This window comes from Pteronotus mesoamericanus, unplaced genomic scaffold (assembly GCF_021234165.1).
Source record: "Pteronotus mesoamericanus isolate MK-2021 breed Mesoamerican mustached bat unplaced genomic scaffold, CSHL_Meso_final contig_50, whole genome shotgun sequence".
In the NCBI taxonomy this organism is placed as follows: Eukaryota; Metazoa; Chordata; class Mammalia; order Chiroptera; family Mormoopidae; genus Pteronotus; species Pteronotus mesoamericanus.
Window position 1 is genome coordinate 35,451,629 of NW_026555186.1, and position 72,089 is coordinate 35,523,717.

The following is a 72,089-nucleotide window of genomic DNA, read 5'->3' on the forward strand; positions in this document are numbered from 1 at the left end:
ATTTCTTAGAAAACAAATATGCTCAACTATTTGCATTATGGGATAATTTTACCATATAAAACTCAGTTAAAATGTGATATTTTAAGGACTATAGAATGCAACACTGCTTCTAGTAGATTAAAAGTCTAAGAACTAATTTTTTTTCTGAGTGTGTGCCTTTTTTTCTGACCATAACCATTAAGCACGACTGAAAAACTGATTATATTAGCCTATTGCTTCTAATAAACACTTTTACTTTTTTAAAGGGTGACTATCAGAGACTCTTACTCCTTAAGTAATTGGGATATCATTATAGCCTTAATTTTATTCATTAAGATTGCATTTAACTTTCATTAACTAAATGGAAGATATTACCTAATTGGCAGTGATGATTGTTAATTCAGAATAATTCAAGATAGAGTTACTTCATTTTATATTTTCTGTAATATATGTCAACAATTTCCATTTAAAACTAAATATGCATCATGTTATGGATTCTTAGGTAATTCTCTACATGAGCAATTGTACTAATTTTATAGGACCTTTAATATTAAAAAAAAATTGAACCCTTTAATGATCTTATCTTTAAAAAATAAGTATTTTAATACTCAATTTTTATAATTATTTTAAGAACTACTTATTTAATAACTTGAGAAGTTATCTAAAATACTTTCTTTTTGATATCTGATTATGGATATGAAGAACAAATATAAACATTATTAGCATGTGTTAAGTGTAAAATTAAAAATTTTTAGTATGAAAAGTTTTGCGTGTATTTATAAATTAGTTTAATTTGGTCAACTGAATATATGAATTTAAATCTATAAGATTGTGAAGCAGAAAGTAGTTAATTTGCATTAAGTTTGTAGGAGAAATATTAAATTAGATATATGTATGAATTCATAAAAGTGTAAGTTCATGTTTACAATTAAGATATCTATAGAAAAAAACACAAGAATCACTAAGGTAATATCACCATTAATTTCTGACTTTATTTTTAAATTTGTGTACTATTTAACCAACATTTATAGTTATACATTTTCCATATTTTAAAGCACAATTAATGTTTATAGAATAATTAATAGAAATATAATACCACCTTCCACTTACCACATATTCCTTGCAGCAAAATTAAGATAATATAAGAAAAATTTCTTTATGCCTAGAAAGAGTTATCAGATCTTTGAAAAATAAATATCAAAAGTTAACTAGTTTACTGTAAGTATTGATCAAAATTTAAAGCTGTTCTAATGTCATAATAGAAATACAATAAGTTGTTCAGGCTATTGTTTTAATGCTTTTTTAGAGACAACTTTATGAAAAATCAGTGAATGAGCCTATTATTTAGTAGTGCTTGTAGTAGAAGTAATCCTAACTCTGACAATCTTTCTTCTATTCATATTAGAACCTGTGACTCAGGCAAGAGATAGGAAAACAAAAATAAAGTGATAGAAATAGAAGGGGTTTGGATGTCCAATCCACAGCCCACGGGCTACATGCGGCCCAAGATGGCTATGAATGCAGATCAACATAAATCATAAATTTACTTAAAACCTTTTTTTGCTCATTAGTTTTTGTTAGTGTTTATGTCTTTAATGTGTGGCCCAAGACAACTCTTTTTTTCCAGTATGGCCCAGAGATGTCAAATGGTTGGACATACCTACATCTGGATAAATGTCTTTCAAAGGTCATTCAGCTAATTGGAGATATTGTTTAAGTGCATATCTAATTTAATAGGTATTGGAAGGGGGATCTAAAACTACGTTTCAATGAATCTCCCACATAATCCCAATATTGTTGGTCTAAGGACCATACATTAAGTAGCAAATCCATTTTTCCTACATTTCCAAATAAGTAAGTAAGCTCAGGGAATTCCTGGATCCCCAAAGATCATAAAACTGTTCACAGGCAGAACCTAAGCTATATTGTTATTGTTATTCTTCAATGACTTGTAAATATCTTTATTTTTATTTTTATAAATGCTGGTTATATTATTCTCCTTGTCACAAGAATTTTTATTTTAGTTTAATTGATTTAACTCACAACAAACTAAATCACTGTTCATGATTTTCTGCAATTAGTGTATTGTTAGCGGAGAGAGAATAGTAAGTAAATTAAGCAAAGTATTGACAACCCTTAGGAAAAATGAGAAATTAAATCTAAACCAGTGTTTGGATAAATAGTGGCCTGTAAAAAGAATATAATACTTTATTTGTATCTGTGTCATGACTGATTTAATATGGAAGCATTGAATTGTATCTCAATGTTGGTATGATGATTCAATTCAATTAGCACAAAAATATCATTTGAATCTAATTTTTAAACCTTGGTACATATTTCCTTTTGTGAGTTTAGTCAACCATGACAAATCATTGCAAAAGAGTTCCCTACTGGTATATCTTCTTTAGCATGTATAATGAAGTTCATTGTGAATTAGAGTAAGGTTACTGTTAGGTCTGCCAGCTTGCTTTAAACTAGAATGAGAAGACACAGATAGTTGATTTGTATTGATGCAATCTCTAATTTGATTATGTTCCAATCTTTCCAAGAGCTTTTAAATGTGTTGTGGAATGCAGTTGGATGATTACACATTGTCTTCCACTAATAACAGGTATAAATTCAGCACATTTTAAAAGCCTGTGTGAAAGTGGCAGTTTACAGAATAATATTGATATTATCTACAGTAATGCACTTCAAGGAGAAAACAAGCAGTAAGATAAATGGAAATACAACTATCTTTTGAATAGACATTTTCTCAAGGAAAATTTCCACTCATGTTTTACAGATCCTAAAGGACAATAGCAACCTAACGATCAAAAATAATTGGTGATCTATAGTAATTGAAACTGTTTATCAAGCACATTAACTTATATACTACCAACGCTCTAACTAGTAATAACTACCTTGTAACGGAGGACCTGGGTCATGACGTCTCCTAAATCACCCATTTTCACACTGGACATTGAGGACATAAGCATGTAGCTGACAATAAGTAAAAATGAAAAAAAAAATGTGTCCTCAAGGCGACCTTTATTCTCCACTTTTAACTATTTAAGGTCCTGTACTCCCAATAACACCTAAGCTCTAAGTTTTTCTAATTCTCTATTGTCATCCAAGATATGGATTATTATTTGTCTCCCATCTATCCTACTTCATCTGTTAGAGTCATCGGTTTTGATGCATTGGTGACTCACAGTTGTGCTACTTTTATCAGTGACTCAGATAAATTATGGAATATACTGTTTTGATAATGCTACAAAGTACTGGATTTAGAGACTATGATGCATTACTATGATATATTCATTCATTCAAAATATTTATATTGTCCAATGTACAATGTTTATATCATTACACTCTATTTGGTAAGACTAAAATTACAGTGGATAAATTTAAAATTCCTTACAACCTAGGAATGCACAGAAATTTAAGCCATCTTAAAAATCTATTGAGGAATTCTGTATATTTTATTTTGGGATGTTTAGTCACCTATAAATTATAATTCATTATTGACTGTAAGTTATCTCTATGTATAAGGTTAAATCTATGGAAAAGTAAAAGAGTTGTATGAGTCATGTATTATTTTTTTATTTTGGAAATTTTAGTTGTACAACTTTGTATAAAGAAAATGAAAGTGCATAACTTATGGCACTCGTTCAAAACCAAATGAAGCATCAGGAATTTATGCAACTAAAAACAGATATGCAATTGTATCTTAACTATACGATTTATACCACTAGGATCCAAGATGACTCTAAATGTTAACTTTGACAACTTAAATAAATTTCAATCAAAGTTAGGAAAAATTACTTAGAACTAACAGTGCAAATATACATACACATGCACACACACACAGTCACACACAGCTATGTATACATATGCTGATAGTTATTTTTTTCCCAAACATCACAATGAGCAAAATTGTAAAAACGTGTTGAAGCTAAAGTAGAAGCACATTTAGATAATTTAGTAGCAGATAAAAAACTACCTAACAGCTTAATTTGGTCCTTAAAGCCATTGACCACATTTTTGAATATCTAATAATTACACAGTTGAACTTCTTTCTAGAGTTCAACATGAAGTTAAAGCTCACCTCAGGGCTTACTGAAACTTATGCATAGTCAAATCTTAACTTTTTCTGCATGGCTAGAAGGAATACTGATTTATTGGACTCTATAATCTGACATCTCAGCTACAACTTTCTTTACATTGGTTTGTGTCACTAAGAACAGAGTTTATTTGTGCCTGTTACTGTTTCACTTTTATAACAAACAGAACCATAAAATTATATTATTACGTATGTATTTGTTTACTCTCTATTTATTTCACAAGTTATTCTAAAAACATTACATAATTATATTTTCCAAACCCTTTCAATCCAATAGCTCATTCGAAAAGTCTCTCTGAAGATAGATTACCACTATTTTGATTAATAATTCTTATCATAACAGCTTTTCATTTAGCTACAAAAACTGTTTTCTAATTAAATTCTTTCCAAGAAGCTATGAAAATTATTAACAAACTTAATGCTCCCAGCAGGCGTCTTTTCTCAATTGCAAGATTTCAGAAGTTTTATGCACTATTCATTTGCGAATACAATATCTTTGTATGTGGTTCATAATACTATAGTTTTTGGTGGTATCTCCTTCTTTTAAATGAAATTCTAGGGGATAAAGACACTTTATAGTTTTCAGTTTGTCCCTGAATACAAGCTAACTTCATTTGGAAGGCTAAATTGATCTTTTGGGAAACCTTACTTTTATAGAATGTTTTCAATGATGATTTTGAATCAAAGCCCATGTCTCAAATAGGTACAAGCTTCATTTCATTCTTTTCTCTGTCTCACAATTGTGTGTGTCAGCAGCCAGCTGAAATTCTTATTTTCCTTATTTCACTTTATACCATATATAATTCATTTCTCTCTGAATCTAGTTATGCTATTCCTCCCTTTTGGTTTCCACCAATGGCCCATTTACCACATTTTAGTTCAGAAATGAAGTAGAATACAATTTAGTTAATTTTTATTAACTCTTAAAAACTAAAAATAATTGATACAAAGGCCCTTAAAGAACACTTGTTAAAGAAATTCCACATTTGCCATGATGAGACATACTTTTGCCATCAATCTTTCTAATAGATAGACCCACTGAAATTTATTGCCAATTACCGTAATAAAGCTAAAACACCCTGGTCAAATTCCTTAATCTCTTTGTGGCTCAACTTCTTTGCTGAAATATTAGAATAAAAGTAAAATGTATTTCATATAATAAGTTTCATTATTACATGATAGATAAATGTGTGTACATAAACCCTGGTTGGGTCAGTGTCTGGCAGATACATTTTTGTGAATATGTCACCCTCAGTTCTTTGACAGAGAGTTCAAAGATAGATAGCAGCAGGCAGGTGGCATTGATTAAGTTAAGTTCAGGAACTGAAAGTAGAACAGGCAAAGATCAGAAATAATATTAACATTTGACAGGTTGAACAGAAACTGAAATAAGAACATAAGGTGATAGGCAGGACCTCAATTTGAGTGATGTAGAGTTGATAACAAAATGAAAAAGGAAAGTGGGAAATCATAAGGCTGGTGGGAATTGCTTTTTTTTGACCAGCAGAATAGAATGCAGCAGGGTGGGAATGAAGGAACTATTATAAACAGCCCAAAAAAACAAATATGCATTAACTTAAGAAATATCAAAAATACCTTTCATCAAAACATACCAGTTCCTTTTAGAGAGACTGCTCAGATTCTCAGTATGCTTCAAAATGAAGGAAAGTAATATAGCAGATCATAATTTCCTTTTCATAATAGCATTTTGTTCTATTTTCTCATTTTCTCTTTCTAATCTTTATATATTTACATTTTCATAAATTTATTTTTCTTGTTAAAATTAAGTTTGCATACAATATTTACTACATTTTTAAACTCCCATCTCAGAGTTTCTCAACTAATCCCGTTATATTGAAAGGATATTTTGCACACACAGAAAAAAAAAGTCAAGAGAATTAGTTTTAAGTAATTTAGTACTGACTTCCTTGAAGGCTCAATAGCTCATAAACGTTGAATAACATTGAGCTGATTTTTTAAAATGATGTTAAATTAAGATACTAGTTACATTAGCAGCAGGGAGATGGGCAGAGTATATTAGGGAGTGAGAAGTTTAATCTTTTGACGTTGCCATTTTTGAGAATAAAAAATATAAGAAGAATTCAGTCAAAAATAACATTTCTCATTGCAGTGCAACTCACAAGCTTGCACAACCTATAAGGAAAAAATTGCTTGGTAGATGCCAAAAACTCCCATTCAGTCAGTCTTGAAGTTACAACATTTTGATGTGTCTCTGACAAGTTTTAGCACACAAAACTCAACACCACTTCCTGAACCCCTCCAGTACCAGAAAGATCACAGAGTCCTGACAAAGGTCCGTGCTTGGCCCTTTAATATTCACAGAGCTGGAATGTTTATAAACAGAATAGATTATAAGGAGAGAAAATGCTTAACCACATCAAGCAGCGCCCTGTCTTGCATACCATTTAACTATTGACTCGATCGTGTCCTGTAATTTGTGCTACACACAAAGACCCAAGCTCAGTGCCTGAAAACTGTCCTAGGACTTCAAATTTTAGGGCAAGCAACTCTTTTTTCTTTTAATAATTCTCCGGCATTGTTCTACTACTTTGGATCTGCAGCATTTGGTGTTCTTGCAATCACCTTTCGATGACCATGATAACCCTCGTCCTGGCAACATCCAAGCTCAGCGCACTAACCCATCCTCACAGGTTTATTCCTGCACCCAGACTCAAGCAGGGAAGATAGGAAGGATTCAATATCAATTTTAATTTCATGAACTATATTATAAACCAGAAAAATTAAGGGAAAGGCAATATAAACAATGCCGTATAATTATTTTAAAAGACAATAATACCTATGTGTTTTAAATACTTACTGTATACCAATAACTATTCTAAACATGTACTAATCCATTTAATTTTCACTACACTCCAATCAAATACTTATAAGTGGTGAGGACAAATATAACTTGGCTCTAGGGTTCATTCTTCATCAGTCTGCTACTCCATTGAAATGAAGTGGGAGCACCTTGATGAATACAGAGGAACCATTAAAATATCATTCTCTAGAATAGCTTCTGAACTGACGCAAGTAATTTACAGATAGCTTATTCTATTCTCTGCTATTCCTCTTACAGGGGTTCATTCTATTAAGTACATTTCATACAGGTCAGCAAATAAATGAAAAGAGACTGATTTGGGTATTTTACAGTGAGACTTGTTCCCTGGCCTTCCCATTCACCCACTCATAGATAAAGAAAATAGATTGACAGCTATCAAAAGAGAGGAGCGTTAGGGGTCTGGGTGAAAAAGGTAAAGGGATTAAAAGAAAATCTCATAGACACAGACAACAGTGTGGTGATTCCCAAAGGGAAAAGGGGTGAGAGGAGGTAAAAGAAGGTAAAGGGGAGATAAATGGTGATGGAAAGATACTTGATTTTGGATGGTGAACACACAATACAATATACAGATGATGTGTAGTAGAACTGTACACTTGAAACCTATATCATTTTATTAACCAATGCAACTCTAATAAACTCAATAAAATTAAAATATAAAAATTAAATCATAGTAAAATATTTAAATCATAAAGTATATTATTTAAAGTATTATCTTTATATATGGAGCATGTCCCTTGTTTAACTTTCTTTTTTAAAATACACTGAAACCAAAGGAGTACTTTTTTATGGGGACATGTACAAGGTGATTAACTACTATGTAGCAACAAAATCAATGTCACAATAAATTATGCCCTCTAATATTTAACATTTTGTTAAATAAATATATTTTCTTAAACTCCAGTAACATAAAAAATAGAAAACCAGTGGAAAATCACAAAATATAAATATATTATATAAATATCAAAAGGGGATTATGAATGAGAAACAGATTTCTATATCCTCTAATGCTGAAAAAGTCAAATCCTGTCTGATGACTTTGAAAAAATACTTTTACTTGTGATATTTTTAGTTTATAAATCTGTCAAATTATTTTATCAATAACAACAAAAGGATTTCCACAGCTTATGGAGAATAACTTAGAGCTAAGTGACATAATTACAGGTACCCCACAAGCATACTTCTCTTGAGCTCCAGTAAGTATTGTGGTGTGCAGAGTAAAATTAATCTTTAATGAACTGGCAGCCAGAATAGGAATAATAAAGTGACAGTTTTTGTTTGTTTGTTATTTTGTCAATTGCTGAGCCAGCTGTGTATCTATGTAACTGAAACTGGTATAAAACAATTACAGAAAGCCGGCCAAATAAAAGTGTTCCAGGTGATAAACTGATGAATAAAATATTTTCACATTAAAAAACAAAACAAAACATTTGTTCTTATATTCTATCACTATAGTCTATCTACACAGAAAATTATTTTTACATTTTATTTTATTTACAGTTTATTTTCTTTTTCTTTCTTTTTACTGAATTTATTGGGGTGATACTGATTAACAAAATTATACAGGTTTCAGGTGCACAATTCTACAACACGTCATCTCTACACCGTATTGTGTGTTCACCACCCCAAGAAAAGTCTTAGTCCATCATCATTTATGCTCCCTTTACCCTCCCCTACCTCCTCACAATGCCCTCCCCATGGCAATCACCATTACCACACTGTTGTCCATGTCCATGAGTTCCTCCTTTTATTTTTTTTTTGCTCAATCTCTCCATACCCCCATCCATTCTTTCTCTTCCAGCTGTCAGCCTGTTCTTTACCTGTGAATCTGTTTCTATTTTGCTTGTTTGTTCATTTCTTTCCTCATATACCATGTAGGAGTGAAATTATATTGTGCTTGTCTATCGCTGACTGGCTTATTTCACTTAGCATAATGCTCTCCAGGTCCATCTGTGCTGACTTTTTTACAACCAAGTAGTATTCTATTGTATAAATGTGCCATAGCTGTTTTATCCACTCACCTGCTGATGAAAGAGCCCATAACTAGTAATCATGAACATTAAAAGTATAATAAAACATTACAAACATGTTGTGCCCACAAAAATGAAAACTTTGAGAAACTGTACCAATATCTTCAAAGACATAAGCCACAGAAACTCACAAAAAAAAGAGATAACTTTAATAGGCCTATATTTATTAAAACAGTGAATCAGTAATTAATAGCTTTACTAAAGAGAAACCACTAGGCTTAGATAGTCATTTGTGAATGCTATAAAACATTTAAAAATGATACTAAGTAAATATGATACTTTCTAGAAAACAGAAATAGAAAAAAAAAGTACCCATTAACTCATTCTATAAAAGTTTTACTCTAAGAGCAAAACCAGACAAAAATTTTATAAGATAGAAAAACTAAACACCAACATATCTTATGAACAAAGATGCAAAAATTCTTAACAAAGTATTAGTAATCAAACCCAACAATATATAAAATGAATTAAAAGCACATTTATACAACAATGTATGAAATGAATTATGACAAAATTAACTTGATAAAAAAATCTACAAAAAACAAAACAGCCAAAAAAGCCTATAGTTAACATAATACTTAAGGGCAAGAACTTGGATATTTTACCCCAATGCCAAGAATAGCACAAGAATGTCTCCTCTTACCACTCCTGTTCAATGTTGTACTGGAAGTCTCAGCTAACGAAATTTTAAAAATCAAATAAAACTGTCTCTGTTTGTAAATAATGTTACTATTTATGTATAAAGTCCAAATGAATCAAAAAATTCTAGAATTAAAAAGTGATTATAGCAAGATTTCAGGATATTAATTTTATGTACAAAATTCATATATTTTCCTATATATCAACAATTATCAAGAGGATATAAAAATGACAGTCACATTAGAACTCAAAATATAAATGTTTAGGTAAAAGTCTATGTGAGTTAAATTTTAATAAAAGAATTTACTAAATAAGTTAAGATATATATATCATGTTCTCAGAGAGGAAGATAATATTAAGATGTCAGTTCTTCCCTACTTGATCTATAGATTCAATGCAATTCAAAATTCTAGTCTGTTATTTGGTGGATATAGGAAAAGATAGTCTATAGTTTATATGGAAAGACAAAAGACCCAGAACAGCCAATGCCATATTAGAGACAAAAAATAAAATTAGGAGACTGGTAATACCCAAATTCAAGTCTTTCTATTAATCAAGACAGCATGGTATGTGGGAAAGAACAGACAAATAATCAAAGGAACTAAGCAGAGAGCCTATAAATAAACCCACAAAATTACAGTTAACTTAAGGTTGACAAAGGAACAAAACTGATTTGCTGGAGGATATATAGTTTTCTCAAAAAAAAGTGCTGAAATAACTAGGTATTCATGTGTTTAAACAATTTAATCTAGAGAAAAACCTTTAATCTTTCACAAGAATTAACACAAAATGTATCACAGACCTAATTTTAAAATAAAAAAAACTATAAAAATTTTAAAGGATAATATAAAGGAAAATTTAGATGTTTTTGGCTTTGGTGATAACTTTTTAGATGCAACAGCTGAAACAACATCATGAAAGAAAAAGTTGATAAGCTAGACTTTATTTAAAAATGTTTTGTGAAAGTCATTGTCAGGAGAATTAAAAGATAAGCCACAGACTGGTAGAAAATCTTAACAAGACACATATCCAATAAAGAACTTTTATTCAAAATACACAAAGATCACTAAAAACTCAATAATGAGAAAAAATCTAACATGATAAATGGACAAAATATATGAACAAACATCTCACTAAAGAAAATATACAAATGGCAAATAAACATATAAAAAGCTAATCATCGTATACCATTAGGGTATTGCAAGTTAAAACAATAAGATACTACTTCACACTTACGAGAATGATAAAAATCAAAAACACTAACAATGTCAAATACTGATGAGGATATGGAACAACATAAATTTTCATTCATTACTTGTTGGAATGCAAAATTTGTGTGGTGCAGTCATTTGAAGAAAAAAGATCTGACTTGCTTATTTTATGATCCAGATATTGAGCTACTTGGTTTTTACTCAAATGAGTGAAAAATAATATACACATAAAAATATGCACACAAATTGTTTATAGAAGCTTTATACAAATTGCCAAAACTTGAAAGCAAGCAAGATGTTTTTCAGCAGGTTAATAGATAAATGAACTGTGGTATATTCATATAACAGAATATTATTTAATGATATGAAATGATGAGCTATGAAGCCATAAAAAAAATTCAGGAGAATCTTAAATACACATTACTCAAGGGAAAACAAGCCAATGTGAAAAGGTTGTATGATTCAAATTATATCATATTCTGCAAAAAGTAGGACTGGAGACTAAGATCAGAGTTTACCAAGAATTTTGAAGAGAGAAAGGAGGAATGTATAAGTGGAGCATAGGGAATTTTTAGGGATGATGCTGTAATGGCAAATATATGGCATTGTGCATTTTTCAACCCATACATATGTGCAGCTCAAGGAGTAAACCCTAATGCAAACTGTGAACTTCAGTTAATGTTAGAGTTTGATATTGATTCTTCAATTTTCTTTACAATTTTTTAAATGTATCACACTAATGCAAGTCATTAAAAATATGAAAACTTGTGTGAAGTGGGTGGTAATGTGGCATAGAGGAGAACTTTGAAAGCCTGTGTTCTCTGCTCAATTTTTTAGTAAATAAAAAAAAATGTTTAAAGTCTATTAATTAAAAATAAACAACTTGTCTCTGCCTTCCCCCCCACCTCTTTCCCTTGCGACAACAAATGTATTTAAAAAGTAAATAAATTAATTAAAAAGAAAAAAAAAGAAAAAAAATAAATTACATCTTTAGATGCACTCTTGCCAACTCTAAAACAAACTTCCTATGAGTGTACCCAAAGTTACAGAATAAAGGACTCTCTTAAAAAAAAAAATTAAATAAATAAATAAATAAACAACTTTATATATCACTATGCTAATAAGATTAAAAAAAATATCTCCCAACTTAGTGTTATAGCATAAGATGTGCATACAGGAGGTAGGGAGCATTATTGGGAAATAATTTTATGGGAGAAAAATAAGTTAAACCTTTTGGAATAATTACTTTTATTCCCAGATAATGCTTGGTTTAATGTCTATTTTATTTAATTTGTGGTTATTAAATCTTATAGTAAAGAGACAATATTATGAAAAATCTACTTTAAAACAATATTAATGAAAGATTTATGATAGTTTCTAAAAATTACTTCCATTTTCCATTTTTGAGTGGATAGGTTTTATGAATACAGAAATCTAACATGGAATACAGAAGGTAAAACTCCATATACATGAAATAACAATTTTAAATACATGATATTCTACTTATGACTAGGGTTTCATTGGACAAGCCAATCAATATATATCAGTTTTGTTATCTATCGAGACTAACTTTTGCCTTGCTCTTGCCATACTATTACTACAATGAACAAATTTGGAAATATATCACAAAACCTTACGAAGAAGCTAATTTCCTTTACCAGTTACATATAGTTCTTCTGCAATGACATGTCAAGAAAATACCAGAGATCTAAACTATTTATTCAGTAAAGTTATTGAGCATCTATTCTATTCAAAGCAGTACAGTAGACAATAAGAACACAATAGTGGAAAAAAAGAGAGAGAGAGGGGGAGAGATGGTCCTGGCCTCAGAAGAAGCCAGTCTGAAGTGGTAAACAGAAACTGGTCGAAGAGTTCTATTAATTTGTATAAAATGACAATGGTATTAAATGCTATAAGGGAAAACTGTAGGGCCCTATGTGAGCACATAATGAAATTTGTCCTTAGCCCTGACCTCATGATAAGGGAGTCATAAAGAAGTTTGTGAATAAAGTAGCAAAATGTAGAGAGGAAAGCAGATCATCACTGGCAACGAAAATACCCACAAAGTTATTATGGACAAAAATAAAAAAAAATCCTAGGAAATTCCAAAGGGATTATAAAAAAGGATAAGTAGTAAATCAGATAAAAAATAAAAGAGTACAAAAGTAGATATTATTATATATTAGATTTTATGACCACCAAAGATAACTGTATTACCTATTTTGAGAACAATAAATTTAGATTTGTACCTCATACCATGAAGTAAAATGCACTCCAGATTATGTATAACAATGCATTAAACTATAAAAATATTGTTAAAATATAGGTGGAAAATGTAATCTTGATATGAGAAAATAATATCTAAGTATGATTTAAAAACATTTGTTTTGAATGCATAAAACTAGTTTCATACATAACAAAACACATAAAAAAAATAACTTGTTAGCATTTAAAAGACATGAGTGTAAGAGATGTTTGTCAAGAAAAAAGTTGTTAAAGAAACAACATTAAAAGGAGAAGTGTTTTGTGCTAAAAAACCTAAGGGAGTATTGCTTGAAGAAAAAAGGAGCGGTCATGAATGTTAATGATGTCAAAAATCACATTGAAAAAAATACTCTAGAAAAACCCAATGAAGACAGCAACAAACAAATTAAGTTTAATACAATTCATGGAACTAGAATATTTTAGACACAGTCTTGAGAGAAAAGTTAAACCCGAATGTTGTAAAATTTTATTCACAAACTACAAAGTCAGAAATGAGTGTTTAACAGTAAACTTCAGGTCACCATTTTATGATGAGCAGTATAGACCTTACATTGAAAAGTAAATGCAGCACATTTATTTTGGAATGATTTTATATTTATTTCCAATTTCTTTTGAAGTTATTAATAAGTGTATTATAGTTCACTGCAAAAAAGAATCATCTCTTAAAAAATAAAACATTGTATGACAGCATATAGTAGTTATGAAGTAAATTTTCATACACTTATATTTTTGACAGATCATAGGGCATCTGACAGATATAAGGATCTCTGATATCCTCTGCTGCCTTAATGATATCCAACAGAAAGCAGCAGGAAGGTGAAGGTTATCCACTTTTGAAAAAGTAATGCATTCCAGCAAAATCTCAGAGAACTATTACAGCCTAGGCATATTTGTGATGCTCAGGCTATTATAAATGGGAATGTTGTTTTGTAGGGATAAACATCAATCATTGTTTTCATATGTCAGTAGTTAAGCATATGTATTTTATGAAAAAGGGATAAAGGAAAGTAACTTTGGACAGATCATCTCAAATATACTATAGAGATTCTTAACATATTTATGCATGAATAAAGAGGAAGAAACAATATAAATATTCTGAATTATTGAATCATAATTAAGTTGTTGAATAAAATAACAGAATTGTAGCTGGCTCATCTATAAAAAAGAAAGTGATCTGTCTCAGGCCACATACTCATATCTCTCTAAGAAGCCTTCTTAAACATGGTTATACCCCCTCCTATAAGGTCGCATACCCACTCAAACTATACTGTTCTTCAAGCACTTCAAATATACTGCTTTCTATTCATTCTCAGTTACATCTAGTAATAAAGTAAAATATTTCAGAAATTTATGAAATTTATCTCAAGGTGTCACCAATTAAAAATGTAAGTGCTAAAATTTTATTTTCTGCATACAGTATATTTGAAACACTCAATTAAACTTTATCTCACTTTTTTTCTTAGAGAGCTATAATATGAACAAAAGCATAAATTTTAAGATATATAAATTGGTGTTGGTCAGGCAAAATCTGTGAAGTTTAGGGTTTAATTCCTTTGAAAACAGATTAATTTAGCTAAATATCTTTTGATTGTTCCCACCATTAGGAAAGAATTTGGCAAATATGAGACATGGTTGAGTTTTCCACTTTTAGATGATATCCCTATGAAATTTTATGAATGCAGAAATTAATGTTTACCATCTCTATTCTGAACACTATTTGACTCAATGCATTCTGACGTTTCAAACAGTTCCTTTCAAACTTTAAGGGGGAGACATTATAAACAACAACTATTTCTTATAGTCTATTCAAAAAGGTTCATTTTTATAAATCTGTAAGTGCAGAGAGAAGTCATTTTCAAAGAAATTTTACCACGAAATCTAATGAAACAAATCAAAGAAGAACTAAACAAATAGAGATACATTCTATGTCCATGGAAAGGAAGACTTGCTACGGTCAAGGTGTCATTTTTTTCCCAACTTGATGTATAGGATCAATGCAATCCCAATCAAATCGAAGTAAATTATTTTATGGATATCAGCAAACTCTGTCTAGTGTTTATATGGAGAGGCAAAAGATTCAAAATAGCCAACATAACAATGAAGGAGAAGAACAAAGTTTGGGCACAAATGCTGCCCAACTTCAAGATATCCTGTAAAGAAACAGTAAAAACTGGTACATTTAAACAATGGAATACTACACAGCAGAAAGAAAAGAATTTGTGACAGCATGGCTGATACTGGAGACCATTATGCTGAGTGAAATAAGACAATCAGTTAAAGACAAACACCATATGTTCTCACTTATAAAAGGAATCTAATGAACAAAATAAACTAACGAGCAAAATAGAACCAGAAACAGGAAACATGGAACAGACTGATAGTTGCCAGATGGGAAGGGGAGGGGTACAAGGGTGGAAAAAAGGGGAAGGGATTAGTCAAACAACATGTGTCAGTGACCCATGGACATAGACAGGAGTGTGGGGACTTACTGTAGGATGACGGGGAAGGGTGCAGGGCAGAGTAGAGCAAGGGGGGACAATTGAGACAACTGTAATAGGATAACAAGTATTTAAAAAACAATGTGGTTTTGTTTAAAGAATACACAAATAGATAAAGAGAACAGAACAGAAAGCCCCAAAATAGACTTACCTAAATATAGTCAACTGATTTTGACAAAGGAGCAAGAACAAAACAGTGGAGAAGAAAGGAAGGAAGGAAGGAGGGAGGGAGGGAAGGAAGAAGAAAGAAAGAAAGAAAAAACAAACCTATAGAAAGATTTTTATATTCTTCATAAAACTTAACTCCAATTGGACCACAAGCCTAAATGAAAAACTGTCAAACCCATAGGAAATAACATTGGAGAAAACCTAGGTGACCTTGGATTTAGTGATGACTTTTTAGATACAACACCAAAGGTACAATTCATGAGAAATAAAACTGATAAGCCAGATTTCATCAACATTTACAAAAAAATCTGCTCTGCAAAAGACAGTATCAAGAGAATTAGAAGACAAGCCACATGCTGGGGAAAATATTTGCAAAAGAAATATATTAAGGCCTGTGTTCCAAATTATACAAAGGACTCTTAAAAGCCAACAATAAGAACACAAACAAACCTTTTAAAAAAATGCACTAACGGCCTTAACAGATAACTCATCAAAGAAGATACAGAGATGGCAAATAAACATAGCCCTTTGGAAAGGTACTCCACTTTATGTCATCAGGAAAGCACAGCTTTAAACAACAATGAGCTACAACTACGCATTTATTACAATGTCCAAAATCCAGAACACTGACAATACAGAATCATGGCAGGAGGTAAGACAACAAGAACTTTCCTTCAATTGCCGTTGCAAAATTGTACAGCCATTTTGGAAAACAGTATGCTGTTTTCTTAAAAAACTAAAAATTTATACTTGCCATATTATCCAGAAATCATGCTTGTTGGTAATAACCCATACAAGTTGGATGGGTTATTACCAACCCATGTCCACACAAAAACTTGCATACAGATATTTGTAGAAGCTTCATTAATTATCTCCAGAACTTGGAAACAACCAAAATGCAACAAAGAGTTAAATTTTGGCACATCCAAACAATAATTACATAGTGTTAAAAAGAAATAAACTATCAAGTCATGAAAAGACATGGCAGAAATTCAAACGCATAATAAGAAGTGAGAGCAGCTAATAGGAAAAGACTGTGTACTGCAAGGGTCCCCAACCTCCCGCAAACTGGTACTGGTCCGGGCTTTTCAGGAACTGGGCCACACAGCAAGAGGTGAGCTTGAATATAATGTGTTTGAATCATCTGGAAACCATCTTGCCCACCCTGGTCTGTGGAAAAACTGTCTTCTCTGAAACAGGTCCCTGGTGCCAAAAACGTTAGGGATCACTGATGCACTGTGTGATTCTAACAATATAACATTCTGGGAAAATCAAAATTACCAAGACAGTAAAAAGGCCAGTGGGTGCCAGGGGTTGGGGAAAGGGAAGGATGAATAAGCAGAGCAGAGAGCGTTTAAGGGAAGTGAAACTACACCATATGCTTCTATAATAGTGGATACATATTGTTATACATTTTTTCCAAAGCTATAGAATGCACAACACCAAAAGTGAGCCTTAATGTCAGCTGAGGACTTCGGGTGATAGTGATGTACTGGTGAAGGTTAATTGATGCTAACAAATGTACCACTGTGGTGTGGGATGATGATATTGCAGAAGGCAGTGCATGTGTGGAGCCAGGGAGTATGCAGAAAATTTCTGTGTCTTCTGCTCATTATTGCTGTGAACCTAAAACTGCTCTTTAAAAGGACATCTATTTGTTTTAAAAAAAGAATACTTATGTTGTCTTGCTGTGTAACACTAGAAATTGAACTGTGGAACTATACTCTCAAAAGATGTACTCTTTCCAGTTCAGTGCATTCCTGATTATAGCAGAGAATGTTTTCATAACATTTTTATTCAGAATTGATACATTTTTTTATCTTGCCAACTCTGATAAATATCTATAGTTAACATTTCCCTTTAGAATGTCACATTAGCCTAGTGACTTAAAAGCACTGCAATGTAACTACTAAATTTATTATAATACTAAAATCCAAGAGATTACAGGATTACACACAAACACACACACACACACACACGAGCATCATCGACTTATAAACAAAACAAGAATAAAATTTAGCAAAATAAGAGAGCAGTAGATAAAACAGATAAATAATAGATGGTAAAAAATGTAGTTCTGCAATTTACTTTCATCTGGACAGTCACACCATGTTGTGTTCTTCCAGAATTGATACTGACAAACAACAGGATAGGATAGTTTGCAGGTGAAGAATTCTTCAGATTAATGGGATAAACTCTCAATCTTTTTAGATCTTTAATCTGCTAGTAAATAGTTCTGTTAGCTGAGATTTATATCAATTCTAAAATCTTAGGCTTTAAACTCTGTCAAGTAGCTCAATTGCTGTCTGACTTTCCTGAAATTTGCTTCCACCAGAGAGCACATATAAAAAGATGTCAAAGTCACCAGAAGCAGGGGGCTATGAAATTTAAAACCATCAATTCACCTATATAACATGTGAAAAATAATTATTTGAAATGCAGCCTAAAAGACTGTGTTAATGAGAAGATAAACATAAATTCTTACTTAAGAGACATTTCTTTATGAAGTAATTGCCTTTAAATTACACCAAACTTTTTATTTATTTGTCAGCTGGGGTACATGGATCAATACATTTCTTAATTAAGTTGGACAAACATACAACTCATTATTAAGAGAAGTGAGATCAGAAGTCCATCATTTTTTCACCTCTTTTCATAATATAAATAATAACTTCATAAAGTTCAGTTCAATATTATGAACAGTTACTGTTCATAATATAAATAATAATATAAATATTATGAAATTAACTGTTTATGTTTTTTGAAGCTTCTGAACCCCTCCACCCATCCCACCTGCACCCCTCACTCCCAGAGTCAATTCCCACTCTGTTGTCCATGTCCATGGGTCATTCATACATGTTCTTTGTCTAGTCCCTTCCCCATCTTTCCACCATTGTCCTCTTTCCCCATTCCCTCTGGTCACTTTCAGTCTGCTCCATGTTTCCATGCCTGTGATTTATTTTGTTCGTTAGTTTATTTTGTTGAATAGAGTTTACTTAGAGGTGAGATCATACGGTATTTGTCTTTCATCAACTGGCTTATTTCACTTAGCTTAATATTCTCCAGTTCCATACATGTTGTCGCAAAAGATAGGAGTCCCATCTCTCTTTCTTTCTTTTTTAAATGCAGATTGGTTTTATTTATTTTTTAAATGTCAAAGTTAATTATAAAATACTAAAAATATTAAAACCATTATAAAGTCTCAGCAATTAAACCAACATGACACTAGCATAGAAATAATCAATTAGATCAATGAAATAAAATGAACATTCTAGAGACAAATGTATATATCTTTCTCACAATATAATATATGATTAAGTTGATATTTCAAATCAATGGGGAAAATAAGGCTAATTCAAAAAATAAGGTGCATGGACCACTATTACTTGAAATAAAACAAATGTAGAGTCCTATTTCACACATTATACAAGACATATTCAGGTGAGTTAAAAATCAATATGTAGAATCTAAGGAGTTTTAGGAGAAAATAGAACTAATATTTTTCATGACTTGAAGTAAAATATTCAACCCCAGAAGGTATAAAGTAAATATTGACAATATGACTATATTAAACATTTAAGACTACATAGTAATATACATATAAAAAAAGTTAAAGGACAAGGAGTAAAATAGGAAAGTATTTCCAACACATCTAAAACATGGTTAATAGAGGGTTTGTTTGTTTGTTTGTTTGTTTGTTTTAGGGAAAAATGTTCTACACACCTTTAATCAATAAATGGATACGAAATACCAAAAAGTCATTTAAAGCTTTTTAAAAAATAATAGAAATAGGTAAGAAATATACAAAAACAGGTTTAGTTTCAACAAATAGTAAAGGAACAATTAAAATAACACATCATTGTCACAATCAGATTAATGAGTATTAAAATATATTGGTAATATCAAGTATTGGCAACTCTGAAAGGAACTGGGTATTCATACACTCTTTTTCTTCATCTTCTTCAAGCAGTCCCTTTAGCATATTTTGCAGTGCTGGTTTGGTAGAGGTGTATTTTTTTAGCTGTCTTTTGTCAGGGAAACTGAGTATTTTGCCTTCCATTTTAATTGAGAGCCTTGCTGGGTAGAGCAGAGTTGGTTGCAGGCCTTTGCTTTTCATTACTTGGAATATTTCTTGCCATTCCATTCTGGCTTGCAGTGTTTCTGTTGAGAAGTCAGCTGCTAGCCATATTGAGTCTCCCTTATATGTTACTACCTCTTTCTCCCTGGCTTGCTTTATGATTCTCTGTCTTTTATATTTGCCATTTTAATGATGATGTGTCTTAGAGTGGATCTCATTGGGTTTCTCTTGAATGAGACCCTCTGTGTTTCCTGGACTTGTGTGACTTTTTCTCTCTCCAATTAGGGAAGTTTGCAATCATGACTTTTTCAAACAGGTTCTCTATCCCTTCCTCATCCTCTTCTCCTTCTGGTATTCCTATTATATGGATATTATTATGTTTCAGGTTGTCCTGCATTTCCCTAAATGCCTCTTCATTCTCTTTGAGTCTTTTTGCATTTTCTTGGTCTTTCTGGGAGGTTTTTTCTACCTTGTCCTCCAGCTCGCTGATTCGGTCCTCAGTTTCATCTAGCCTGCTTTTGATTCCTTCTACTGTGTTCTTCAATTCAGAAATTGTATTCTTCATTTCCTCTTGTCTCTTATTGATAGATTCTATGTCCTTTTTCATGCTGATATAGTTTGCAGTAAGTTCCTCATAGTTTCCCTGTAGTTTTTTGTAATTCTCTCTGAGCTCACTGAGCTCATTGAGCTTCCTTAGAACCATTGTTTGGAACTCAATATCTGATAGTTGACTTGGCTCTATTTCGTTTAGTTTTCTTTCTGGGGATTGCACCTTTCCCTTCAACTGGGGGGTATTTCTTTGTCTTCCCATTATTTGTGAGACTCTTATTTTTTGCTTCTGATTCTTAAACTGATCTGCCTTGATTTCCTGACTTTGTGGTATGAACTTCTATGGTAGGAGACCGCTGTTTTTACCTTCTGGATCTGCCTCTGAAGATGTCAGATGTCATCCCTGTCTGACCTTAGGCCGTCTCTTTGAGACTTCCAGGAATCTACTGTCTGTGACTGTCTCCTTCAGCTGTTTATCTAGTCACTCTGCACTCAGCCGGCCACCTTAGACAGCTCAGGGCAGGGCAGAGCCCCTCCTGTGGGCAGGGTTATTTGGTCCACGCAAGGTGCTGCCATATGGGAGAGGAGTCTGCACTGGGATCCCCCTGGCTACTCTCTCCATTCTCTCCCCAAAGCCTCCATCCCTAGTCTCTCCTCAAGTGTCTCCAGACCTCTCTGCGCCCCTTTAGCCAGGGATCTACTCTCTGTGACTGCCACTCTGGACTCAACAAGTGGCTTAGACAGCATAGGGTGGGGTGGAATCCTGCTTGAGGGAAGGGCTATTGGGTCCTCTGATGCTAGTGCCACTCAGGGGGAGTGGTCTCTGCCTGAGCAAGATGGCTGATGCCGCATGGGGGATGAGTCAGCACCAAGATCCCTCTGACTACTCTCTCAGGTCTCTCTCCAAAGGCTCCTTCCGCCGTCTCTCCTCAGGGTCTCTAGCCTACTCTGCCTCCGCCTTTGCCAGAGACCATGGTAAGTGGCTGCAAATAAAAATTTATGCATTGGTCCTTTAAACAGTTCTTTGCGTCTCCAGCTGCCTGTCTCTTTTTTTGCAGCTGGCTGTTTTCTGTGTACTTTTTGGGCTCTGGGGTTGTCGGCTAGAGATCCCTGCTTTTGGTTTAGGCCTCACTTTTCTCAGGGATATCCAACTAGCCGTTTCAATATCCTTTCAGTGCTGCCATCAATGGGTGCTCTGCCTACCTTCTCAAGTCTGTACCGCAGTGCTTACCAGTTAGATTGTGCTAAAGCCTGATTCTTCTCTCTCCGAGGTTACAAGGCTCCTCTCTCATTATTGTTCAGTTGTTTGTTCCAGGTGATTTCTCCACAATTTAGTTGTAATTCCAGGTTGGTCCTGGGAGAAGGTCGGTGTGACATCCACTTACTTCTCCACCATCTTGAAAATCTCCTGAACTTACTGTTTATAATATAAATCATAACACATTCTCAGGAGGAAGTAAACAATCAAGAATAGTTTAGCAAGCTTAATATTTGTTTCTAGTCCTCATTTTTGTAGCTTAAAATATTCTAGCATACAGTGTTTCACATTAACTGTGGTAAAGAAAATAATTTACATATCTAACACAAAAATATTTTTAATGCACTAAAAATGAATTACTAGAGGAATTAACTGTAAAAGGGTATGCAAAGTAAAAGCTCAACTTTATCAATAAATTCAATAACCTTCCCAAAATGTTTTCTAATAAATAAAAAATATAGGAAAATTGAAAAGAATTGGTAAAAACGTTCATGTTGTCTATTGCAAATGTGCTTGCAGACAGTTAATAAAAAAAGAATCACTCACATCACAATTTACTGTCATAACTAAATACCACTTATAAATTAAGTAATTATCTATTTAAAACACCTATATGCATACTTTTAAAAGTGAGTATATCAATATTAAAAGTCTTTAATGTGACAAATTATGGTGCTTCCTTTCACTTCTTAATTTATCTAACATAGGTTGGATTGAGAACATAATTTTTAATGATATTGTTAACAACTTTTATAATAGAGAAACCAGTCTTACTCAGTTATGCTGATGGAAATAAAAGAATAATTTTAAAGAAATGTTTGGAAATTTAAAATATTTATTTTTAATTTTTATTTAAAATTAAGCATGGGTGACGCCTGTTTATTATTGTCTTGGTTATTTATTAGCCTTCTTAAAAAAGCAGTCCAGACCTGCACTAGAAAACATAAGTAAAAACTCATATTTCCTACTTATTAAACATATCTGTGTGGCACAAAGAACTTATCCAATATATTAGAGCAGAAATGTACTTTAGAAATCAATTATGTCAAGTTGTTTTTTTTTTCAGATGAGCTGTATTTACTAACTAGCAATATAATTACCAAGCACAAATACTTGTGGAAGATTGTTTTTTAAGGTAGATTCCACATTTTCTCCTCTTTGCAATGGAAATTGTCACTCCTCCCATCAATGAGTGGAGTCTATTTCTCCTGCACTGGGTATGGGTTGACTGTGTGATTGGCTTAGACAAGAACAAGGAAGAAATGACTTCAAGACTAGTTATCAGGACATCTTGCAATCTCCTTTCTCACCTTCTTAGGAAGACTTAGCCACCACATACAGAAACCTAGACTGCGCTACTAAGAAGGTTAGATGGAATTAAGTGCCCTGAAGAACAGAAGGACACAAAGCCACAAGAGGAGAGGTTTTGAAGGATAATGGGCTCTGAGTACAGAGAGATCTCAGCATTCCAGCCATTCTAACTGTAGGGCTAGACATATACACCAGAACAATCCCTCCGTCTCAATGGCGAGCAGAGAAAATCCATCCTTGTTAAAACCTTCCCAGATTCTTAACTGCAGGAGAAAATAAACTGTTGTTTAAAAGCACTAAATTTTGGAATGTTTAAAGTTACTAAATTTTGGAGTGTTTTGCTATTCAGCAATAAATAACTGTGACTATTAGCATCCATGAGGTAAGCAATTAAAAGACAAATAGGAGATGGCATGTAATTATAGGATACAGTTTAGAGGTGGTTAGTGATAAATCCACACACAACTACCTTTAAGAATGTTACAAGCACCACATTGATATAAATTCAAAATGTCATTGGAACAGAAGTTAGGTGAGCGAGTAATAGATTAGCAGACATATTACAAAAGGGATGATAACGGAACCAAATTCCACTCAGTTTTTCATTCACTCATTAAATATTAAAATATTTTATTTATTTATTTTCAGAGAGAGAGAAAGGGAGAGAAAGAGAGGGAGAGAAGCATTAATGTCTGAGAGAAACATCAATGGGTTTGCCTCTCACATATGCCCCAACAGGGGACCAGGACTGCAACCCAGACATGTGCTCTAATGAGGAATTGAACCCTCAACTTTTTGGCATACAGGATAATGCTCCAACCAACAGAGCATATCGCAAGGCCACTTGTTATATATTTAAAGGGTGCATCACCTCTGCATTGTGACAACGTATAGAAGTAAGAAATTTTATATTCTGTTAACAAAAGAAGTTATGTTGTAAAATTGAGGTTGAATAACCCTATAAAATTGGTTGAATATGAATTTGAAGAGTTAGGTAAGGTCTAGATCATAGACAAATTTAAATTATTCCAAAGACTTTAGACTTTCGTCTTTGTAAAATGTGAAAACAGTTTAGAATGTTATCCCTGGAAGAGATCATTTCAAATATAAAGAATGAAACAAATAATAGCATGGGCTTTTTTGAAGAAGGATCAACAGTTTTGGGTAGTTGATGCCAACTACTAAGGGAAGATGATTGATGGAATCATAGAATATGCCACAAATTACTGATTCTGTTTTATTTTAAAATTACTCATACAAAACCCACATGCTAGATTTTAATAAATGCATGAAATCAGTTTAATTTTAACTTTCCTAATGTAATGACTCCTAAACTACTCATTTGTAAGTCAATGATTGTATAAAACTTCTGCTGGCAATAAAATTATTGGATGTTTCTTTAACATGAAATGAAGTCTTTAATATGTTTTGGGGCAAAGAAAACTAGAAATTAATTTTTAAGCACTTTCATACTTTAATATTCATTTTATTCAACTGTAAATTATTCTCATATTTAAGATATATGGAATATAAAAAAGAATCATTTATCTTTTTCTTATATAAAATAAGTTACAAGTTGGATATAGAAGAATTATGACTCTAATTTTCCTTCTCACAAGTTAATATACTAAACAATGAATCATTCATGGAAGTGCTGCACTTCTAATGTCACACATTTACAGTGGTTTTTGACATGTAATAAATGAACTTTGCTTTTAGGAAGAATGGCATATTGAAATCATTGAAATTGTATTTTTACTCAGTGTAAGTTTAATTATGAAGAGAACTCTAGTTTCTAGCTGAGACAAAAGAAACTATCCATCATTTTGCAAATTTTATCAGCGTACGGTTTTATCAAACCGAACCATCCTCCCTTGCACGCTATAAAAGTTTAAACAAAATGTGAAACTCTAACAAAACTCCAAAGTCGATATGATCATGGATTTAGAATGTATTTGGCTCAACTCACAACCTTCTCTAAGCTGGAAAATGTGGAACTACCCGGCCATTATTATTTCCAGGAAAAATCTACTTCACAAACTAATAAAAATACTGATAAGGTGTTATTATTTTATTTTAGGTAATATCTTTCTTTTTTAATCCTTTTTCATTATTTATAGTTAAACAATTAATTTAACTTATTTTTAATAGTTGCACTCATATAATCACATTTCATTGAACATACTTTCCCCTCCAGCTTTATTGCGATATAATTGTCATATAACATCATGTGAGCTTAAGGTATACATGCGTTGATTTGATACATTGCAAGATTATTACCACCATAGCTTTAGCTAACACCCTTATCTTGTCACATAATTACCATTTCTTTTTTGTAGTGAGAATGTTTAAGATCTACTCTCTTGGCAAATTTCAAGTATATGATATTTTTTAATTAGGTGAATGGCTTTATTTATTTAGTTACAGTTGATATTTGATACTATTTTATATTAGTTTCAGGCATAGTGATTAGATATTTATATAATTGAAAAATGATCCCCTTGGTAAGTCTATTACCCACTGGACACTATACATAGTTATTACAATAATTCTGACTATATTCCCTATACTGTAATTTACATCCTTGTGACTATTCTGTAACTACCATTTTGTACTTCTTACTCCCTTCTTTTTCAACTAGCTCCCAAACCCCCTCCCATCTAACAAGCATCAGTTTGTTCTCTGTATCTGTTTGTTTCTGTTTACTATGATCACTGTGCTGTATATTGAATCTTTAGAATGTATTCAAATTCTAAGTAGAATTTTATACCCTTTGACCAACATTTACCCATTTTCCCCAATCTCTAGCTCTTGATAATTACTCTGTTTCTAGGAGGTTCAGTTTTAGATTTCACTTATAAAGTTTATCACACAAAATTTGTCTTTCTCTGACTGATTTATTTCATTTAACATAATGTGCTCAAGGTCTCTCCATGTTGTTGGAAAAGGCAATATTTCCTTCTTTCTCATGACTGCATAATATCCCATTGTATGCATATCCCAACTTCTTTATCAGACTTTACTTCTAAAGCATAGATTGAGTAGAGTTCACATAACCACCTAAAATTGGCTCTTTAACAGCTAAATTATTTATGTTTCTTCTAACTAAATTGCTCTGGTAATAAACTTTTCAAAATGTAATGCTCTTATGAAGAATCGAATATTAACTAAAGTCACATGCCTAAAAGTGTTTTGATAATACATTCACAAATAATTAGTGCTCCACACGTACAAAAACAGTAAGTTAATGCTCACAGGGTGTAAGCAAAGAGAAAAATATGCTTAATGATTCAGGTTTAGAAAAGGGTAAATTCTATTTTACATGACCTCTAGTGAAATATAATAAATTAGGAACATATTTTTAACTTCTCCCTCCTGTAGTTGCAATAAATTAGGCTGGAACAGTAACTAGTATCAACCCAACATTCAATACAAACAAGATGTGGACAGTATTATTAAAGATATCAGCAAGTTTTAGAAGACTGAAAATATCTAGAGAAGCAACTACAGTTGAGAAAGCTTAATATCAAGTGGTTGCAAGAAAAAAAAGAAGTGTCATTGATACAGGCAATGTGTTGATAAGGCTCAGAATTAAGGGCATCAAGTATCATTGAAAGTAAGGGATGGGGGTGTCATAAGAAATTAATTGAATTAGGCTCCTACATTTTTCCCCACATCAGGCTGTGAGCCAACAATCTTCTTTCCCTCCACTACCACTCCCCCATCTTCTAACACAAGAAACTGGAATTTGCTAACCTATAAATCATCTAGACCCAGGCATATAAGAAATAACAGAGGATAAGGAGCTATGTATTAGAGAAAACAGAGATATTAAATGAAGGCCAACTTAAGGAATGGTGGCTAGGCAGCCCCCTTCTGCTGCACATCTCCAAGAGCACTGGGATATTTCTCAAACTTCCAGCTTAATCTCTCCCTCTTTGAGCCTCCCATTCAAAAGAAAAACAAAGGGGAAAAAAACAAAACACTACCTTACCACACAGGAAAGTGATGGTTTCTTTGTAGAATCTTAGCAGGCAATGTCTTTGCATTCTGATGTCTGTCTACATTCCAAGGAAGTAACTGGATTCCCATCAGCATGCTCCATGTAAAACCCACAAACCACTTCATAAATTTCACCAGTGAACACAGAGCTGGAATCAATTACTTGGTGTTTCACTTTTAAATATGTTTGAAATACTAATAATCACAAACCACTTAAAATTAATTTAATATGAAAGATAAACACCTACAGAGGAAGTGGGGGAGAAGGATAAAAAAGAAGATGAGAAACATAGGAAAGAACAATATGGAAATATAAAAAACATTTAAAAATTATAAATGGCATAATCAGATTAAGTTGATATTGATCATAAAACCAGAATAAGATGATGTGGTGAGGAACATAGGACATAATAATTTCTCAGATATTAAATATATGACAGAGGTAAAAGATTTTGAGTCCTAAATTCTAAGCAATTTGTAGAATATGAAAAGAAAAGGTAAAGGAATTGACAATGAAAAGTACAAACCCTACAGTAATCCTATATTCAACTAATAAGAATTCTAGGAATTGAGAACAGAGAAACCAGAAAAGAATAAGTCAAATAAATAAAAATAATTTTCCCAGAATTATTAACATAAGTATCTATGTTGTGATAGATCACTGAGTATCCTGCCAATGGGTTTTTAAAATCTACATATATATGAAATTACATTGTTATGAACTTTCACAGCAATGGAGAAATTTCCAGAATGAGAAAGAGATAATGTAAAAATGTCAGTGATTAAGAATTGGAATAGCCTTCTCAGCAGCTAAGGTATATGCGAGAAGACAGTAGAAACACTGGCATCAAAAGTCTGGAAGGAAATCAGGTCCAATCTTTCTAAACTGATATTTCAATTAGGTACAAGGCCTTTTTTTGTTTGCTTTTTTTTGTTTTTTAAAGATATTTTCAGATAATCTATATAATATGAACTGTTACATGTACAGTTTTTCTCTTAACAAATGTAGAAAACCTTTGCTCAAAATTAGAAAAAAAATCAAGAAAAGATAAGCCATGTGATCGGGGTACAGAGAATCCAATAAGAAGAGAATTCCAATAGGAATGGTAAAGCAAATTTCCTGGATATCTGACCAGATTTTTCAGAAGACAGATGTCAATGTGGGTGAAAGGTGGGGGGTGTGGAGGAGTTTAATAACAATTATTAACCCTAGAAGACAAGCAACAGATTAAAGAAAATATAACTGTACTTGAATCCCCACTGAAAAGTATTTTCATTATCACCATTATAAGAATGCTGCAATTGTGCACTAGTAGGTAAGAAACTGGGAAGAGATTTACAGAAGTCATAATCAAGAGGAGAGAAGAATTAGAAGAGCAGAATGTTGTTGTTTTTTTGTGTTTTTTGGTTTTTTTTTTCAGTTGTAAGCTTTAGTTTTATTGGGATGTTTACTGATTAACAAAAAATAATTTTAAATCATGGAATAGTGGGTAATTTACACTCGAGTAAAACTGCAAATCTGAAAAAAATATTTTAATGGACATATTTTTTTAGAACAGTTCACAGCAAAATTAAGTGACAAGTACAGAAAGTTTACATTTACCTCCACCTTAAAAATTCTGTGCTCTGTCTGAAAAAAAAAATATTCTTAAAAAGTCTCTTTGAAGACATCAGAGACTTAATAAGACAGTGAAAAATTACTAGGCCGTGATCGCGCAAAGGAGAAATACAGAGGAGCAAGTTCAGTTTGTGGCTGTCCTGCTTAACAGGAACATCTTTCCAAAAGGTTGAAAGGCTCAGCAGCACTTTCTAAAGCCTCCAGGTCATTGAGCTCTGGGCATTTAGTCCAAAGTCTATCAGGCAGGAAACAAGGCTAGGTGCAAACTCCAGGAATATGGGTGAATCAGAAGTATACTTAAGTGCACAGAACTATACCCAAATATCAAATTATCCATATACAATTTCCCTTCTGCTATTGTTTTCTTTGTGTCTGAAAAAAAAGTTCCATGAAAAAATTTAAGGCAATTCTTCTGGCAGTAGATTATCTCAACCTCTTTAATTAAAATTTAAAAATGTCATTATTTTACTTTTGAAAGACTAAGTAATTTTCACTAAGAATAAGATTATGGTTTGATTTTTTTTCTTTAGTACTTATAAATTTTATCCCTACTGTTTCTGGCTTGCATGGTTTTCGATGAAAAATCTAAAGCATTATCCTCCTGAGGCTGATGGCCAGTGCTCCATTTATTGTGAAGCCTCTTTCCTCTGGTAAGAAAGCAAACTATCCCCAGCCTGAGTAAATTCAGGGAGTTGTTCTGTCTATTGCCAGCATATGTTTCTATGAAGCTTGTAGAACCATACTATAACATTTCATTCTAAGTATACAAATTCATGACATTGACTCCCTCCTTTCTTTGAAAATCATTTCAATCTCTATTTTTCTCTTTATATTTTCTTCTCTGTATGAATTTATCCCTCCCTCTCTCCCTTCATCCCGACCAAGCATTTACTTGACAACCCTTGTTATCCCTTACTTGACATGTAACACATCATTCTTTTGTCTTGTCAAATGAAGAATGACAGAGCTATCTCTGCAGTGGGCACTCTTTGTTATATCTGTTCAGTTACAATTAATAGTGTTTTTCTGTAGGTAAATTGTGTGTGTAGAAGAAGAGCTCTAAGTCAGTATTTCATTCCCATCCATCACATCCCAAGATATTGTCACATTTAGGATTAGTAAAAGAAGATATGGTACTAGCTAGTCAACTGCTAAGAACCGTGCATAACTCTTAGCCCATGTTACCTGTAGATGCACTTGTTAGCCTGATATGAAGAATGTTAAATAATAGAAGAGAGCAAATTGGAAATTCATAATATCTAAAAATATTAAAAACAAAATTTAGGAAATACATTGTTTTTGCTTATATTACTTAGTCACATATGTTATGTGTCATCAAGAGAAAAACTCACTGTTCAAAGGAACAGTTGAAAATGCTACTCAAAATGGCAATAGTAATATATTATCTGGACCTTTCTCATTAAGCTTGGTACAAGAAGAACTCAGTTCTTTAGGGGGAGAATGGGTCTCTACTCATGAAGCAAAATTGACTATGGGAAGACCATGGCTGGATATTCCTTGCTCTTTAGAGCAAAAATTGTTTAATATTGCAAAATGGAAATATATTAACTCTCAACATTATAGAAATTTGTATAGATATTTCAAATTTATTTATATTTCTTCTTAGCACATATGGTTAACTTTTCTGATGGAATTTTTCAATGGCCATTAGAACATTCACCAGTAAAATCACTTTATTTTCTTTCTTTTTTTGTAGGAAAGAAAAATGTAATGTGTAAAATGTGATCATCCTGAACAAGATCAGAGTCTATCATAGTTTTCGATGGAGTATAAACTAAATTTCATTGGAATACATCTTTGAATACCCAGGAGCCTGTCCAAAATTTCAGACTTTACTTTTTCCACTTGAATCAAATTCTGTAAACCTACAAATTTAGGATATTTAAGCACAAAAACTAATTTTCAATGTTCTGTATTTAGATCAATCATTAAAGGCATAGGATTTTTTATTTTATATTACAAGGAAAAATGCAATAAAAATAGGTAGCTTTACTAACATTTCAATATTTGCTGGATCATCTTTCACCTTTTATGAGTCATTTGGTTCATTCTGATTTCCAGAGTAACTAACTTCAGGAGAAGCAATCAGGGATCACATGTACGAATACTTCACTATAAATTAGACCTGGATCCTGCTAAATGCTCATTATTTTTGTCTAAGATTGTGCAAGTTACCCAGCTTGCACAGAAGGTCAGAAAGCATTAAACCAAATCTGGATTTTGCACAAAGAGAGTGAAATGTGGAATGACATAATACCTAACAGAGTCAGCTGTGATTCAAGATAACTGATGTGCAAGGGCCAAGTTATCAACTCTCTGAAATTGAACTAGGCTGAATCAATTTGCTTTCTCTGAGGCAACCAAACTAGCAAGGAGACTATAATTCAGTATCCCAAACATGGACATAAATGAACTCTACATGGAATTCTAACTTCAGAACAAATATCTATAGGCAATAACGAAACATCCAAGTCTCACTCTAGTGAACAAATAAATGTTTGAAAACTCTGAATCATGTTGGAAAAAGACAGTATTTTCTGTAATGTTTAACTTTCTACCTATTCTTTTCTTTTTAAAAGTAATATTTTTGCTTTCTGGATTTCCGTAAGTGTAATCAGGTGTTTTAAATTGGGTTTTTATAGTGTGAATATTTGGAATATTTGAGTTACATAATAGTAAGTAGAATTGAGGGGAAATTTAGCCAATATGGAGAATGAAGCATTTGCCTCAGTATTCTGTTAATGACTCTTACTTAGGTAAGTATTAACTTAATGATTTGTATTACAGTATTATTCACTAGCAATGACTAATTGTAAGTAGATCAATAGAAATTGTTAACTATAGGTCAAAAACAAGAGTATTATATATGTGTTATTAAACAGAACTCTTCTATAATATGGTAGTCATTGTACTGGGAATTTATTTATGATTACTATGTAACTACTTATGATGATTTGAATGTTAAATGAGCAAGCTAAATTAAAAATTGCTTATATAAGCTCACTAAGAATAATAGTATTATATACATTCAAATAAAAACAATACTATGAGAGAAAATATAGTAATTTGGCTTTGACCAAAAAAAGAGAATAGTTATGTATTATTGGTAATTTGTAAAATATGTGTGTGTTGCAGCCTCCTAGACTGGACAGGGCAGCTCAGGGCTCGGGTAGATGGAAGATGCGTGGAGCCTTGGGGGTGCTTGACATGCCTTTATTCAGGAAAATCACACAGGCAGAAGCCTGGGTCTGCGGAAATCACACAGGCCACAAAGCCGGTGTCTGCACTGCACACAGGCCACGTGGAGGGAGTCACACTGGACACAAGCCCATGTCTGAGTTGGTGCCTCGACACTCCACCCTGTCCAAAGCTCCTATCCCTTTTATACTAGCCCCAAACAAAGCAGGCAATCAGGCCAGAAGGTGAAGTAATCATGAGCTGCATTTGCGATCGTACTCTAGGCTTCAGGGCAGTTTATCACACCCGGGGCTCAAGGCCATGAGACGGGGCAAAAGTGTGCAGGAACACTGCTTTATCAGACTCCTCCAAGGTTGTGAGGGGTGGCTCCCTCCGGTTACCCACACATTTAGGTGAGGGAGCCAGATCACCTCCACGTACCCTACAATGTGTTTATCTAAATTCAAGCTGAGATATTTTTATTACTTTTAATACCTAATTCGTTTCGGAAGGAAGTATATATAAATTTTACTTGAATATATACTTTATTATTTATACAAAGAGTACAATCCCTCCTTACAGGAAGACAGTGCAGATACCTCTTCATGACAAAGCAAAAGGAATTATCCTCAGGCTATGTCCTACCTCTTCTCATGGGTTCTATGCCAATAACTAGGGTATGATCACAGCAAAACCCAGCATGGAACATGTTAAGTCTTATAATTCCCATATAATGTCTAGACCACAAACATCTAGACCACAGAGGAGCTGAAATGATTAACCAGCATGTACCAGAGGGAGCCAAGTGAGTATCCTTGATACTATATTTTGAAGGTATGTGATCAAGAGTACCAGAATATAAAATTAAGAAAGAGTTTATTAAATTTGGGAGACTCAATACAGATTTTTACACCCTGGCAAGGACCCTAGGTGATGATGAAAACTTGATGCTTTGTTGGCTTCTAACAATGGCTCATAATGAATAAAATCGCAAGGCCTACAACCTCAAGTTGGGGTTTAAAAAATCAAGAAAGTACAGATGGAGTGCATATATTACATGAGGATAAGTGTCCCACTAGAAAATTTGTTTCATAGGAAGGCCCAAAGTACTCACCGTTATCACACTATGTGCTAAAGAGAGGGTCACCTGCATCACTAGGACATGCAGCAGTGGTTTTCCGCCACAGACAGGGACTGCTGGTATAAGAAGACAAGGTGCTGTTTTACCTGCTGATACCAATGGAAATGAAGAAATCTGAACCAATTGACATCAGGTAGCAGTGCTTAAGTTACAAAAACCAGAAGATCATTGTTATCATAATGAGAAGCAAGGTTGGAGTGCAAGACAAGGAGATTTGATATACAGCGGGTTGTGGAGATGATTAATAAAACCTGGAATCCTTATGGGAAAAATAAAAAGTGAGTTAATAAGAATTTTTTTTAAAAAAAAAAAAAAAGAAAGGATGAGTGAGCATGATGCTGAATGTATTTTCTCATTAAAAATTCACAATTCCTTGAACATTTTCCAGATCTGAACCACTGTTCTATCCTGTTGAAGAAATTACTGAGTCCCCACAACAAAAAGCTCTACATTAATCAGTGATTCCCCTTTCTTTCCTATAGTTGACTGTATACTGGTGAGAAGAAATTACTCAGACATGCTGGGGTCTATTAGATACAGGGTCTGGACTGATATAAATGTCTGGAAAACTAAACTATCATCATGGCTTCCTGTTAAGGCCAAGGTCAATTAAAAGTGTAATCTTAGCCAAAGTCCAGCTAACAGTTATTACATTGGGTCTACTGTCATCTTTCCTCAGCCCATGAATGTGTAATTTGGATTGAGATACTTTTCAGTTAATGTAGCTCCAACTTGGGATCATGGCCTTAGTGCCATGAAAGCTATCGCAGTGGAGAAGGCTAAGTGGAAGACTCTATGAGTGCTTTACCACAGAGAGAACAGAATAAATAAAAGACAAGATTACATATTGGGGAAATGGATGGGAAAGTGCCACCTTTAAAGATCTAAAGGATGCAGCATGGTAATACCTATCATATCTGTGTTTAATTTCAAGTATGAGCCCTATAGAAGGCAAGTGGAGACCAGAAAATAGTTGATGATCACAGTCTCAACAAAATATTAGTATTGAGAGCATCTTGCATGCCAGGGATGCTATTTCTGCTGAAGATTAATACATCTGTTTCTTTCATAATCAGTAAAATGGATCATAAAGGTTTATATTCATATAAAATTAAAAAAATGCATACTTGCAGTTTTGCCTTAAGGCTATGTTAAGGCTCCACAACTCTTTCTGGACATTATTCAAAGATATCTAGACCATCTGGACATTCATAAAATATCACATTAATTTGTCATCTCATTGGCACCTTGTTGATAAAGCAAGATGGTCAAGCAGTGTCTTACATACTGGAATTTTTGTTGTGATATTTCCAGAAAATTGGTAATAAACCCTATAAAATATAAATATTATCCGCTTCAGTAAATTTTTGATTGCCTGTTATTCAGGGCAACCTGGGACATCCCCACGAAAGTAAAAGACAATTTACCTTATCTTGCATCCCCTTCTACAAAGAAGAAAGACTTTGATTCTCTTTAGATTCTATAAGCAACACTTATATATCACTACTAGAATCACTGTTTTGGTACATACTGTGAGTAACACAAAAGACTTCCCCCATTGAGCGGGGCCAGAAACAGAAAAGGACATGGTACTGGGCCCAGTTCTAAGCCTTTCCACTTGGACCATAAGAACCAGAAAACCTATTATGATGAAGGTGTCAATGGTAGAAACTGATGCCATGTGGAATTTACAGTAAACTCCAGAAAGGGGATTATAGTATATGGCCCTAGAGTTCAGGAACAAGTCCTTGCCATCCAAGAAGATAATTGCACAATTGTTTGTGAAAGTTCTTAGTATGTTACTGGATCCTGTTAAAATTATGTACTTGACCATAAGGAATCAAATGAAAATGAGTTTGGAGCTGACCATTACAAAAGACATTCTATTTATACACTAAGGCATAAAATTCAATTGAGCAGAACAGCATTACACTGCAAGTTAGAACTGATATATTTAAAATCAAACTCAAGCTAGACCAAAAGGTATATGTAAGCTATATTAGCAGGCAGCCCAGATGTTCAAGAAACCACCACAGTTTCATAGCAGTTTACTCAGGTCTTACTTACCTGCAGATATATAAGATGTCCCACATAATCTGTTGGGAAAAAGGATATAACCCAAGTTTGGTTTATAGATAGGTTGGTTCAGTAGTTACATACAAGCCAAAAATAAATGATGGCTAGGTTAAAGGTTACTCAGAAATGGCTTTAAAAAAATGATGAATAAACATCTTCCTAGTAGGTATAGTTTTGGGAAAGTGTTTCTTTCCATTCACTTTGCATGGAAGGATAAGTGGTCCAGGTGTAGGATATATTTGGGTTCTTGGCTCTATGGGCTATGTGGCAATAATACTGGGTAGCTGAAACATAAACATTTAAAAAATTGGAGATAAGGAGATCATGGGTAAAAAGCATGATGGTGGACATATGGAGGGGGGAACAAACTGCAAAGGTCTTTGAATCCCTTCATGATACTCACCATTAAACAGCAATCATGGAAGAGCTATTACAGTGGAAAATTGGAACCCACCCTACAATTCTTTTGACATTATTTCTGTGTTATCTCTTAATAGGTCACTTGTTGATGAACAACATGCTTCTATAAGAATCCTAGGAACTAACTTCTAAAGATAGAGACTCAGAACTTCAAGCATCCCAGCTCTGGGATATTTGCTGGACTGCAGCTGTGGAGCCAGGATGACCTAAAGTCAGGATGATGTGAACCCAGGATGAGTAAGACAGGATAACGCACACCAGACCACTGCTTGCCTTGTTGTAATGGATTGTGCTTGTCTGCACTTAGAGAACTTTGCAACCCCTTCCCTTGATCACTTTGTTCTGTTTCCTTCTTTCTCCTTATAAAAAAACCTCTGCCTCCGATGACATGTGGAGATGGGCTTTTGACAGGAGTCCACCATCTTTCAGGAGATGGGTTTTGAGACATGAGTCTCCCATCTTTCAGGTGGCCAGCACCTGCAAATATACCACTTTCCTTTACATCAGCACCTGCCTCTCAAGTATTGGCTTTTGTATTGGCTGGCAGCTGCACCTACATTTTGGTACAAAGCCACTAAATAATTGAGTAGCCAAAACAAACAATCAAACAAACGAAAACTTGCCCAGTTGATATCAGCCAATATTATTCAGTGGGCAGTTTAATGATGACCTTATAGACACACACAATAAACATTAAATGGCCAAAGTGGCAGATGTGGAAGCTATGATTAGGCACTGCAGCATTAAAGACCACTTATCAAGAATGATCTAGCTAGTATCACCTGTGAGTGTCCAACACATCTGTAACAGATACCAATGCTAAGATGCTGTATGAACAGGGCTGTGCAATCTTTTGGCATCTCTGGGCCACACTGGAAGAAGAGTTGTGTTGGGCCATACATTACATTGTGACATGTAATCACAAAAAAATCTCATAATGTTTTAAGCAAATTTATGATTTTATGTTAGGTCACATGCATAGCCACCCTGGGCTGCATGCAGCCTGCAGACCACAGCTTGGACAAACCTGCTTATATTATTCCTTGTGAAGAGCAATTGGGTACTTGGCAACAAATTAACTACATCAGGCCTTTAATATCATGAAAGCACTAATTATATTTTTTTCTCAAAAGAATAAACATTTATTCCAGGTATAGGTTTGTTTTTCTTGCCCATAAAACTTCAACCAGCACTACTCTCTGTGGTTTACTTAGTGCTTAACTGATTCTTATGAAATACAACTCAACTTGACATCCAGACAAGGATCTACTTGACCTTGAAAGATATTAAGGATATCTTAATAATTGTAACAATAACAATAGGGCCCATAACTCATGGTCACATCATATGCTACAATGAATAGAAATAGCTGGTCTGATAGAGCCCTGGGATGGCAACCACAGATATACAACTGAAGTTATCAAGAACTGAATCTACATTTTGCAAAAGTGGCTGATATACTCCTGGTTGCAGGATATAAACTAAATCAAAAGACACCCAAATGATATTGTGTTCCTAGCAGATATAAATATATGGGTTTAGGATTCAAAGTTTCAAGGCAAGAGTGACTCTACTTATTATCCCCACTTGGGAAATTTGTGCTCTCCATTCCTGCAACTCCAGGCCCTGCAGTATTAGATGTTCTAGATTTCCAAAAAGGCACACTCTTAACAATGCAATCTCCAATGATTTCATTGACTTCCAAGATATATATATATATATATATATATAGTTGATGTCTGAACACTTTGAACTCCATGAAAATAGTGATAAGGAACAATTAATTCTAACTGGTAATCAGAGAAGTCTTCAAAATATTATATTAATTTAAGCTAGGGTTTGCTTATTATTTATTACTAATAAGGTCAAATATGAATGACTAGTAAAATCTAATAAAAGTAGAGAGAAAAAGGATGACCCTTCTCTCTCCTCAGAAGCTAAGGTTGCCAGCCTCTGCAAGATGTGTGTGTATATGCATGCACTAGAGGGGTTGGGGGAAGACATTTTATGATTTCAACATTATCTGCTATGAGGCAACCCTGGATATCTTGTTTATTGAGAATTTAAAGACTTTAATTTTATGTATGAATCTATTAACTTAGGTTTTCCATTTTAATGTAAATATAAGGAAAACTCTACTAGAAAAATGCTAATGTGCATGAGTCAATATTTTTCTATGTATTTTTTCTTGTTATAACACATGCATATTTAAAAGTAATTTTTCTTTAATTATAAGGTGTTAATAATAAAGCATAGTGAAAATAAAAACATGAGATATTTTCCACTAAATTCCCACTTCTGATAGTCTCAGCCTTCAGTATTTTCGTAGTCACATAGAGGTAAAAAGCTCTTTTAGCACTCGGTACCTAGAATGATATTTATCCTTGCAACAGAAATTACTTAGTATTTCCAAACTTCAATGACTTTAATTATTGTTATTTGGAAGAGTCAGCTTTAGTAATAAAAAATTATTAACTATTCACCAAGCTTTGATTTTCTCAAGGAAGATAACAGTAACTGAGGCAATGCTTGGATTTTTCTAAAATGTTCTCTGCCCATCATGGTACCAATCCATTACTAGCAAGGAAAGCAGTAAAAGTTTATTTTAACATTAATTATCCAAAAACAAGTCAAACATGAGTTGGAAGACAAGAAATAATCCAGGCACTGCGGAATAATTTTACTAATTGATTTGGCTTCCAATAATGTGGTAGAGTTGTTGCAATTCCCACCGAAGAGAATGACCTATGGGCTTTGTAATCCTGAGAGAAACATAATTATCTGCTGCATTTGCAGCTTCATGGCTTATGAAGATAGATTGAAACTTGCATGAACTTAGAAATCATACTTAACGATTTAACATTTTTGCAAGACTTGAAAAAAAAAAGAACTCAGTGGCAATTCTATAACCTTAGAACTTTGAGAAAAGAAAAATTTTCACATCAATGTTAATCCAAAAAGTACCAATTAAATTTAACCTGGGTGTTCAAAGCCACCTTTAAATTATTCTCTCTTTAGACTAATAGTGAGCAATAGGAAAGGAAAACAGCATCCACATTTCCACATCACAAAGTCTACTTTATGCATATTATTTGCATATTATTTTAAGGAAATAATTTGTTCAGTCTTGTGGTTCACATGCAATGGTATATAAGTTTCTAATTCAGCTTTTAAAAGTAAATCCAACAGGATTCAAATTAATCATATTACACAGCTTTTAAAGATCACTTTTATTGTCTATATTGTTACTATAAAACATCCTTAATGTAATATTTTTGTGACAGAACTTTTTCTATATTGTAGATAATTTCTGTTTTTGGATGAAATTACCCAAATTAGATTAATTATTAAATAATATAAAACCACTTATATTACTGAGATATAACCAATGGTTTGTACCATAGAGTGATTAACATTACAGTACCTAGATTAATATTGAAATCAAATGGTTCAGCTCAATACTTGTGAACTGAAGTCACACTACAGTACAACTTTAAGATAGCCACACTATGTAGTAATAAAGGGAAATTGTCCCAGGTAGAACATAAGATTTTGAGATTTGATTGTTCAGATATTTGATGAGCTTTGGTTAACATTTTGATAGGGAATATGATGCTAGTAATCCATAATATAGAGTAGAATGAAAATCATTCAAATTGTTATTGGTTTTAGTTAGCATGGGATGAAATACAAATGAAAAGAAAACCTGTGAGAGTTAAGTGGTTATGACATTTAGTCACTATGGTGACAAATGAATGGTGACAACTGATGACTAGAAAGTGTTTTTGGATGAACTTGCTGCCTGCTTCTGACTGCCCTTAAGACCATACTGAAAAGGAAAAAAAAATCTGAAAGCCTCAAATTTCCACATTAGGACTTAGCTCTCAAGTAAAGAACCAGAAAGTTTTTATAGGACCTTAAAGAAAGTCACAGAAGTGGCAGGACAGACAGGCAGGAGAATCAACCCTAGAGCCTGGTGGTTGATAGTAGAGATGCTACACCACTTAAACGTGCAATTGAAAAGGATCATGTGCTAATGTAAGTAGGACGTTTATGTATAAATGGAGTTTCTTACAACTTGCAATGGAGACATTGAGAGAGATTCAGAGGAAGTTGAGACCTCTGATATCCAAATTTTCTTTGAAATTTGTTGGCCATTGGAAGATCCTCTCCTTAGAAGATATCAGATGTTTCTTACATTAAAATAATCAGACTTTCAAAGGCCTTCCCTGGGGTAAATGGCTCCAAACAAAAATTTATTCTATTGCTACCCTACATTTATTTCAAGCCCATATTAAGACTGAGATACTAGCATAGCTCAGAAGAAGTCCTGGACCTTCTCAAGGAGAAGACAAGTTATAAGAGTTGTAAGGTATTTCCTATTTACATTAGCAAAATTCTTAGAGACAAGAACAGTGATGGATTGCAAGAGAATTCAACCACTGAATATAAAGTGTACTTGTAATTGGATCAGGCCAAATCTAATGCTATGGGTTCACTCCCCTAGAGGTTTAGAGGTGCAATGCATTGGGAATGGTATTAATGTAACAGAGTGCAGCTAGGCTCCCCCAAAGGGGATTTATAATGGGATCCAGAAATCGGGGTGTCAAAGAAAAACATAGGACATTCTCACCCTCCCCCAAGGCAGGCTGCCATGGGGGATGGGAGACAAGGAGCAGGGCCATTGAAAGTCATTTGGCAAGTCAGTAACGGCAGAACAGCTTCGTACCTCCTGTGCAAAGATGGTTATTTTGCATATCAATAAGGCTAACCAGGAAGGTTTTTATAACTTTGACTCAGCACGTAACTGGGCAGGGAGCTCCCCCAGTTGCAGCTCCTGCTGAAGGAGTCGGAGATGGGTTTGCTGGGGAGGATTCCTGCCCGGGGCTGGGACCCCGGAGCAGCCCCCATGCTAGAGGTTTTTGACCACGCTGTTTTGGGAGTGGAGTGGGCCCTCCCTTGACCACATACCTTAGGAAGCAGGAAAGCAAGATGTAGCAGCCATGCAGGCTGCTCCCCCTGGTTACAGCGTGTGTGGTATGGTCAAGTAACAGTGCAACTAGGGCTCCTCCAAAGGGGGGCTTGTAACAGGGTCCAGTCAGAGCCCCCTTAAAGGGTGGATCTGTAACAAGGTGCAGAACTTGGGGTGTCCAAGAAAAATATAAGATATTCTTCCGCCCACTCCACAGGATGGGCCGCTGTGAGGGATGGGGGACGGGGAGCAGGGCCATTGAGTTACTTTGCATATCAATAACAGGCCAGCTACACACCTGACAAGCAGCAGGGCCATTGAGAATCAGTTTGCATGTCAATAACAGCTGGATAGCTTCATTCCTCATATGCAAAGATGGTCATTTGGCATATCAGCAAGGCTAACCTGGAAGGGTGGCATAATTTTAACCCAGGATATAACTGACAGGCAGCTCCCCAGGTTACAATGTGCATGCATGAGAGCTCATTTGCTCCATGCCATGAGGGAACGATGTGAAGACCATGCAGGAAGGATAGAGGAGAAAGGACTCTTGCTAGTGGGCCATGAGAAGGTGACACATGAGTTTGGATTAAGAACTGGAGAGATCGCGGCGACACAGTTTATGGTACTGGGAATCACAAGAGGCCTGCCTAGCCAAACTCTGGACTTCTGTTTTCTTCTGAAGGACGATTTGCTGATATGTAGTTCTTTACATATGTCAGCAAGAAGAACCAGGTCTCTCCCATCAACATCATGATCGATTGTTACTTTTGATAATGATATTTTTCCCTCTATTCTTTTACTCCCCCTGCTACCTTTTATTGTGAACAATAGAAGTAAATAATTTTGTGATTTAGATTGTAAGTGTGAGTATGGATAAAGAACTACTTTAATTTTACAACAGCAGAAGTGTGTACCTATTGTAGGTACTTGAATGGCCAGCAAAAATATTGACTATCTTCATGGAAAAAATCTTTGCTGACAAAACATAAGATTGGGAGTTGAGTGATAAAAAGTTTTAGTATGTTGGTTATTTTCTACTTATCTCACTAGATCATTCCTCATCCCTTCTTTGATTTCTGCCATGGATTGCATTGTCTGAGTAGCCTTGAACTCTGGCTTCTGGCTGGATTTAAACAAAGACACCTACTACAGGCAGGACATCAGATAGTGAGAGGAAAAAGCAAAGATATTGATTTATCTCCTTCCTTTTCCTCTCTGTATTTTGGTTGTGTTTTTTTGTTTTGCTTTGCTCTGTTCTGTTCTTGTTTTTGTTGTTATTTTTCCTTTCAGTCAGTGACAACAGCGCCTGAATGATAGCCCACTCCCATGATTAGGAGAGGCTTCAGTAAAGCTACCCTTCTCTTGCTTTCAGACCTGTTGCTGGTCCCGGCAGGCTTTACAATAAATGTTTGCTTTCCTTAGCCTTGACCACATTCTGGAAATGTACTTCTCATTATTTAAAACTTTGACTATGCCTTTTCCATCCCCTGGCACACAAATGGACCCATGATGCTAACAGTTATGTACTGTGCTGTAATAGTATCACATTTATATATCGACACATGCATGTGCCTATGTCTGAAAATTCTGTTTCAGTGGTTATTTTTTTTAAATCTTTACCAACACCAAATTAAGTGTTTTAACTTTATAATTAAGGTAATTAAGATACTAAGTGTTTTAACTTTATAATTAAGTTAATTAAGACACTATGAGGGAGGTGCTTGGGAGGTACTGGTTTCCCCATGGAGGAGAGATTCGTAACTGATATGGTTTAGAATTGCCAATTGTGTTGCTGTATAAGAACATACATACTTTTTTGTTTAATTGTTACTTTTAAATTCTCTACATATAATGAGACTTTTATGGTCCACAATAAATCCATCACCTCTTCAACCTTAGTCATTGTAATTAAGTATGAATAGATAGTAGGGTTAATTGCCCACCCTGATTTTCTTCAGAAGGATTTTCCTACTCTTGATACTTTAATTACTTTTCAATATAAATTCTAGGGTCAGCTTACTAAATTCTAGAGAAAACACTATTTGATTTTTATTTAAATTACATTGGATTTATTTAACTAATTTATTTGTCAAACTATATATTTTTTATAATATTGAGTTTTTGTATAAATTTAGTTAATTTTTCAATAAAATTATAATTGTAACTCTTGACTTGTACCTTTTACATTTTCTTTTAGTGTTTAAAGTTTACTATAGCTATAACAATATTGTCTTTAAAAAAACTTTCATTCTCTGCTTTTGATGCTATGTAGATATGTGTTGCCCACTAAGCTTATATTTAGACAATTTGCTAAAATTCCATTATTTCTAATAATGTGTATGTGGAAAAGTCATTTTGAATAAAAGGTATTTTTTTCTTTTTACTCCTTATGTCTTTATTTGACTTTTTCCTCCTTCCTATCTTTTTGTTGAGAGTACCAGATAATGATGAATAAAAGTGGTAATAATAGATATTCTTTTTAAAAAAATTTAAAAGAAATGCTACTAATATTTCCCCATTCCCAACAGGTTATGTTGTAAATTTCTTGTAAAATCCATTACCAGGTTTAGGAATTTTCCTTCAGTTTATTCTTATATTAACATCCCCCCCCCCCCAACATACACATCATGAATGTGTTTTTATTTCTATCAAGAAATTATAAAATTTTAAATCTTACTCTGGTAAATAATACCACCTACCTAGGACAACTTATGCCTCTTTGAAAGTCCTTAACCAGTAATGAGACTCTTTATTCATTTCCTCCAATTTGCTGATGGTCTAAGTTTTAGTTGCCTTATTAATCAACACCGTTGCCACCATTCATCACTAGATGCCTGTATTGTCTGCTTTTTGCTTACTGCTTTCTATTTTTCTTTACCATTCACTTTTTTTAAGGGGGGTTCAGTGGGTGTAGTTTGCATGATTTTCTTACTCTCTGTGGGTCCAAAATGCATTAAATATTGATTTCACCAGAATGTAGTTATTTTGAAATGAGGAGACCATTCAGAACACATAGTTTGCCTCCCTATCATTAAACTAATGAAATATTTCAATATAGATATTTTCATGATTTATATATATACAATTTGAGAAAAATGGTAATGGTTAAAGCAATAAGTATTGGAATATATGAATTATGGAAAGTAAAACTAGTAAACACACTAGATATTAAAATAAAAATTACCTAAAATGGGACTATCTATATGATTACTTGATCATATATAAGATATATATATCTTCATAGTCTATAACTTAATTTGCTTCTGGATAAAGGGCAAGGCAGATAAATTTAACAAAACCTCATGAGAAATTCTCTTTGAAATATCTTGATTGTTTAAATTAACAAAAATGATATTTATAATATATAAATTTTAAAATAATATATTATTTAATATATAGCAATAATATATTATTTAAAATATTATTTAATACATTATTATATATTGCTTATATTACTATATATTATAAGTTAATATATAGCAATAATATATGAGTATTTAATATATTATTTAATACATTATATAGTGCTTATATTATGTATTATAAATTATATATTATTTAATATATTATTAATATATTGCTTTACTTTCTCACTGGTCTCTTTTCCACTTAATTGGTCCTCTATCTGGGTAACCATCAATGTCTTATTTCTTCATTCCAGTTTGTAGAGTAGCATTCTCTTTGGTATAAGGTATATGTCCCTATTGTCTATCTCCAACAAAATTTCACAATTTCTCCTGTAACTTGTAAGTTGACCTTGTTCAGTTTTCTTTTTATTCATATAAACTTAATTAAACAGGTTTATGAAAATTAGTAACCTCATGCCCACAACTTTAACCTCATATATTACCTTAACCACATTGATTTCTTTATTTCTAATTTATTGACAAATTAGAGAAAAATAATATTAACTACCTTGATTGTGGTCTCTTTTTCCTCAAATGTCTATTCTGACTTGCCTCTGTTATTTCTGCTCTGTTCCCAATTATGAAGTATCCCCACTTAATGAGTGATCTTTCTAACTATATATACATGTGAGTTTTCTCCCAATCAACATGTCTTCTTAAATCAGTTGTCCTTCTTTAATCATTTTAAACTTTTTCTTTTCTGTTGATTTCTTTTCATAAGTCTACAAATATGCTCATTAATCCTGTGCCAGAAATAATGTGCCAGAAATACATTTCCTTGTGATAAATTCATCTTTATTATAATGAAAAAAAACAACAAAGAACAAGAGGTGTAACTTTCAAAGCATTCTTATTACAAGAAGATAGAAGGAAATCATATTCAGAAGTAGAAATACAATCTGTTAATAAACTAAATAGAAAGCATCTCACTGACTATCAAAAGACATAAATCCAAAGAAAATCCACTTTTAACAAAACCTTAGTTATGGTGCTCTAAAAATGTTACTTTATATATAAAGTATAGCAAAAGAGCTGTTTAATCTATTTTTCACTCAGCATTTCAGAATGTATTTTTATACCATTCACTTTCCTTTAAAATTTTTTACCAGAGCTGTATCAGAGTATACTATTAAGTACATTATAAAAGATTAGAATGTAATTTCCTTTGGCACTCTATTTATGTTTACTACTGACTTCAAAGGATGTTCAGGATGTAGAAGAGTTATTTTCCCAGAGGTACAAATGAAAAATAATCCTGTCAGCAATTCTCATAGACAAGTGATGCAGTGGCAGTTTTAGCAAAGACATAGCATATCCTTTTAACCAGAAATGATTTGTGTTTTCTTGAGGCAATGTCTATCTGCTGCAGTGTTAACATTGACATCAGTAGCTAGAAAATGACAGCAGAAGACAAATGGTCCTGTAGTGTAAAAATCAGCAAGTGAGAACTTTGGTCATTGGGAAAATATCAGGATGAACATGAGTGACTACAGACCATGAAACGGTCATGAAGAGACCGAAATTTTGCCACCAAAAATATGCTTTCTGGAAAATTAATTAGGCTGGTTATTAAGAAACAAAAGACTGTGCTGCCTGAGGAGCTCACTTGGTTGGTGCATCATCCCAGTACACCAAAGTTACAGGTTCTAGCCCCTGTTAGGGTACATGCAGGAATCATCAGTGAATACATGAATGGGTGGAAGAGCAAATTGATGCTTATCTTGCTCTCTCTCTACTCTCCCTTCTTCTGTCTCTAAAATTCAGTAAGTATTTTTTTAAGGAGTGTCCTGTAATACAGGGCAATTTTTTTTAAGGAACAAAATACTCAGAAAGAACCTTTGATTGTAAAGGAATTTAGATAGAAAAACCTGCTTAAAGTGTGGAAGCTTCACCTTAATGCCATAATATAAACTAGATGAGGCACACAGGGAGAAATCTAGCAAAGCCTGCTGTTGGACTTTCCTCTGTGTCCCATTGTTTCTGGGTGGTCTAGCAAGAATTTATCACATATTCATTCTTTCTCATCTATCCGTGAATTGCTTACTCAGATATCATATTCAAATGACACCCCCACATGTAAATCCATAATAAATTCTGGACATGTTTTTTTCCTGTTAATCTGTCTCATGTTAATTATCAGCACAGCCAGAAGTTTGTGGAGTTTTCTATGTGTGTGTTTTTGTTTTTGACACAACCACAAAAACTGTAACTTTTTCTTACATAAAGGCCATAACCTTACAATAACCCTTGTAGCATTCTAAGCGTAGCAATATCATTAAAACTATATTCATGTGAAGCAAGAAGAGTTCTTAGCTGATATTTCCTAAGGCAGAGAGAATAGTCCTTTAGACATATACTCTTTCTTTCTCTCGCCTCAAAGGAGGAAGAGGATTATGTGCCTTTGGGTGGAGGGTATAATGAGAATGATATAAATGAATTAGTGAAGTAACAAGAAGTGGATAATAAGAGCAGACACAAAAAGCCAAAGGTGGGAGGTGGAGGGGAGAAAGTATCAGAGCATTCCTGCCAAGAAGAGAAAACAAGGTGCTTCTCATTAAAAGAAGAGAAAGAGGAGAATGTCAGAGAGAAATCTGGAGGAAGTAGGAGTGAGGAAGAAGACACAGCTACAGAGTAGAAAAAAGGTACTGGGTGAGAGGATGCAAGGAAAAAGAAGGAGGATGAACTGTGAACCAGCTTTCTCATGACGTGGGACCAAAAGTTTCCCCCATCCACGAGTTAAATAAAAGAGAAGTGACTGAAGAGACAATACGAATTCAAGTAAATTGTTGGTAAAAGCAGAACTAGAGAAACCTAAAGAAACAGGCAAAGTTAAAACCACCAAGGTGTTTGATTTTGCTGGTGAAGAATCAGGGTGACTGAAGAAGTGAGTGCTACAGGCTAATGGCCCTTCGGCTCTGCCATCACACCCCGCCAGCTGAGGGTCAAGAAGATCAAGAAGCACGAACAGTGTGTTGGGGGAAACTTGGAACAAAGGAGAAGATGAGCACCTGAAGAAGTCCAAATTGTACTGGGAGAGCTAAACAGAAGAAGAAGGCATTGATGGAGAACTAGCCATCCACAGTGGAGGGAAAGAAGGATACATTGAACAGAAAAAGCTCTTGTAGGCCCAGTGGACCACAGGCAGTTTGAAATTGAGTGTGATCTCAGGCTGAGCACAATGAAACTCTAATGTTTCCCCGGGGGAAATCACTAGCAGCTTAATCCTGTGAGTTTCCTGTGCATCTGTAAATGTGTCCAGTGTCTCTCCTCAACTGTTTCCTTAGCAAGCCCTTTATTTATTTATTTTCCCCCTCTGCGTTGAATTTCTGTCTTTGTACTGGAGGGACCCAAAAAACTGGAATTTATTTATAAAAATTGCATATTTATTCTTACATATTTAAACTTCAGTCACTCTCAAAGTTCTCTCCCTCAGATGTGATATACCTGTTGAAACATTTTTTGCACTGCTCAGAAGAATTTTTAAACTAATTGATTTTGATGTTTTTTAGTGTTTCTGCCATATTTTGTATCATCTCTTTTACATTGTCAAATGTTTCCCTTTGATGACTTTTTTCATCTGGAAAATAAACAAAAAAAAAGTTTCTTGGGATGAGATGTGGTAAGCATGGGTCATGCTTCTTTTGGTCAAAAAATGCTGACCACTCAGCATGGTGTGGGCAGGTGCATTTGTAAATCACCCATCATGAAATGGGGAAACATGTTGAAAGAGTCTTCAAAAAACAATTCACTGAAGCTGAACACAGCCTCTTACAACACCGACTGGTACACTGATGCAGATGGGTTCCTAGAACATCCACATAGCCAGGAAAACCTGCGCTACAAGGGGTCCACCCTCCAGAAGATAACTCTGTTTTGGAAGGGTATCCCCTTGTATATTTATTTCACATGGTTTCATTCATTTTACTTTTAAAAGTTTATCTTTAAAAACTAAAAGTTAAAAAAAAAGTAAAATTGTGTGTCTGTACGTGGTGTGTGTTAAGGACTTATCTTGTATACCATTCCTCCACTGAAACCTCAAGATACAAATGACATTAATAAGAAAAGAAAAGTGGTTGTAGTGTATCTTTCCATGTTTTCTTAGCAGTAAAACTAGAAAAGCATGACAGGGACAAATAATACCCATTGCTGGTGTGGCAGGTTCATATATGATATGGATAGACTGGAGAGAAGTGGTCAAGTTAAAAAAAAAAAAAAACATACTCAAAAAGTCAGCCTCTGGTTGGCAGAGCTAAAAATGTTGGGGAGCACTGCAAGCAGTTGCAGTCATCTACAATTTCCCATAAAATGGATATGTTTTCTCTATGAAACTGTTCTCTATTTCTGATGTTTAGGGCATACCATTTGTAGTAAAGTAAAGAAATATATGAGTGAATGAATGAATGAATAAATAATAAATGAATGACTGAATAAAAGAAGATATTAAAACTTTCAGCATTTATAAAATAACAGTAAAGAAAATAAGTAAAATATGAAAGGATAGAGGAAATATGCCTTTAAATATTGAATTAAAGATAAGTGATTCTTTTCACTTCTGGTAAATATATATTTGGTATTCCTAGAACATTATTTAAAATCTAAAATAATTTCCTTAATTTGCCTATCATATCTGATGAATTATCCTCTGTACACATTAGCTATGAGAATCACACTAATGTTCTAAGCAGCCAAGAAGGTCTCAAAAGGTTATAATTTATTCTGAATCACTTCTTATTAACATTTTAAGCAATGCAATTAAAATGCAAAGTGGGTAATGATTATAATAAAGGACAAAATATTCAATAATACAGCAGCATTTCTGACATCATTTAGATTTCAAAGGAAATGCCCTAGTGAATCAATATTAATTTATAAGATACTCTTATATTTTATGTCTTTATATGAGGTCAGAGTAAGCCCAATAAATAGCTTACTTTTACTGCTGATGAATGTGTTTTGACTTACATTCTATAAACAAGAAATAGATTAATATCATTTAATTTCCTCAAATTTGTATATCCTGAACTCTTAAAAGATGTGGAGAGATGTCTTTTAGCAGTATAGAAAAAAATATTGAAAAAGAATAAGTAGGGGTTTAAGGAAGATTTTAGAGATATATTTGGTTTGATTCAGTAAGATGCTTATGCACTTATAAGAAGAGTAAAAAAGACTGGCTTAAATTCAAAATATTAATCATTCAACAAATATTTATAGAATTTATAGTGTGAGCAAAACACTAAAAATTCATACAAAAGGAGAAAAAATATTTGATGGAATTTCATAGAGATTAACCAGTTGCTGAGATAAATTGAGAAATAATTTTGAGAAAGGTTGAGATCTGAGCTGTGTCTGAAAGAATGAATAAAAATTTGTCAGAGAAGAGAGAACATTTCTGATAGAGGGAGCAGCGCTATTCAAAATTTCAGACATGAAGTTCAGTGCAAACTTAAAGAAAGGGGATTGTTCTGTGAGAGGACAACTTTAAAAAGTGAATAAAGCAAATGAAGCCAGAATATTACTAGTGTGTAAGTGTACAGATTGCGAAGTAATTTATCAGTGGTGCCATGGTATGTACAGGCTGACATGTAGATGCTTAAGGATATCTGAGAAAATGACCCTCTAACATTAGCTCACGTTTGGCACATTTTATGATTCTCAGTATGGAGAGTATTGGCTGTCAGTCAAAAATATTTATTAAGGGTCAATATGTAGGAGTCAGAGAAATAGACGATGAAGGGTAGATAGAGGTAAAGTAGAAGTCTTTTATGTTTTAGAGTAACTCATAAAATCTGTATTGAGAGGAATTCCATTTTCAGTATGGTATGTAAAGACCGTGGAACTTGTTGTTCCCACCCTGACAACAAGAAAAAAAAACTGAAGAAACTGAAAAGCAATTACTTTTCTTGGGCCAGTGTCAACATAAGAATGTCCAACATGTAAAGGATTTTTGTAAGAGTTTATCTGAGCAAAACTGATGACATGCTGGAAGCAAGAGCTCCAATGTTCTGTAGAATGAAAATTTTGAGATCAAAAAGGTAAAAGAACTCATGGACATGGACACTAGTGTGGTGATTCCTGGGAGGAGGGGGTTACAAGGGCACTAAATGGTAATGGAAAAATAGAATAAAGATTAAATTAAAAAAGAAAAGAAAATAAGTAACTCCCTCTTTGGAACATCACTGTGGATTATGATTGTATTGTTCAATCATATTCATCACATGAAACTGTCCCTCACCTTCACCCCCCACAAAAAAGACGGGAACCTAAGGAAGATTACATGAAGGTGGGAGAAAGCAAGGCAGGGAAATACCATTGATTGGATTTCTGATGTTTATCAAGATTATATACTTCCTTGATAGTGGTTATGCCCCAGAGGTGTCTAGAAAAGAGGATTACTCCTGACATTTCTTATCCCCCACCCCAGGCTTATTGGTGGTTTATTGCTGTATTTTTTTTCCATTACCATTTTAGTCTCACTATACCCCCTACCCCCAGCAATCACCATACTGTTTTCCCGGTCCGTGACTCCTTTTCCTTTTTGCTCAATCCCTTTTCACCCTGCATTCCCAGCCCTCTTAGCTGTCATCCTACTCTCTATGAGTCTGTCTTTATTTTTTGCTTGTTAGTTCACTTTGTTTATCAGATTCCACATATGAGTGAAATCATATGGTATTTGTCTTTCTCTGACTGGTTTATTTCACTTAGCACAATGTTTTCCAAGTCCATCCATGCTGTCACAGAAGGTGAATTTTCTTTTTTATGGCCGAGTTAGTATTGCATTGTGTAAATGTCCCATAGTTGTTTTAGATACTCATCTAATGATGGCACTTGGGCTGCTTCCATATCTTCATAATTGCAAATAATGCCACGATGAACATAGTGATGCTTTTGAATTAGTGTTTTGGATTCCTTTGGATATATTCCCAGTAGTGGGATAGCTGGGTCAAAAGGCAGATCTTTTTAAATTTGTGCAGTATCTCCATACTGCTTTCCACAGTGGCTGTACCAGTCTGCATTCCCACCACCAGTGCGAAAGGATTCCCCTTTCTCCACACCTTTACCAGCACTTGTTGTTTGTTGATTTATTGATAGCCAATCTAACAGGTGTGAGGTGATATCTAATTGTGGTTTTAATTTACATTTTTCTGATGATTAGTGACCTTGAGCAATTTTTCATATGTCTATGCTCAATGTCCTCTTTTCAGAAGTGACTATTCAGGTCCTTTGCCCATTTTTTTACTTAGGTCATTTGTTTCTTTGGTGCTTAGTTTTGTAAATTCTTTATAAATATAGGATTTTAATCCCATATCAGATAAATGGGTGAATATGTTTTCCCATTCTGTAGGTTGTCTTTTTATTTTGCTCAAGTTTTCCTTTGTTGAGCAAAAACTTTTTGTTTGGTGTAGTCCCACTTGTTTATTTGTTTATTACTTATTTTTTGTTCCCTTTGCTTAGGGAAACATAGCTGAAAATATATTGCTACAAGCAATGTCCAAGATTTTGCTGCCTGTTTTATTCTGGGATTTTTATGGTTTCAGGTCTAACATTTAATTTTTAATCCATTTTGAATTTATTATTATGTGTGGTGCAAGACAGTAGTCTAGTTTCATTTGTCTGCATATATCTGTCCAATTTCCCCAACACCATTAATGAATAAACTATCTTTAGCCCATTGTGTGTTTGTTTCCTCTGTTGAATATTAACTGACTATAAAGGTGTGGGTTTCTTTCTGGGCTTTCTATTCTGTTCCACTCATCCATGTGCCTTTTTTTTAATGCCATAACCATGCTGTTTTGATTAGTATGGCCTTATTGTATAGTTTGATATTAAGTAACATGATTCCTCCAACTTTGTTCTTCTTTTTCAAGATCACTGTTGTTCCACAAGGCCTTTTGTGGTTCCATACAAAATTTTGAAGTATTTATTCTACTTCTGTGAAATGCGTCACTGGAATCTTGATAGGAAATGTGTTGAATCTATAGATTGCTTTGGGTAGTATGGACATTTTATTGATGTTAATTCTTCTTTTTCACACACGCAATATATGCTCCCACTTATTTGCATCTTCTTCAGTGTCTTTCTCCAGTGTCTTGTAATTCTCTGAGTACAGGTATTTTACATGGTTGGTTAGGTTTATTTCTAGGTATTTTATTCTTTTTGAAGCCATTGTGAATGAGATTGTTTTCCTAATTTCCCTTTCTGTTAATTCATATTGACACGTAAAAAAGGAATTGATTATGGGTATTAATTTTGTATCCTATTTTGCTGAATTTATTTTTCAGTTCTAGTAGCTTCTTTGTGGAACTTTGGGGTTCTCTACGTATAGTACCATGTCATCTGCAAATAAAGACAGTTTTTTTTACCTCTTCCTTTCCAATTTGATACCTTTTATTTTTTCTTCTTGTCTGATTGTTGTGGCTCGAACGTCTAGTACTGTGCTGAAAAAGAGAGGTGAATGCAGTTATTCCTGTCTTGTTCCTGATCTTAAGATGAACACTTGCAGTTTTTGCCTATTGCATACGATGCTGGTAGTGGGTTTTTTCATATATGGTCTTTGTTATGTTTAGGTATGTGATCTCCATTTCCACTTTGGTAGGAGATTTTATCATAAATAACTTTTGGATTTTTTTCAAATGCTTTTTCTGCATCTATTTATAAGATCAGGTGATTTTAATATTTCATTTTGTTTATGTAGTGAATCACATTTTTGATTTGTGAATGTTGTACCAACTTTGCATTCTTAAAATAAATCCTACTTGATCATGTTTTATGATATTTTTAATGCATTGTGTTATTCAGTTTGCTAACGTTTTGTTGAGGGTTTTAATATCAATGTTCACCAGGGATATTGGTTTGTAATTTTATTTTCTGCAGTGTTTTGATCTGGTTTTGGAATTAGGTAATGCTGGCCTCATAAAATGAGTTTGGGAGCTTTCCCTCTTCTTCAATATTTTGAAGTAGTTTGAGAAGAAGATGTGTTTTTTATTCTCTGAACATTTGGTAAAATTCACCTGCGAAGCTTCCTTGCCCAGGGCTTTTGTTTGTTGAGAGTTTTTTTATTACTGCTTCAATTTCACTAGTTGTATTCTGTGTATCTAGAGTCTCTGATTCTTCCTGATTTACTTTTGGAACATTGTATGTTTCTAAGAATATATCTTTTGTCCAGGTTTTCCAGTTTGTTCATATATAGTTGTTAATAATGTTTTCTTACAATCTTTTGTATTTCTTTGGAGTCAGCTATTATTTCTCTTCTTTCATTTTTGGTTTTATTTATTTGGTTTCTCTCTCTTTTTTTTTCTTGATGAGTCTTGTTAAGAGTTTTTCAATCCTGTTTATCTTTTCAAAGAACTAGGTTTTGGAGTCATTGATCTTTGGCAGAATTTTTTTATATCTTATTTCATTTATTTCTGCTCTGATCTATATTACTTACTTCCACTCACTTTGGGTTTTGTTTGTTGATTTTTTAAGTTCCTTTAAGTGTAAAGTTAGATTTTTTTAAACTTTTTCCCGTTTTTTAGAGATAGGCCTATAATACCATTAATTTCCTTCTTAAGATTGCTTTCCTTGTGTCCCACAGAATTTGGATAGTTGTGTTCTTATTTTTATTTGTTTCAAGGCATGTTTTGATTTCTTCCTTGACCTCATTGTCAACTAATTTATTGTTTAATAATATGTTATTTAGTTTTCACATCTTTGTGTGTTTTTCAGTGTTCTTCTTGTGATTTATTTATAGTTTCATAGCATTTAGGTCAGAGAGGATGCTCAATATGATTTCAGTTGCTTTAAATATTCAGATGCTCCTATGTTGACTGCATAAACATTTACTAGGGTTATATCCTTTTGTTGGATTGTTCCCTTTATCATTATGTAGCATCCTTCTTTGTCTCTTACTAAAGTCTTGGTTTTAAAGTCTATTTTGTCAAATGTGTGTACTGTTACCCCATTTTTTTTCTTTTTCATTTGCATGAAATATCTTTTTCCATCCCTTACCTTCCAGTCTGTGTGTATCTTTCAATCTGAGATGGGTCTCTTGGAAACAGCATATTTATGGGTCTTGTTTTCTTATCCATTTAGCTACTATCTCTCTCGGTCTGATCATTTAAGCCACTTACATTTAAAGTGATTATTGATAGATACATATTTAGTGCCATTTTATTGTTAGACTATTTTCCTGGGGTTTTTTTTCCCCTCTCTCTTTTTATTCCTCCTCTTTAAACAAGCCTTTTGACATTTGTTGCAGTACTGGTTTGGTGTCAACAAACTCCTTTAGATTTTCCTTGTCTGGGAAGCTCCTTATTTCTCTTTCAATTTTAAATGGTAGTCTTTTTGGGTAAAGTAGACTTGGTTGTACGTTCTTGCTTTTCATCACTGAATATTTCACGCCACACCCTTCTGGTCTTGGTCTGAAATGTTTCTGATGAGTTATCATATGATAGTCTAATTCATGCTCCCTTGTAGGTAACTACCTGCTTTTATCTTGCAGCTTTTAGGATTCTCTCCTTATATTTAAGCCTTGTCATTTAATTATTATGTGTTTAATTATGATGGTTGTTGCTTCAGTTCTCTCTTCAGAGCCTCCAGTCCCAGGCTCTCCTCCTGCATCTCTAGTCCACTCTGCCCTCACTCTGCCAAAGCCCTGCATTAGTGACTGCAAACAAAATCTTGTCTGTTGTCCCTTTAAGAAGTTCTCTGCATTTCCAGCTGTCTCTCCCTGGAGTGGGGAAACCCTGCTGTTTTTCACAGGTATATGTTAATTAGGTTAATTTCCTGGCTCTGATGCTGTAGGCCTGGAAACCCAGCTGGGTGTTTAGACCCCACACTTCTTAAGATAAAACCCCTGGCCACCAAAATACCCCTCCAGGACTTCAGCTGCCACTCTTGGTAGTCTAGCCGCCTTCTCGTGCCTCCTTCATACTCCCTATCAGCCTCATTGTGGTGATGTGGCTTCTTAAGTCTATCTGTGGTTATAAGGCTTCTCTGCAGCTAGTGTTCAGTTAGTTATTCAGGATAATTTTTCTATAATTTAGCTGTAAGTTAAGTTTGGTCCTAGGAGGAGGGTAGTGTAGCTCCCACGTACTCCTCCATCATCTTGAGCCTCCCTATTGGTGGTTTAAAATCACTCCCAACATTTCAAGTGTGTATTAACCTAGATACACAAGAACAAAGGGCAGGACTTGCTTAAGGAAAATTAAGTAAAATAAACCATTTACTAAAGAAGTTATACTTCAGGGACATGACTACCCACCATGCAAATTCCTAATTTGCAGTTAGGAATTTATGATCAAATCACCCTGTGCAGTTATTTTCAGTCACTGAACTTATGAGATTTCTTACAGAATCCCTTTTTTATTTCACATCAATAGGAAACTGAGTTCAAAGGACAAACAACTACCTTGAATTCTAGAGAGACAGGTGAATCTAGGAAAGTGCAACTTGGACTTGGGGTAGAAGCTGCTGGATTCATAAATGGGTAGAAACACTTAAATGGTTATTATGATGCATCGCCAAAAAAGATAAATTTCCATACATGTAAGCATATTATATTGAAATAACAGAAAACCAAGGACAAAGAAATAAGCTATAAGAAATAAAACATGCTACCTGCAAGGGAATAAAGGTAAAAATTACAATGGATTTGTGATTAAAATCTTAGAAGTAAGAATTAAGTAAACTGAAATATTTATAGTATTTAAGGAAGAATTACCAACCTAGAAACTTATATCCAGTGAAGTATCCTTCAAAAGTTAGAAAAATAGTTTCTTAGAAAAAAAGAGAAAATTCATTGATAATATCTGTCTTACAAGTGACATTAAAATAATTTTTTTTAGTGAGAAAGAAAATAATATGTACAAGAAACTAAGGACTAAGAAAAGGAACATTGTTAGATAAATAAAAATAAAGTTAAAATATTTTATATTTTCACTCATTATTGATCTAAAAGATAACTTTTTATTTAAAGTAGTAATGGTGATATTGTATTAAGTAGTTGCAGATGTGGATAAATGAAATAAATGGCAGCAATGACAAATGGGACAAAAGAGGGATGGAAAATATTCTTCCGTAATTAGCTTTTACTACACATGAAGTGATAGATGGTATGTGAAGGTTTACATGGACTATGTGAAAATGTATATTGTAATCTCTAGGGAGTCCACTAAAATTAAAAATCAAAGTATAACTTATATACTAAAAGAGGAAATAATATGGAGTAATTTTATGTCCCTAGTTTGGAAAACACAAAAAGAGAGGGCAAAAACAAATAATACATGCAAAAAATAGAAAATAATTAGAAACATAATCAATATTAACTAAACTATATTAATAATCACTATATGAGAATGGTGTATACATACCAATTAAAGGGCAGTGATTGTCAGAGAGGGTAAACAAACAAAAAAAAATACCCATCAATATGTTGTCTATAAGAAACCAGTTATACACAAGAAGACTCAGCTATGTTAAAAGTAAAGGGATAGTGAATTATGACTCAATAAACCTGTTAAAGATAAGGGGGAAATGATACATTATGCTACACTAATAAGAAACCTGGAGTAGCTATATCATATTTCTACAAAACAGACAACTAAATAAAGAAAATGTGTTAAAAAAACATTATATTGAACACAAAGTACTAGGTAATTTTCAGATAACTATCCTTTAGTGATTGTATGGCTAAAAAAGGATAATCAAAATATAGAGTCCAACACAAATAACACCCCTTTTTTATTACAAAATATTTTATTATAAAATCATAAACATATAACTCTGAAACATAACAATATTACATTCAAGTATACCATATGACATTTTAGGTGAAATATTCAAATTAAAACTATAAATTATTACACTCATATCATTACCCTACCAACCACACTCAAGCAGGCCTTACTTTTGCTGGACACTGTCCAGCAAAATGATAAGAGAAACAGATAAATTAAAAAAAATAGAACATCAAGGTGTTCTATTATCAATAAACATCTATTAGAGTTAAAGACTTTAATACCCTTCTTTTAACAATTGAAGTTAAGCAGGCAGAAAATCAGTAAGGATAAAGTCAACCTGAGAAGCACTATCGATCAACTTAATTTAATTAACATTTATAGAATATTTTATCAAACAGCTACAGAATATGCATTCTTCTTTTTTATTTTTATTTTTTAATTTAAATATTTTATTCTTTATACTATTATAATTGACCCATTTTTCCCCTTTGTTCTCCTCCTTCCATCCTACCACCCACTCCTACAGTCAATCTCTACAACCTTGTCCATGTCCATAGGTCATTCATATATGTTCTTTGACTAATCCCTTCATTTTCTTTCAACCAGTCATTTTCATGTTTCTATGCTTCTGATTCTATTTTGCTCATTAGTGTATTTTATTTATTAGATTCCACTTATAAGTGAGATCATATGTTATGATAAAATTTTTCTTAAGGTCACATGGGATGTTTATTACTGGCAGTACTTAGCTAGGAAAGAAAGCAAAGGGAACCATGCATTGAGTTTAATGAATTGAGAAACTGAAGTAGATATTAAGACAGCATTCCATTGAATTTCCTAAGAAGCTATGGCATGAACAGAATTATTCACATACTCCAGAGGACTGCTGCCTCGGTGATTTAATCCTCAGAGTGGATAGGAATATCTCCCCAGGAGTGTTGTTACCTGGCACCAACTTCCCAGAAGAAGGAGAAATTCCTCTACCTGACACACATACAATAGAAGTCAAAAATGGCACAGGACCATAGAGGCCTGTCAGTTTAGCCTCAGGAAAGAAGGAATTGCTTGGGATGTGGACCCACTTGAAGCACAGGAAATTTGGGAAATTGACTGGCTGTTTTGAAAAAGCACTTGGTCTGTCCCGAGCCCAAGAAAATACAATCCCAGGAGAACAAAGAACTCTCTCTCTTGCCCACCTGGTGATGCGCTCATCCATTCATTGGTGTGCTCTCTTGTCAAGGAGTATGTAACCATGTGGGTCTAGCAACTGCATGGCTTATGGCTGTGCAAATCCACATACAGATGCCAAGAAGGAACCTGAAGTGGACTGTAGCTGGAAACACACACTAAACTAGTTAGATGCTGAACTGGACTGAATTTTGATATGGAGCATAAGCTTTAGACAGTGACCTTCATCCTGGCCCTCCTGAAGACATAATTGGACTTTTCCTTTGCAAGATGGGTGGAGATGGGATGTTGGAAAGTCATCATTTTTTACATCATTAATAAACCATATCACAGAGCCACATGTCCCTGTGCAAGGATCAGGAAATTCTTTTCCTTCAGATCCTGCAAGAGACCCACTTCTACTGGTAGCATGTTTCATCAGTGACATGTTCACCAAAATAGATAGCATTCTGGACTATAAAATATACATTACTGAGTAAAAAATTATAGAAGTTATATAAAGTATATTTTCATAACACAATATAATTAAGCTTGATATAAATAACAGAAAGATGAAAAATCCTGAATATTTGCAGATTAAACAACACACTTTTAAATAACAGTGGGTCAAATAGTAAGGCTCAACAGATATTTAAAAATATTTGAATCAAGTAAACATAAAAATGAAACTCCAAAATTTTATAAATAAAAATTATTTTTCAATTAAAATAAAATTAGCAAAAATAGTACATAGAGGAAAATTAATAGCATTAAATGTAATTCTGAGAAAAGAAGAATGATATAAGACAACAATCTAAGATTTCCATTAGGCAACTAGATGAAGAGAAGTAATGTAAACTTAAAACAATCAAATAGAAATAATAAAAATTAGAGCAGAAGTCAATAAAATTTTAAAAAGCAACGGAAAAAATTCTGCAAAACCAAAAGTGGTTCTTTAAAAGGTCAATAAAATTTCAAAATGTGTAACGAGGCTAACCAAGATAAAATTGAGAGAAAAAAACTAATATCTTAAATGTTGTAAGGATCATAACTCATGATACCAATAAAAACGATCATAAAAATGCTATAAAATTTGCAAGCACATCCATTTAAAACTTGTATAAAATGAATCAATTCCACGAAAGACACCACTACTGAAACTCATATAAGAAGAAATAGATATATTTGAATAGGTTTATTGATAAAGATGTTGCTTCAATTATTAATAAGTTTCAAAAAAGGAAAACACCAGGCCTGGATGGATTCACTAGTGAATTTTACCACACTTTTGAGGAATAAATTATATCAATTTTCCCCAGTGTTTCCCAGGAAATAGAAGCAGAGGGAAGGATTCTAACCTCTGTGAAACTAGGATTACCCTAATACAAAACCTGTAAATACATAACAAAAAAAAACTACTAATGACTATTGCTTAACAACACAGACACAAAACTCAGACAAAATATTTTTAAAAATTAACAATGTTTAAATTAGGATAAATTTCAAATATATAAGGCTGATTCAAAATTTAAAATAAAGCTAGTATAGGGTTAAGGACATCAAATATATGTTAGCAGATGATTTGACTTTGGCTGGTGAACACATGATGCAATATACAGATCATGTGTCAGAAACGTGCACTTGAGGCCTATCTAACCTTATTAACCAATTTCACCCCAATAAATTTAAATAAATAAGTAAGTAAATAAATAAATAAATGCAAAGTGGAACAGCCCACCAGATTAGATGCTGAAATAATAAGATTACTATATCAAATAATGCTAAAGAATATTTGATAAAATCTGGAACCCATTCATGACAAAAACATTCAGCTAATTAAAACAGAAATGTAAAACACAAAAAAAATAACCTCTAGGGAAAAAAGAGAAAAAAGAACCATTAGCTAAAATAACACCTAGTGGTAAGAAACTGTCTGCTGTCTCCCTTTAAAAAAAAAGAAGTCATCTCTCATTACTATTATTTATCACCATACTAGAAATCATTGCTAGTACAATAAAACAAGAAAAAATAAAAAGGTACACATTGGGAGGAAAAAAAAATAAATGTCTTTATTCAGAGAGAAGATGATTGTCTATGTAGACAATTCCTGGAAATTGACCAAAAAAAAAATTCTGGAAACTGAAAAAGCATAGCAACACCCCAGGGTAAAAAGTTGAATATACAAATGTCAATTATTTTTAAATACCAGCAATAAACAATTGGAATTTTTAATTTAAAAAGAAAACAATACAATTTATAACACCATCCATAAAATGAAATACTTAAGCCAAAATCTAATAGAATAGATTTAGAAACTATCTTCATAAAGATACAAAATGCTAATGAAACAAATCGAAGAAGATACAAATAAATAGAGATATATTCACTGTTTATGGTTTGCAAGATTCAGTATTTTATTTTTTTATTTAAGAGGGTTTTTTAGATTTTATTTATTTATTTATTTTTTAGAGAGTGGAGAAATGAGGGAGAAAGACAAAGAGAGAAACATCAATGTGTAGTTGTTTTTCACATGCCAACAACTGGGGACCTGGCCTGCAACCCAGGCATGTGCCCTGACTGGGAATCAAATGGGTGACCCTTTGATTTACAGACCAGTACTCAATCCACTGAGCCACACCACTAGGGTAGAAGACTCAGTATTTTTAACATGTCAATTATTCTCAATTTCATCTGCAGATTCAATGCAATCCACTCTCACAGTCAGCTATTCTCTAGATAGTGACAAACTGATTCTAAAGATTATATGAAAATTAAAGATCTAGAATAGCTGGCACAATACTGTAGAAGAATCAGTGTGAAAGACTCAACTACTGATTGAAGATTCACTGTAAAATTACAGTACTTACAACATCATGGTATAGGGCAAACAAAAAAAAAACACCAAACATATAGATTAATGCAACAAAATAAGAGAGCCTACATAACAGACTTAACTGATCTTTCACAAATGAACCAAGGCAAGTCAGCACAGTCTGTTCAGATAGCTTATTGAAGATCAGTGGCAAACCTCTTGGAACAGGAGCATCTGAGGGTCAAAAGCTCCTTCTTTTAAATTTAGTTCCTTGAATTCTTAAACAAATGGACTATTTATCTGCAATCACATATTAGTTAACAAATCACCATTTACAAAAACAATGTTAAAAGAATGGTGGAATAGGGTCATAGGATGACTAGCAAAGTATTGGTGAATAATACGTGTGCACTGGAGAAAGAGTCTTGGACTTTGCAAATATATGGGGGTTCTGTATTTTCTTGTAGGCTTTTTCTTGATGGACCCCAGTGACTGCTCACAATATAGATGAAGGTGTCCTTAGAAGGTCTCATTAATGATGTAGAGCTGGAGAAGGGAAGTGTTGGTCATTGTAGGAAATGCAGAATAATCCATCAAACTCTGTATGGAATAAAATCCTTTATGGAATAAAATCATTAATTCATAGAAAGAAAGGCAGCAAACACCTCATAATTAGTTCACCAATGAAAATCTATTGCATCAAAAGATGTTGTGAAGTATATGAAGAGTTTTCACCAAAATATGGGCATACATACACATTTATAATATGATCCAATTAAGATAAAATTTATGCTGAGTTAAAAAAGGCTGATCCCTATAAAGTATATACTTTATGATTCCATTTCTATAAAATTATTTAAATAACAAAATTTGAGAAATGAAAAGATTTGTGATTGCCAGGAATTAGGAATGAAGCTCCTAGAATAAATGAGTATCAATATAAATGGGCAGCATGAGGGATCCTTGTGGGACTTGACCTTCTCAGTATCTTGACTGTGGTGGTAGATATGTGAATGTATATAAGTTATATTAAAAATGAATACAACTCACACACATAAATGAATACAAATAAAATTGGGAAAATTTAAATAAGATTGATGGATTATTATCAATGTCAATACCCTAATTATGATTCTATACTATAATTTTTGTAAAATGTTATTATAGGAGAAAATTGAGCAAAGTGTGAAAGAAGTCTCTCTCTGTGTTGTTTTTCACAACTCATGAATCTACAATTACTTTAATAAACATTTCAATTAAAAATGTTTAAAACACAGAAGGGCAAACAGTGTATTTTTTTTTCTTTCACACATACATAGAGCTACTCTATTCTCCCAGAATTGTCATCATATTTTCATCCTTCTAAAGGTATACTACAAAAATTAAGTTGTTTAAAATAGTATTTATGTGTATAAAATATTTAGTATACTTAACACTAGTAGCAAGATATCAAAAATATTTTGTATATTAAAGTTTTAATTTTGTCAAACTTAAACAATTAGCCAAGTATTTCTCCAGCAAAAAAGGGTTTATTAGGGAACAACAAAGAATCACAGTTAAAGACATGAGATTTAATTATGAACCAATGAGAGAAATATTCTTTATAACAGAATGGGGTGAGTTCAGAAGGACTGTCGTAAACAAAGAATCCATTACAAGAAACTGTGAATTTGAAATGCACTATGTTTTGTTTGTTTGTTTTTTATTGGCTGAGTGGTTGCAGGTTAGAAGAGGATCCTGCTCTTCCTGTCAGAGTAGTAGAGTAAAATAAAATCTTACTATTAGAAATGGAAAGTATGTTTCTTCTTGTTAAGGGTAATTGATGATAATGGTAGAACATAAGGGCTTCACCTACAGGCCCTCCCTAATCCAATTTAAATAAGGTTTCTTTTTATTTTTTTTTTTATTGTTGTTTAACTACAGTTGTCCCCATTTTCTTCCGATCACTCTCCCTCGCCCACCCACCCCTGCCACCCACACTCAATTATAACTGCACTGTTGTCTTTCTCCATGGGTCCTTTATACATGTTCCTTGAGGACCCTTCCCCATCTTTGCCTCATTGTCTCTCTCCCCCCTCTATTTTGCTTGGTTGTTTGTTTTGTTGATTAAGTTCCACTAATAGGTGACAACATCACATGGTATTTGTCTTTCACAGCCTGGCTTATTTCACTTAGCATAATGCTCTCCAGTTTCATCCATTCTGTCATACAAGGGAGGAACTACTTCTTTCTTTTCACACATATTCTTTGACTAGTTTCTTCCCTTTCTTTTCACTGTTATCCACCTCTTCCATCCCCTCTGGTCACTTTCAGTCTGTTCCATGTCTCCATGTCTGTGGTTCTATTTTGCTCCTTAATTTATTTCATTCATTAGATTCTTCTTATAGGTAAGATCATACGGGTTTTTTTCTTTCAACAACTGGCTTATTTCACTTAGCACAAATTCTCCCATTCCATCCATGCTGTCAAAAAAGGTGGGAGTTCTTCCTTTCTGCTGTGTAGTATTCCATTGTGTAAATGTACCACAATTTTTTGATCCACTCATTTAATGATGGGTGCTTAGGCTGCTCCTAACAATTGGCTATTGTAAATTTTGCTGCTGTAAACATTGAGATGCATAGGTTCTTTTGAATTGGTCATTCAGGATTTTTAGGATATAATCCCAGCAGTGGAATTGCTGGGTCAAAAAGCAGTTTCATTTTTAGTTTTTTGAAGAAATTGCACAATGTTTTCCACAGTGGCTGCTGTACCAGTCTGCATTCCCACCAACAGTGCAGGAAGGTTCCTTTTTCTCCACAACCTTGCCAGCACTTCTTGTTTGTTGATTTGTTTATGATGGTCACTCACACTAGTGTGAAATGATATCTCATTGTGTTTTTAATTTGCATCTCTCCTATGGCTAGTGATGCTGAGCATCCTTTCATATGTCTCTGGGTCCTCTGTATGTCTATCGTGGAGAAGTGTCTGTTCAGGTCCTTTCCCCATTTTTTAGTTGGATTATTTGTCTCCTAGAGTGGAGTCATGAGAGTTCTTAATAAATTATGGAGATCAAACCCTTGTCTGAGGCATCGATAGCTAATGTATTTTTCCACGCAGTTGGTTTCTTTTTCATTCTGCTGATGTTTTCTTTAGCCATGCAGAAGTTTTTTAGTTTGATGAAATCCCATTTGTTTATTCTTTCTTTTAAGTCTCTTGCTGCAGGGGACATATTGATGAAAATATTTACTGTGTAGACTATCTGAGAGTTTCCTTCCTATGTTCTCCTGTAGGACTTCTATGGTGTCATGACTTATATTTAAGTTTTTTATTCACCTTGAGTTCATTTTTGTGTATGGTGTAAGCTGGTGGTCGAGTTACTTTTTTTTTTTTTTTTGCATGTAGCTGTCCAAATTTCCCAACACCATTCATTGAAGAGGCTATTTTTACTTCACTGTATGCCTCAGCTCCTTGTGTGGAATATTAATTGACCAACTGACCATGGATGTATTTCTGGACTCTCTATTCTGTTTCATTGATCTATGTGTCTGTTCTTATGCCAGGACCAGACTGTTTTGATTACAATGGCTTTATAATATAGTTTGATATCAGGCATTTTGATCCCTCCTACTTTGTTCTTCTTTCTCAAAATTGCTGCAGCTATTTGGGGTCATTTATGGTTCCATATGAATTTTTGAAATGTTCTATCTCTGTGAAATATGTCATTGGTATTTTAATAGGGATTGTGTTAAATCTCTAGATTGCTTTAGGTAGTATGGACATTTTGAGGATGTTAATTCTTCCAATCCATTAACATGGCATATGCTTCCATTTTTTTGTGTCTTCCTTAATTTCTTTCTTCAGTGTTGTGTAGTTTTCTGAGTACAGGTTTTTTACCTCCTTGATTAGGTTCATTCCTAGGTACTGTATTTTTCTTGTTACTATAACAAATGGGATTTTTTTTCCTGATTTCTGTTTCTGATATTTTATGGTTGGTGTACAAAAATGCCTTCAATTTCTGAATATTGACTTTGTATCCCGCTGCTTTGCCAAATTCATTTATTGAGTTGAGTAGTTTCTGGATGGAGTCTATAGGGTTTCCTTTATATACTATTATGTCATCTGCAAACAGTGACAGTTTTACTTCCTCCTTTCTAATCTGAATGCCTTGTATTTCTTTTTCTTGTCTGATTGTTGTGGATAGAACTCCTAATACTATGTTGAATAGAAGTGGTGGAAGCAGACACTTGTGATTGTTCTTGATCTTAGTGGGAAAGGTTTTAGTTTTTGCCCATTGAGTATGTTGGCTGTAGGTTTCTCATATGTGGCCTTTATTATGTTGAGGCATGCTCCCTCTACTTCCAATTTTCTGACTATTTTAATCATAGATGGGTGCTATACCTTATCAAAAGCTTTTTCCTCACCTATTGATATGATAATGTGATTGTTGTCTTTCTTTTCGTCTATGTGATGTATTACATTTACTGATTTGTGAATATTGTACCATCCTTACATCCTTGGGAGGAATCCCACTTGATCATGGTGTGTGATCTTTTTAATGCATTGTTGGATGCAGTTTTCTAATATTTTGTTGAGGATTTTAGCATCTATGTTCATCAGTGATAATGGCCTTTAGATGTCTTTCTTTGTTGTGTGTTTATCTGGTTTTAGGATTAGGAAGATGCTGGCCTCATAAAAAGAATTTGGGAGTCTTCCCTCTTCTTGGACTTTTGAAATAGCCTGAGAAGTATAGGGGTTAGCATTTCCTTAAAAGTTTTGTAAAAGTCTCCTGTGAAACAGTCTGGTCCACGGCTTTTGTGTGCCAGGATTTTTGTGATTACTGCTTCAATTTCACCAGCTGTTATCAATCTATTCAGGGTTTCTGCTTCTTCTTGATTCAGTTGTGTAAGATTGTATATTTCTAGAAATTTGTCCATTTCACCCAAGTTGTCAGATTTCTTGGCATATAGTTGTTCATAGTAATTTCTTACAATCCTTTGTGTTTTTGTGGTATCAGTTGTAACTTCTCTTTCATTTCTGATTTTATTTATTTCAGACCTGTCCCTTTTTTTCTTGATGAGTCTTATTAAATGTTTGTCAATTTTGCTTATCTTTATAAAAAAGCACCTCCTGGATTTATTGATCCGTTGAATTCTTCTTTTAGTCTCTATGTCATTTAATTCTGTTCTGATCTTGGCTATTTCCTTCCTTGTACTCACTCTGGGCTTTGTTTGTTGTTGTTCTTCTAGTTCTTGTAGATGTATGGTTAGGTTTTGCATTTGAAATGTTTCTATCTTTTTTAGGTAGACCTGTACCTCTATTAACTTTCCTCTCAGGACCACCTTAGCCATGTCCCCTAGGGTTTGGACTGTCGTATGTTACTTTTCACTTGTTTCCAGAAACGTTTTGATTTCTTCCGTGATCTAATTATTAACCCATTCATTGTTTAATAGCATGTTATTCAATCTTCTTGAATTTGAGTGTCTCGAACCACAAGGTTCTGAAACTAGAAATTAACCTCAAGGAAAAAAATCTCAAAAACATTAAAATTCATGGAGGTTTCTGTTTATTAATCTTCACAATTTAATCTTTCATAATGATTTTTATCAATTAGCATAGTTTTCTAATTCTTATTAATATCTTCATAATACTCTATTTTATTACTATCCCACAATCACTTCACCATGTTTTCAATATTTCTTCTTAAAAATACATACATCAACAAATGATTTTTATGTTATTTTATTCTTATTAGAAAGTATATATGAAAGATAAATTCTTAGAGTCACTTCATACCAGTGTATATGCCTATACAGCTTGCTAAATGTTGCTATATTATCCTTAGATGTTTGATAAATTTATGCCAGCAGCAAATGCATGTAATTTTTCTAAAACTTTTGTCAAAACAATGTGAAATTAAACTTTGTTATTAACGCAAATCAAATAGAAAAATTAGGTCTTAACAGATTAACAATTCCATATTGTTTGTTTTAGGGTGAGTACCTACAGTGAAAAAATTTAATTGTTAATGATTTTTTCAACTAACTCTGGGATGGTCACTCAGGAATCATTATGACCATCCTTATGAGTTGCTTAAAATATAAAAGTATAAAAGTTACAGAATATTTATAAAAATTCAGTAATTTACATAATCTGCAAATTATCAGTGGATAAATAGAACAAACTTGTCAGTGTAAAAAGATCTATCATTGAAAAAATAGATTTTTTATTCTGGACATAACTTTAATGCTCATATGAATCTTGGTTTATTATTATTATGTTGTTATATTTTTTAAACTGTAGATATACATTTTCAATAATCAGTGACCTAGACTGTAGCTATTCTTTGATTTTAGTCTTTAGAAGGAACCGTCTCTATGTAAATTTATTTACCAGGAACTCAGAACAAAGAAAAACTTGATCTATAAATTAATAATAGGTTCTACTTAAATTTTTGGATTTAATTTTTTAATTATAAAAAATTAATAAGATAGCAATAAAATTACTTGAAACATTCACATTCAGATATGTAAAAAGGTAGCATCAATAGCAAGGAGCTGAAAATCAATATATTGAAATAATAACACAGTGATAATCAATTTTAAAATTCTTTATAATTATATAATCAAAGGAAACCATTTGACTCCTTCATAAAATCCCTTCCATAGTCTGCTATAATATGACAGTCAATATCCAGTCGGAATGTGAGGTCTACATAGCTGTATCTCATCACTACGTAATACTGTAGCGAAGATGCAGCACAAATCTAACTGGCTATGTCACTAACATACATCTCTTGTTTCCAGAAAACTTACTTGAATCTGTCTTTACGTAATAGACAGTCTGTTCACTTGCAAAATAAACTTGTTTAAAAAAAGAAGTGCCACATAGCTGTATAAAATGTTATGTACTCAATTTCTGTTTGCATGTTAGAATATATCAATATGCCTGAATAAAATATTTGCATCTAGACCAAAAAATAAAAAAAAAATCTTCCAGTTAGTTTATGAGCTGACTATATGTCTTCTCATTTAAAATAACAACTAAACTAGATTGTGGGACCACATGAAGATATACTTGCACTGACAGTGAGCACTGATTTGAGGTAGAATATATTTTTAATTGGACTTTTTATGTGTTTTTAAAAAAAATTTCACTAACAATCTAAGAAATTTTAGTATAAACAAATAAGGATAACAACTAAAATAAAACAAGACTAACAAAAATCTTATTTCTTTCAATGACAGCACACTTTGATACATATTGAAATATTTCCAGAAAAAGGACTCCTGGATATGGACAACACTAGTGATTTCAAGGGGGAGTGATATAAAGGACTAAATGGTAATAGAAAAAAATGTAATAAAAATACAATTTAAAATAAAATTAAAGAAATATTTCTATAACATCATATTTACTATATATTTTATCTTGCAATACTGAGAATATTTAGCATAAAATTAAAAATTTATTTTAGATTGATTGGAACTAAATGTTTAGGAATCAATGAATGTATCTAAACTCAACAAAGTTTTAAATTAATTTCCACTAATGAATATAGAAATAGATAGATACATAGATATCTATGTTCATATATACATAAATGCATATGCAATATAGAGAATCCAGGTAAGATAAAATAATTATTAGTTTAATGATTTGGCAAATTAGAAATATAATATCCCAAAATTGCATATTGAGAATTTGCTCAGCAGTGGAAATGAGCAAAACTAAAAACAATCAATTTTTCATTCATTATAGAGTGACACAAATCCATCAAAAACTAGAAAGGAATCAATGCTGTAAGAGAAAAACAGCACTGAGTGATATTTTTACTTCAGGGCAAGTCAGTGTTTCAAGTGTCAGCTAGAACTCAGGAATACATTTCAAAGTCTTACTGCCTTGAAGATTCAAAGACAAAATTCAGAGATACTATAGCACCTGAGAAATGAGAATAAAGTCCTAGAAAGGCAAGAGCCATAGAATAGTGAATTTAAAATCTGAGTAAATAATCTGCCTGAATTTTGAAGTGATTCTTAAACTCTATATGTGAAAGGCAAACCATAAACTCCTTTGAAAGGTTAAGATATACCTGAAATTTAGCTACTACCCAAGAAAAGGAGTTTACATTTTAAATTTGACTTAAAAAACTGTATTATAAAAAGGAACCAACAGACAAGCAAAATCTCTTTGGAGCAATATGACAGAATCATAAGTCTTAACAAATATAGCATCTATGATATTCACAATATAATCCAATAATATCATGCATGTAATAGTATGCAACATACAATAAGACATAAAAATTTGGCCCATTTTCAAGAAAAACAAAGGAAGGAGTTGAAGAATAAGAAAATCAATCAATGTAAATTATTAAATCAGGAAAAGAGAGAATAAATATATTAAGCAGAAATCAACAGAGACTTAGGGACCTTTAGAAAAATATGAGAAGATCTAACATGGTATATAGTTCTATAGTTATAATATCACATGATTTCACTTATATGTGGAATCTAATGAACAAACTGAACTAACAAGCAAAATAGAGGCAGATTCATAGAGAGCAGGATGACAGCTAAGGGTGGAGGGAAAGTAGGGGAACGCAATCAACCAAAAAGGAAAAAAGACTCACGTACATGAGCAACAGTGTGATGATTGCAGGGGGAAGGGTGTATAAGGGGACTAAATGGTAGGGAAAAAAATATAATAAAATTATAAAATAAAAAAGTGGTATATTTACAGATTTAATAAACTCAACAAATCCTACATAGAATGAAACTAAAGAAAACCATGTCAAGGCACATAATTTTCACACTCTTGACAAGTAAAGATAAACAGAAAATATCAAAAGCAGCCATGGAGGAGGTAAGAGAAAGGGACATAACCCATAAATAGTTAACGAGGATTTAAGTTATTGCTGACTTATTATCCAAATTATGGTAGCAAGTAGACATTCAAGCAATATCTTTATAGTACTTAAGGAAAAAAATCAACCCCTCTATTTGTATCCATGGTAAATAGCTCATAGTAAAGATGATATAATAAAGATAAAGAAGAAAAAAATCTTAGAATGTGTTATCATCAGAACTGCAGTAGGAGTAATGCTAGCTCCTAAACAGAGTAATATTAGATGAATAATTAAATACACAAAAAGGAATGGAATAACATTATTTATATTTTTTCTCCTAATTTATTTTAAATGCATATGATTGTATTAAAATGCAGCATTGGATTGTGAGATTTATAACACATGTGGATACAATACATATATAATATGGTTAATGCAATTATAAGATTTCAAGTTTTCCTTACTTTATTGATGTATGTTAATTCTAATAGAGAAAAATTTTAGTACTAGATATTGCAATCTCTAAAAAACTTATACAAATAATGCAAAGAACTATAGCTATAAAGTAATAGCTCTCAAAGCAATAAAAAATTATGTTCACACAAAGATCTATATGAGAGTGTTCACAGAGGCATTATTTATTATAGCCAAAAACTGGAATCAATCCAAGTGTCCTTTGACGTTTGCATGGTTAAGCAAACTATATTACATCCATGCCATGGACTGGTACTCGACAATAAAAAGGAATGAACACATAAAAATTGAGGTGACTCTCTAGAGAATTATGTTGAATAAAAAAATCCAAAACCCAAAATATCACATATTGTTAGATCCCATTTATATAACTTCCTTTAAATGAGAAAATTATAGAAGCGGAGAAGACAGAAACAACAAATTAATGATTGATTGCCAGGGGTCACACACAGGCAGGGAGGGAAGAGAAAGAATATGTGGTTTTAAAATCTAATAGAAAGGACTTTGATAATGGAATTGTTCTCTATTTTGCCTATGCCAATGTCAATATCTTGATTTTGATATTATACCATAGGTTGTAAGATGCTGTCTTTTGGGGACTCTGAACAAAAGGTAAGAGGTACTTATAAATTATTTCTTAAACTGTGTGCTAATCTACATTTATTTTAAAATAAACAGCTTAAATGAAAACTGTAAAATCATTGTCTAGAAATGGCCAATAAAAATCCAAAAACAAATTAAGTGGAATTCAAAAACAAAGTCAGATAACTCCATGGTAGACAGACATGGAGACAAGAGAAATTAAAAGTTAAAAAAACAAAGCAAAAAACAAACAAACAAAAACCCAGATTGCATATGTAAGAAACAAATGGCAGGCATAAATCCAACTGTAAAAATAATTGTATTGAATCTACATGGGTTATAAAATGTATAAACTTTAGAAAGTAAAATTGTCTCCATTTGCAAAGACACAACTTTTTTAATGTGGAAAAATCTTAAGGTACAAAACAAACACTAGAGTACATACATGAGACTAGAAAAGTAAGCCTATAAGGGAGAGTAAATTTATGACTTTATAAGATATATGAAATCATTTTCTAAACTAGTTGTACAAATTAAAATTTCATGAGTAATAAATAAAAAACTGTATTGGTCTATATGATCGCACACCTTGATATTTTCAAATCCCTAATTTATAGCAGTTAAATGGTAAAATGTATTATTTTATTATAATTTTTATTTACATTGGCTGATTCCCAGTGTAACTGATCAGCTTTTTGTGTTATTAGCCCTAAGTGCTTAATTTTCTGAAAGGAGAATGAGTGAGGCGAGGACACTCGGTTTGAAAAATGGTTAAGATTTTCAAGCTTGATGAATAGACTAGATGATGTCACATTACTTATGATCTTTTCTTCTTAATCCAAGAACATCTCTTTTTCTGTAGACTCATTATAATCTAAGAAATATAAAATTATATTTTAAAAATTAATACCAATCTACCTTCCCAATGTGCTTAGAATTAAATTATGCAACACTTTTTCTTAGTTTTGTTACCAATTATTTATATCAAATTTTGACAAGCTTTTGTGAATGTATAAATCAAAAAATCTCCTTTATTGTTTTTTATGGAATACTTGAACAAAATTGGTATGTCATTATTAATATGATAAAAATCTCTGGCAGAATATTTGTGTCACATGCTGTCATATCTAGTGCCATAACCCAAAGTGAAATTGATAAAGAGCCTCCTGAACTTGTCAGCTAGCTGCAGTTTAATTTCTTTAGTCCTTTATCAGTAATATTCCATTTACAAAAAAAAATGAGATTTAAATAAGCTGAACTTTGCAAAATTCTATGTTTGATTTTTTATCACAGCTACAATCACATTACATTATGACAAAAAATATAAAGGTACTGACAATGCACATTATATACATACATAATTGAGAAAGCTTATTTTAACAATGGTAGAAATGTACTTACCAGTAACATTCTCTTTCCATCAGTTGTGTTCAATAGTCAAAAGTGATACCAATATATATTACTCAAAACAAGGAACTGCAATGAAAAATCTACAGCCATTTGCAAAAGTGGTATAAATATAGCCTACTTTGAACTCAACAATTTTGGGTCAGTTTTTAATATTGAGGCACTTTGCCATTTCTGTCCTTTGAATTTATTAGCTACATGAGAATGTTTTAAGAATTGGAAGACAAACTCTGATTTTATGAAACAGCGATCATTTCATTGTGAAAGAACTATGGCAATGAACACAAAATATAATATAATCAACAGGATTTCAGAT

General features: G+C 33.1%; 1 pseudogene; it reads left to right on the forward strand.

Annotated features, from left to right (window-relative positions):
- Positions 1-40,261: 40,261 nt before the first annotated feature.
- Positions 40,262-46,978, forward strand: LOC129074508 (craniofacial development protein 1-like; annotated as a pseudogene).
- Positions 46,979-72,089: the final 25,111 nt, after the last annotated feature.